This window comes from Gymnoscopelus microlampas (genome assembly GCF_963454915.1).
Source record: "Gymnoscopelus microlampas genome assembly, chromosome: 12".
Lineage (NCBI taxonomy): Eukaryota > Metazoa > Chordata > Actinopteri > Myctophiformes > Myctophidae > Gymnoscopelus > Gymnoscopelus microlampas.
In genome coordinates, this window is record NC_139949.1 from 1,113,738 (window position 1) to 1,171,388 (window position 57,651).

A 57,651-nucleotide genomic window follows, 5' to 3' on the forward strand; every position below is an offset into this window, starting at 1 on the left:
TTTGGTGTCATGTATGACTTTAAGAGTATTTATGAAAAAGGCACATGGGGTATTTTTATGCCTTGAATATGAAAAGCATTTTACACCCTGGTGTGGAGTAGAGACACCTACTGGTTGACAAGTAGTACTGCCTGAAACTCACTATCTCAGTTACAGTAAAGACATTATTATAGTTACACTGAGTTACAGTCAGTGGTGGAAAGTAAGTAAGTACATTTACTCAAGTACTGTACTTAAGTACAATTTTGAGCTAGGCCTACTTTTTCTTTACTGGAGGATTTCCAATTAGTAATGGTGTACTCCACTACAATTATTTGACAAGTTTAGTTACTAGTCACTTTGTAGATTTTGGATTACTATTACAAAACATACATACATACAACCACTTCAGCCCTATATACATCTACAAACTCTTGTAGATCTGCTTTTTTCAAAAGATTTTATATATATTTTATACATTTGAAAACGTGTGAAATGGGACCTTCTGCATAATGAGTACTTTCTACTTTTGGTACTTTAAGTACATTTTGATACCAATACTTTTGTAATTTTGATCAAGTACATTTTGAATTCCGGACTTTTACTTGAAAGAGTATTTCTACATTGCAGTATTGATACTTTTACTTAAGTAAAAAAAATGCAGTACTTTTTCCACCACAGGTTAGTTACATTATCAGACACTATTAACCAGCCTAGCCTCATCATGTAAACAGTGCAAAGAAAATAATAAAATGCTAAAAACAAGGTAAACAATGAACCTAACATCTGTCAACAACAAGAAGTCATACAAGGAGAGGTGAGTGCGAGGGGGTTACAGGTTCACCTTACACCTGTAATCCTGTGACGTGATCAAGTAGATTCCGAGTTTGAAGGTGAGTTTTCCCAGTGTGCTACATTTTCTCTCTACTCCTATCAGGAATATTTGACATATTTCTATCCATACTTTCTCTTCTCTGAAAACTACAAATGATTGAGGTTTGTGCAAAAAATATTTCATCCTCATCTTTACACTTGTGATGTGACAATAAAAGTGATTGTGATTCAAACATTTCAGGAGGACACTATTATTATGACATTGCCAGTATGAGCAAACATTTTAGTTGTGGAAGTAACACAAAAGTAAGGTACTGTAAATGTAATACATTAATTACACTGTCATTAATGTTATTACATTTAGCTCTATATTATAGAGCTATTTAACACTTACTGAACAAACACTCTATAGCAATGATTACTATCACAAGATAGTGCTTTAACCCGTTTCAACCACAACAATAACTTACCCTACCTTTAATAATAACTAGAATTGTGTGCATACTTCAGGGCCTCAGTGATAACTAGTATCGACACAGAGGTACTTTTTTTAATTAATTCTATATTAGACGAACATGTAAACAGCACGACGGTACAATAAAACAGTGGTTCTCAACCTTTTGCGTCTCAGGTCCTTATTCTATCCTCACTTCTACAGGATATGTAAAGGAAAGTACATCTATATGAGCCTAGATATGTTGAGCGTGTAGATTTGATTTGAGCTCTAAAACTCTTTGAAATTTGATCCTATAATCCACACATGTATTCTGAATTTGAAAAAAGTTAAGTCGGCAGTTGCCTTCTTTGATTTCAAATGTCAATTCACATATATGAATATTGTATGCAGTTACAATGGTCAATGCACACACGTGTACTGTAGATCGCATTTAACGAGTGCAGCCTATTTACGGTTGCAATGACCTCTCGGTCAGAACATAAAACTGTACCTTTAATCCTGACAATTCACACGAGAAGCAAACATCTCAATTAAAGTTTAATTTATTATGATACAGTAACATGACATTCTTCTTTACAACCACAATGTTTTATGAAGGTGTCAGAATGTTTTATATGATAAAACATCACAATAAGGTTTTATGTGTTATTATAGAGGACAGCAGGGACAGGGGGTCTTGGTCTAGTCATGTGGGGTGGTCCAGAGGTTAGGGGTCATCACTCTTCCTCGGCCTCAGGCTCCCTCCAGGGTTTGGGCATGACCTTACCGACCGGTGACAAGTTCCACGTGATGCCCGTCTGTGTGATCACCTGCCAATCACACAAACAATACATTTAGAGCCTGTGACTAAATAATAACCACATTGGATTCATTGGAAGGTTCTTCTAGCTTTTGGACACACAAGGTTTCCACCGATAATCTGTGTGTGTGTGTGTGTGTGTGTGTGTGTGTGTGTGTGTGTGTGTGTGTGTGTGTGTGTGTGTGTTAAAGGTTTGGCGATATGCCAAAAATATTCCTATCAGCCACCGTCAGCCCAAATTGGCGATATATTGGCCGCAAGAAAATAAATTAATGTCTTTTAAAGCTCAGTTTATACTTCGCCGTACAGTGGGTCACGGGTCAATTATAGCAGAAATACAACCTCGCTGTACGACAAAGTATAAATTCGGCTGTAACACTTGCCGTGTCAGTATCGGGTTACTATAGAAACGTGGTGTGACTGCGCGCTGTCAATGAACTGAGACTAGACCACTGTATTTCTTCTCTTTGACCAAAACTAGTTCAGACAATGAAGATGAAACTAATCACTTCCATAGGATATTACTTTCAGGACTAAGCTAAGATCCCAGGCTAGGAGATGAAGTGAAGTTGAAGCAGAGAAGCCGACCGCAGTTTGCACCATGGACACTTGGACAGCAACGTATATAGGCATAACACACATCCAAGTTTCCTTTGTTGTCTTTTTAATCAGACGGACATAATAATAAATCGTGCCGCTGCGGGATAATCGGCCGGTCCGACCGCCCCCAGTTGTAGCCTAGGTTCATCGGAAATCGGTGCAACAAGAACGTGCCTTATAATCGTTATTAGAACCCAAATTGATTAGCATTTCGTGCACACTTTGTATTGCACTTAACATTTAATGTGGCTATATCTTAAGATTTGAATTCTCGAGGAGGCAGACCATTACATTTGCAAAATAACATGACAAAAATCACTCCCCAAAAAAGTTGCCAATATATTCGCCTTATCGTCCAACCTTAGTGTGTGCGTTCAGCCTCCCTCCCCTGACCAATTAACGGTTAAAAAAAGACCAACATTATAGATGTATAAATATAATATAATGATGTCATGTTAAATATGACCATGTACATTATTATATACATTAATATCCTGTATAGATTAGTATGTGTAAATGATATAATCATCATCAAAACATGGTACATTGTACTTTTAACTCACATAACTCCAGACACCCACACAGAACGTGAGTCCTCCAAGCAGCAGTCCATTGCCATACTTGTGGTGGAAGTTGGTGGGGGGCGCTGTGGAGCCGTGCCTCACCTGGCGCACAGCCTGACCTGTAAACACACAAATCATCATCATAAAAACATCTCCTGGAACACTCTTCCAACCAAAGAGCAGATCTATGGTGAACTGCTGACAATAACATCGACCGTAGCACATCGAAGAGCAATGTTTGCTGGTCATTGCTACCGTTCCGAGGATCAAGTAATATCGGATATCCTGCTATGGCGGCTCCCCCAATCATCTAGAACAGTGGTTCTCAACCAGTGGTCCGGGGACCACTTGTGGTCCTTGAGGGGGTTCCAGGTGGTCCCCAGCTAAATGATGGGAGATTTGTTAACCAAATGGACCCTTATAGATCATATAGGGAGTGTAAAATGAAACCAAATGGACCCAAGTCTTGGGTCTGAGAGTCTAAATGTCATCAAATGGTGAATCCGTGGCTCAAATGCCGAATAAATAAATAGACCTTGATATGAGAAGGGTTGAAAACCACTGATCTAGAGGAACCAGGCCTCATACATATCCTGATTCAATCTCCAGGACTTGCATTCCAAGAACTGGGAGCAGCAATGGCCGACAGGACCCGGCAGAAAGATGTGGCATCAAGGATCTCGACGACAGTCGAAGGATGATGATATATTATATATGAAAAATGTATATAGGCATATATTTTGAATACAAGAACGGTTGCCCGGGGCAAATCCGGGGGGGGGGGGGGGGGGGTTACGATTCTGACAGAGCTGAGACTTTACCAACGTTCGGCACAGCGACTCACTCGCATGAGCTCGCTCGGCGGTGCCTCGTGGCGTTTTCGCCCCTAAACACACTCGGCCCGTTTCTTTATGAACTTAATAATGTTAGGGGCTGTAGTCTGTTCTCACCAAGCGAGGCGAGCGTTCCACACCGGCGGGGCGAGCGGTCCACCACTGGGGATGAGCGGTCCACTCAACAAATGTGGGCGAACGTGTTTTGGGGACGAGCGTACCGGTTACCTATATTTTCACTCTACTCATCAGGAATATTTGACCCATTTCTATCCTTATTTTCTCTTCTCTGAAAACTACAAATGATGGAGTTTTGTGCAAAAATAATTTCACCCACTTCTTTACACTTGTAAACCTGTGATGTGACAATAAAAGTGATTGGGATTCAAAACATTTCAGGAGGACATTATTATTACTACTATGACATTGCCGGTATGAGCTACGATCAGCGCTATTTAACACTAACAAACCAATATCACTGCACTTTAAATGCCATTTATGATGCCAGTTAAACACATGATAAATCTGTCAGATGTTTTTACATTTAGTACAGTTTGGATCTTTTCTAGTTAAACTTCAAATTAGTTCTGTCAACAGTGAATAGAAGAGAATAATCCAGGCTGGTCTACTCAACTTGACATATTGGGTTGAAACTTTATAAACTAAAAAAAACAATGGATGACTGTCTGACTTAGGATAACAATTTTAATGCCTCCTAGAATTACATTTAAGAACAAATTTGCAACCAAAAATAAACATGAAATGAAAGGTGCAAGACTAACTAATCTAATATGCAATACTGTCAATAATGAAGCTAGCAGAACGTGTTTTCTGTATACCAGAAACCACCAGATGCTATTTTACCATTTAATTCAATATCTAATTTTCTATAAGTTAATCATTTGGCAAAACTCAATCTCATAGTAGTCATACAATAGTTATAATATAGGACTATTAGTCATCAGGAATACATCACCTCAGAAATAATATGTAAGACATTTCAAGACTTTTAAATTATGACCTGTCAGGTTACAAATACAAAGCTGCATAACAATGTCCTGGGTTATCTGAGGACAATGGTGGAAAAAGTACTAATATTTTAAGTAAAAGTATCAATACTTATATGTATTGGTATCAAAATGTTTTTAAAGTACCAAAAGTACTCATTATGCATAATGTCCCATTTCACAAGTTTTAAAATGTAAAAAAAATTGTTGAAAATAGCAGATTACAAACTTATGCGGCGCATTGAGAGCTTGAAGATCTGTCATTTTCAAATAGCCAAAATGTATATATAATAGGGCTGAAGTGGTTACTGTAGGTTTTGTAATAATAATCTAAACCTATAAAGTAACAAAAGTTTTCAAATAATTGTAGGAGTAAAAGTACAATATTTGCCCCTGGGATGTAAAATGTGAAATACTCCAGTAAAGTCAAAACACCTCAACATTTTACTTAGGTACAGTACTTGAGTAAATGTACTTGGTTACTTTACACCACTCATTAAATACAATGTAATATCATTTTAGATGAATAGTATTGATCTTACTACTTAATAATACTCTTTAGTATTTAAGACTTTCCCATTATGACCACAGTCAGGTTGCAAAGCTGCATAACAAGGTGCCAGGTTATCTGAGGACAACACTCACTGATATGCCTGTATCTTCTACAGTCAAACACTAACACTCCATTTACCTGTTCAACTAAAACACACTGACAGCAATAATTCAACAATTATATCAATTAACGGCTTCATGAAGCCATTTAAATGACTTGTTGGCGTGTTATTGTGCAGTGTTAGTTTGGAGGAGGCTACATGCTAAAAGGCTAACCTTGTGGTCAAGGGGAGACGCGCTTGTGACGCACTTATATTTTGAAAACAAACAATACTGACATTAAAACAACGTTTAATTAGTTTAATAAGGTTTAATTCATGGGTTTTCTCACCAGAAAGGTTCCCTGCAGCTTTGACCAAACGGAACATGATGAAGAGCGTTCTGATACCCTTGAAACCAGCGGAAGAGATAATATGGCCGACAGGAAACTGCGTCACATAAATATATAGAGTGGTGGGAAGTAACTGAAGTACATTTACTCAAGTACTGTACTTGAGTAAAATGTTGAGGTATTTTTTGTTTTTACTTTACTGGAGTATTTCCAAAATTTCTGTACTTTTACTTCTACTCCCACTACATTTCAGAGAGGCGAATATTGTAATTTTTACTCCACTACAATTATTTGACAACTTTTGCTTATTTAGAATTTAACCTTCAGCCCTATATATATTTCGGCCATTTGAAAATAGCAATGCCACGCATTGTGAGCTTGTAGATCTGCTATTTTCAAAAGATTTATTTTGGAAAACTTGTGAAATGGGACATTCTGCACAATGAGTACTTTTACTTTTGGTTCTTTAAGTACATTTTTATGACAATACTTTTATGTTTTTACGAGTTTTAGATATTTTATTGTGTTTACAAATAAACACTTCTGACATACATGTTTTTATTGTGTTTACAAATAAACACTTCTGACATAGCCTACATGTTTTTATTGTGTTTACAAATAAACACTTCTGACATAGCCTACATGTTTTTATTTTGTTTACAAATAAATACTTCTGACATAGCCTACATGTTTTTATTGTGTTTACAAATAAACACTTCTGACATAGCCTACATGTTTTTATTTTGTTTACAAATAAACACTTCTGACATACTGTATGTTTTAAACTCTTAAAGATTGGTTCATAATGGAATCTGCCAATGCTTTGTCAATGCAAATGCGTGGATTCTTGGAACAAATCCTCAAGACCACGAATCCACGCATTTGCATTGACAAAGCATTGGCAGATTCCGCCCTAGAGGTAAAATAAAAGTGCGGTGGGAGCGCGCCCTTACAAGTAAAAGTCTGGAATTCAAAATTTACTTGAGTAAAAGTACAAAAGTATTGGTATCAACATGCACTTAAAGTACCAAAAGTAAAAGTACTCATTCAATCCCATTTCAAGTTTTCAAATGTATAACACATCTTCATTGTGAGCTTGTAGAACGGCTATTTTCGGGACGGCATTTTAGTCATTTTTGTAACAGTGAAATGTTGTGATGCTTCTCTGTACTGCTCTCCACACTACAATAGTTTATATAAAGCATTCAACTATAATCTTTAATATCTCTTGAGTCATTACATTGGCTATGCAATAAAAATGTCATGAATTATTTCATAAAAGATGACGAGAAGCAGCAATAATTAGAATCACAACAACTGACTCCATTATAAGATTTATTTATCAATTTTATCAAAATATTAAACAATACAATGACATTTATAGTTTAATGGATGTAAAATGCATTTAATTCTGGAATGTTCAAAACTGTTGGATCTGTTTGTTTCTATCCAACAGATGCTTGAATTATAATCTGACCTTTAACCTCTAAACGTTTAGTCTGAGATTATTAACCATAAACAACCAAGCAGCATAACTATTCATATGAACAATAATTAAAACAATAAACAATCACCATCATTTTTCATTTGAACAATAATTAAACCCTCAAGAGCTTTTTTTTGCCTTAGTGTTTTTGACAATTATTTATTTGAGGTCCCTCTTGCAATACCCTCACGGCCCACGAGTAGGCCACAGATTGGGAAGCGCTGCATGTTTGTTGATGGACAGGAAATGTGTTTGTTTACCAACTAGGTCGTCATGGAAACATCAAGTTTGAGTCAATTCACTCTCAAGTTCAAACAGGTTGTCGTGAAAACATCAAGTTTGAGTCAATTCACTCTCAAGTTCAAACAGGTTGTCGTGGAAACATCAAGTTTGAGTCAATTCACTCTCAAGTTCAAAACATTTTAACAGTTGAATTAAATGCTGAAAGTAATATGTGTGGAAATAACGCATTAATATTATTACATCATATTTCCAGTTTTTTTTACATTCTGAATGTGATTGTAACTGGTGTGAATGGACAGAAATGTGGCTATAAAAGAACATTCGGTAACCATTTGCTTAAAGCTCGTGTCTATAATGCATTAATCACAATTACAACGCATTATAACACTCCTTGCAAATATTCATAACCATGCATTACAACTTATAAACATGGTTTATGAAGTATTATAAGTGCTGGACATAATATAATGCATTATAAGCTCAGTCAGTTTGCTCAGTTCAGTTATGTCTTTATAAGATGGTAGTTATAAAGTGCTGTTCTGCTGAGGTTATAATGCATTATGACCAGCACTTATGTCATAATAATGTCAGCGTTATGCACAATTATAAACATTTATAATGAGTGTTATGAAGCCTTATCAGTGCATTATAATGCGTTATAATGCGATTTAAACGGATTATAGCCCCGACCTTTAAGTAAAGTGTTATCCAACGTTCACTATTTACAGTGATATGAACCGTTCGACACACATTAACAATAATAATAATAACCCAGTGGAACTTAATGCAGGGTCCGCGGACCCCCAGGGGTCCTTGAGGGGGTTCCAGGGGGGGGTCCCCAGCTACAGTAAATGATTGATAGTTAGCAACGAAAATGACCCCTTACAGGTCTGTATAACAGTCAAGAGTTAAATTAACACTGAGGATTTTGTGTAGACTGGCCGGGTCCCAGAGATTAAAAAAATGAGGGTCTGTGGTCCAATACAGTGGTTCTCAAACTTTTCAGGCCGCACCCGCGACCCCCCAAAATAATCATATTTGAACTGGGGACCCCCCCACCCCGACAAGCACTTGGAATAGGCTCTATTCACAGCAGCCATATTATGAAGACATTCACAGGTGTTACCAATGATACTAATGAAGGCTCTGTTCCATTCTGGTCAAACAGAGTCAGGGTGCTGATATTGTGCATGTTGGCCCACTGGAAACACTCTGTTACACCAGTGGGTCTACAGTTGGGGTCAAGGGACCCTCATGGGCTTCCAAATGCCCCCTTACAGGTGTGTAACCCTGAGAGTGTACAAATGGAACCAAATGGACCCGTACGAGTCCATTGGGTTCCATTTGTACACTCTCAGAGTTATGGGGGCCGTGGAAACCACTGTGCTAGACTAAATGGAACAGAGCCTTCATTAGTATCATTGGTAACACCTGTGAAGGAAGTGATAATATGGCTGCTGTGCATAGAGCCTATTGCAGGAGTTGAGGCATTACATTTAAAGTTTCACTTGGTTCCACAGATAAATATTGTGAAAATATCTACAAGCTCACAACGCCTCGCAGTCTTATTTTTCTGTTTTGTTTCTTTAGAGGTATAGAGTTACCCAAGTCCTGACGTCACACGTTCATCCCCTGGCTCACGGAAGTATTTTCTCTATGGAAAATAACATTGGATCATCTTTTTTTGTGGTCCAAAAATAAACAAACTGTCTCTGCGATATTGTCAGGGAGGAGGCTCTGTATCGTTTATGATAGTCAGTCACTCATATTTGATACAGTCTGTTTCTGGTGAACATTTAATTAATTTGTCGGCATTAACATTTTCTCGCCGTCAGCTGATGCTTCATATCCATATGAGTCAAACCACCAGGATTATTTGTTTATTTTTGGAACACAGTTCTTATATGACGTGATATTAAACACATCTATGGGAATTGAGAATGGGGGGGGGGAAACCCAGGTGATCCAGTTAGAATGCGTAAATTACGTCAAGACTTCGGTTCTCTTTTAAAAAGGTCTTAAAAGTCCTTAAATTGTCAAATGTGCAGATACCCTGTATACACTTATACTTAAGCAATATTACACGAGAGGGTGTGCTTTACCGTCATTATTGGCACGACAGTGATGCGGTCAGGAACGAGGCGCCAGCCGAGTTCCGCCAGCATCACTGAAGTGCCAATAATGTAAGGTAAAGCACACCCTCGAGTGTAATATTGCGATTATACAACAGTTACCAACAAAACACATCCAAATGTATTCATATTGTGGGGCAATTAATAATAAAAATGTTTCGCTATTGTCCGTTTCCCTGTAAAGAGAAGAGTTTTTGACTGAGAGACATTAAATAGTCCCTGTAGCAGTGCTTTGAGTTTGAGGCACCGTCTCATCAACACAGCTGAGCTATCAATGCTTGCGCAGTGGAATGAATTCCAGTAGGCTATATGCTCCGTCGTACGACCGTGTCACGCGGCCAAAATAACTGATCTACAAGCTGACAACGCGTCGCGATGGCGACGCGTTGTGAACTTGTAGATCGGCTATTTTGGCCGCGTGACACGGTCTACAAGCTGACAACGCGTCGCGATGCTCCGTCGTACGACCGTGTCACGCGGCCAAAATAACTGATCTACAAGCTGACAACGCGTCGCGATGGCGACGCGTTGTGAACTTGTAGATCGGCTATTTTGGCCGCGTGACACGGTCGTACGACGGAGCATATAGCCTACTGGACTGTTAACGAAATGGGAGTCATTTTACTTTACACAGGAGGATATTTATAACCTTCTAACCATTGATCAACCGTAAATCCACCAAATTAACAACATAGTCCATTTTGCATAGCTGTTTGTTCTCCGGTGGCGGCGGTGGGTCAGGCTACTGTCTGTTTGTTTTCCTACCGTGGGACAGAGTGACTTCACAGCACAGCTGTGCCATATAATGGTCTAATCAGGTGCGGACTGGACTGCACTGCGGAGTGATTTATTAATGTGATTAGGCCCGTGCTATGATGCTGGTTTGAAGCACGGCTAGAAAGCTATTTCAACCAATCAGATTGCTTGGTCGGAACTACCTGTTGTATAATGTATGTTTACTGCTGAGTGTTGCACATGAAACAAATCATCTGGGGACAGTTTGAGAACCACTGGTGGAATACATAGCACACTGGGTGGGGGTCCTTGAAATTCAAAAGGCAGAGAATGACCAGCCTCCCAGAAGGCATGTAGGCGATTCCAAACAGCCTGCCTGCGCCCGTCTGTGAGATGTCACTGTGACATTGTGTGTGTGTGTGTGTGTGTGTGTGTGTGTGTGTGTGTGTGTGTGTGTGTGTGTGTGTGTGTGTGTGTGTGTGTGTGTGTGTGTGTGTGTGTGTGTGATGTCATAGTGACATCATGGTCTGATAAGGGCTTGCTCTCCCTCTATAAAGCCAGATTTATGCTCTGACGTGTCTTGCGCCGAAAACTGCCTATCCACATGCTTAGCTATTCTCTGTTCTCGGCGCGAGATGGAGCAGAAATCAAACTTTATAGACACCAGCTGGTCCACTGTGAAGTACACGACTACACAAAACTACACAACTACTGGCTGCTGGTTGTTGTTGAAGACAAATGGAATAACATGGTCAACACACACACACACACACAAAGGCATTAACAGGTATCGGATTAAGGCGTGTGGATGTGTGTGTGTGTGTGTGTGTGTGTGTGTGTGTGTGTGTGTGTGTGTGTGTGTGTGTGTGTGTGTGTGTGTGTGTGTGTGCTGGGGTGGTGTTTCTACTCCGTCTTCTTCTCCTCCTCCTTCTTGCTCTCCTTCAGGTCTTCGTCGTCGGTGTATTCCGTGGGCTCCTCTCCTGGCTTCAGCAGTTTGCCCACGTAGTCGTACTTCTCTGTGGCACAAAGAGGCACAAAGTTAAGAAATACATTGACGCACATAATTCATGTTGTGAACAAGTTCCATTGCTTCCAAGTTAATAAATACTCAATAATCACGTCTAGTTTACAATAATATTCACTCTATTATATATTATAATATATTATCATTACATTCACTCCTTTTCATCCTTGTTATGTGAAGCTTTTTTAAATCACTTTAAAACCACACACACACACACACACACACACAAACCTTTTATAAATCACTATAACTCATTCAATCCGGGAACGCCTTAATAATAAGTTGGGATTAAGAAGACATTTGTAGAATCCCCAGAAGCAAAGATTTTAGTAAAAAATCTGATGCCATGGGGCGTCCTCTGGCCTACTCCCGATCCCGACGACCTTTGCTGTATGTCATCCCCCCATCTCTCTCCCCATTTCCTGTCAGCCTACTATCCTATCAATAAAGGCAGAAAAAGCCCCAAAAAATATCTTTAAAAAAAAAATAATAATAATCTGACGCCAGGAGGAGAATGGCCAGACTGGTTGGAGCTGATAGAAAGGCAACAGTTAACTCAAATAACAACTGGTTACAACCGAGGTATGCTGAAGAGCATCTCTCTGGCCTTGTGGTTAGAGTGTACGCCCTGAGATTGGGCGGTCGAAGTTCAATTCCCCGGCCAATAATTTGATGACCGGCAGCGGTTCCGGTAGGACACACAAAGAGTCTCCTTTTTTTTCTCCTACCGGAACCGCTGCCTACCGGTCCGCTGGTCATCAAATTAATTGGCTTAGGAATGAGACAAAAACTACAAAATATCCATGAATTCAAGTCTCCATGGGGTGACTAATCCATAGATTTTTTTTTTGGATGAACTAGCCCTTTAAGATCAGTTTCCAAATATTTAGTTTTTTCATTTTGGACCAAATAGCCAATTTTACATCGAGGTGCCCACTCTTCCTTAGTGCCCACTCTTCCTGTTAGCCACTATACTATATAGTATATAAGTGTACTTAAAGTATATAAATGTTCTTATAAGTACAGTACTCAAGTAAATATACTTTGTCATTGTCCACTACTATGACTATAAGCCAGCAAAAGCTGAAGTGAAGAGAGTTGTAAAGGCTAAATGAAACCTGATGGGACTTTATAAAACAGCTTCATAATCATGTAGCACAGTGTGTTTTCATCAGGATGGGGTCAGGATTTCACTGTTTGCATCTTTCAACACTTTGCAAACACGTTGCAGAAGAGGAAATGACTGCAGGACGTTGTGACAGTGTTATGGTGTTGGATGTCGGTGGTTCTCAAAACTTTTAGAGAAATTTGATGTCTCCCCGGGACCCATACTAGTGAAAATAGCCGATCTACAAGCTCACAACACGTCGCGATGCGACGTGTTGTGAGCTTGTAGATGGGCTATTTTCACAAATTCTTACAAGATATTTTTCCCACTCCAATTAATGGATTTATTTTTATTTTTATGGAATTCTTTTGAAAAGAAACATTTGAAGTTGTTTTTAAATATTTAGCATTTTTGGGAAATTCTTTGAAAAACTTTTGAAATAATAATAAAGGGTATTTACTCGCGACCCATAGAAATTGGTCCGCGACCCACTGTCTGGTTAACAGTGTATGTTACAACTAGACAGACAGACAGACAGACAGACAGGCAGGCAGACAGAGACAGAGAGACAAGCAGGCAGACAGACGTACGGGTGAACTGCGTCTCCCATTCGGTCAGACTGTCTTGCTGCATGGTGTTGAGGTCAGACAGGTCATCGTGCGCGTCCGTCAGTGCCTCCTGCTCCAGACAGAACGTGGCCAGACCCCTGGAGGCGTCCCGCCCTGCGAAGACCCCGTACGGACCATCTGTAACACACACACGCATAGACACTCATTATAAACATACTGTATACACACGTAACCGCACTGCGACACACACACACTCATTATGAACATAAATACACACACACATACTGTAGACACTCATTATGAACACGAACACACACACACACACACACACACACACACACACACACACACACACACACACACACACACACACACACACACACACACACACACACACACACACACACACACACACACACACACACACACACACACACACACACACACAGAGTAGCCAGAGCAAGTGTTCCCAAACTGGGCAAATTATTTTAGGGGGTCCCCAGATGATTAGCTTAATGTGCAATGTTCTCACTCAACAGTAAACAAAGCAACATACAGTATAAGTGTATACAGGGTATCTGCACATTTATAGTACAGTACAGAAGTCCTGACGTCACTAGTCCATCCCCTGGTTCGTAAAGTAATTTCTCTATGGAGAATAACATTGGGTCATCTTAGAATCGTCTCATATAAGAATTGTGGTCCAAAAATAAACAAACTGTCCTGGCGATATTGTCAGGGAGGAGGTTCTGTATAGTTTATGATAGTCAGTCACTCATATTTGAAACAGTCTGTTTCTGGCGAAAATGTAACTAATTCGTCGGAAGTAACATTAGCGTTTTCTCACCGTCAGTTGATGGTTCATATCCATAAGAGTAAAACCGATCTACAAGCTCACAATGCCGTGCAGTGGAAGTGCTTTTCAGGTTGGGGGGTCCCCAGTTCAAATATGATTATTTTGAGGGGACCTCAGTTTAGATATGATTATTTTGTGGGGGGTCGTGGCCTGAAAAGTTTAGGAACCCTTGCCATAGATAGAGTCTAGAGGTCTCCAAGCTTTTTCAGGCCAAGGACTCCTGAGAGCTGAGAGAGAGATGAAGCAGGGATGAACCCACTACATAATATATTGAATAAAATAGTGTTCCAAATTAAACGTTTTCATAGATTTCATTGTTTACCTGCTATCCTAATTTATTTGTAGAATGTAAAAGTTGTCTTAGCACAGCAAGGTACAAAACCATTTACCTTGTTGTCTAGAGTTCATGATGTTTCCTCTGATCTTACAGTTTAAAAGTCACATGTGATAAGAGTGTGTGATAAACATGTCGTTGCTGTCGGGCAGAAACATCTTATCTCCATATTTCAACTTTTTTGTGTTTGTTCGTAAATTAACACCCTACTTGATCATACTACAGCGTCACACAAAAGCATCAAACGTAGCAGATCTACAAGCTCGAAACGCGGCGCGAAGCGACGTGTTTCGAGCTTGTAGATCTGCTACGTTTGATGCTTTTGAATTTAAATCCTGAAAAGTAACTGTTTTGGACATATGAGGTTTCCCCAGTGGTGGAAAGTAACTAAGTACATTTACTCAAGTACCGTACTTAAGTATAATTGTGAGGTATTTTTTACTTTACTGGAGCAGATATAGATTATTATATTATAAAACACACATTAAACACTTCAGCCCTATTTTATACATAGTCTGTTTGAAAATAGCCGATCTACAAGCTCACAACGCGTCTTTTACTTGTGACAGAGTACTTTTACATTGTGGTATTGAGGTAAGTAAAAGATGTTTTTCCACCACTGGGTTTCCCACCCGACAGAGACGATATAATAGATAAAATAATAATAATAAATAATAAAAAATAATAATAGAGCGGCTGTTAAATGTCTAAATAGTAAATAGTTTGTCTTCAAAGTCTTGCAGTTTATTGGACCAGAAGGGTGTGGTTCCACAGAAGAATGTTAGGAATGGTTTTCTGCCTCATGTTTGATAACGAACCAGCTGGTTCTGGTTTCTGCTGCTTCTGTCTGGACTTTACCCGTCACTGTGGTCTGATACACACAGCATTCACCGCTAGAGAGACACACTATGTATTAATGTACAGGATCAACCCATTAAAGGAGTAGTTCACCCAAAGAATGACTTATTTTCTATCAATTACACACTCCATGAAGCCTTGCTTTGATAGTCTGACTCAATGGAGACTCTTTGAGTCTCCTCTCCGGTCATCAAATTATTGGCTCAGGAAAGTGACAAAAAAATAAAGTCTCCATGAATTCAAGGCTTTTGGGGGTGAACCGTCCCTTTCACCCATTAAGACCTGAAGCCGATTCTACAAATGTCTACTAAATCCAAACAGTTTTCTAAATAAATTATGTTGCTATATCAGTGGTTCTCAAACATGTTCATAATTGTCAAGGACCCCCAAAATATATATGTATTTGGCGGCTGACCCCCATCTCAAAATATTTGGTTCCAGGGACCCCCCAGAAGCAAAGATTTGAGTTAAAAATGTTCTCTTTAAAATAATACATATATTCACAGATTTACACACATTTTCTCAAATTTTCAAAAATAGCAGATCTATCGGTGCCGCGCTATGAGCTTGTATATCTGCTATTTTTGAATAGCCAAAGTGTAAAATAATGCTTTTTTAGCTCAAATCTAAAGATGACACAGATGCGTCCCAGGTCTTAATGCGTTAAGACCTTGAGGCCCATTCTACAAATGTCTTCTAAATCCTAACAGTTTTCTGAAAAACGTATGTTGCTATAGCAGTGGTGCTCAAAACCTTTTCATGTCAAGGACTTCCAAAAGTACTGTATATGCATTACTACATAACCCCTGTAGTAATTCTGAGGACCCCCTAAGGGTCCCGGACCCCCTGTTGAAGAACCCCTGCTTTAGACTTTTGTATGAAAGACCTTCACATTGAAAAAGAAAACAAAAACTGTGTTTCACATGCCTTCAACCAACACACTGTTTATATATGTTTTAACCCTTTAAGACCGGGAACGCATCTGTGTCATTTTTTAGATTTCTTTGACTATTCAAAAAGAGCAGATCTATTTTTGAAAAATCATGAAAATGTGTGCAAACCTTTGAATATAGATTTTTGAGTGAACATTTTTAACTCATGTTACAACTTCTGGGGGTCCCTGGAACAAAATATTTTGAGATGGGGGTCCACGGCCAAATGCATATCATTTTGGTGGTCCTTGACATGAATAAAGTTTGAGAACCATTGATTATAGCAACATATGTTTGTTTTTTTAATCTGTTGAAGACATTTTGTAGAATCCCCAGAAGCAAAGATTTGAGTTAAAAATATTTGCTTTAAAAAAAAACATATATATTGAAAGATTTGCACAAATGTTCATGATTTTTCAAAAACAATTGCAGCTCTACAAGCCCGCGCTATTTTTGAATAGCCAAAGAAATCTTAAAATGACAGAGATGTGTTCCCGGCTTCAATGGGTTAAAGAGGAGACCTTGAAACATGAAAGAGTTCTAGTTCAAAAAGGAGGATGACCTTCTTTCTCCAGATAAAATGAACTAAATAAGAACCTCCAAGTCAGTGGTTCTCAAAGTGGGGTCCGGGCCGGGGAACCCCAGGGGTCCTTGGGGGGGTTCCAGGGGGTCCCCAGCAAAAGTAGTTAACATAGTATCACACTCACTTCAACCACTTTATCCATGTATACGTTGGCAATTCAAAAATAGCAGATCTACAAGCTTGTACATCTGCTATTTTTGAACATTTTTGAAAAATCTTGAATTTTTTTTAAAAACACAAATCTTCACTTCGTGCACAAAACATTTTCAGATGGGGGTCCGCAGCCAAACAGATATCATTTTGGGGGTCCTTGGGACAAAATAGTTTGAGAACCACTGGTCAAAGTGCCTCATTCAAGGGGGCCTGTACCTGTAACATTTAATTAGACACATTTCTATCAGTAGTTATACCACGCACGCACGCGCGCGCGCGCACGCACGCACGCACGCACGCACGCACGCACGCACACACACACACACACACACACACACACACACACACACACACACACACACACACACACACACACACACACACACACACACACACACACACACACACACACACACACACACACATCTATGTATTAACTATAACAATATAGTTACTAATGTACATGAGGTTGTTTGTGGCATGTTCCAGTTAAATTAATCATTGATAATGTTCTGTCCCACCATCTATTGGCTTAGAGAGGATTTGGCCTCGCTTGCTGACCCCTGCTATAGAGTGTTTGTTAGGTAACATGGGTCTCCCCGTCTCTCCAGATCTTTAGTAAACAGAAAATACTTTTTTCAGGTCAGGATGACAATTTCATCCAATCAGGAGATAGAACTCATACACAATACAGGATAAACAAGTGACATCTGAAGTGATGAAACAAAACATGAGCAGACAAAATTGGAACAGGAACACTATTGATTTTTCACCGAGTGCCGCGCTATGAGCTAGTAGATCTGCTATTTTTTTCAAAAAACTGTTAGGATTTAGAAAAAAAAATTAATAATCGCCTCAGATCTTAATGGGTTAATATGATAATAGGTTCATCATTATGATAATGACAGTGCTTGTGGATGGTACCTGGGCCGTAGAACTTCTTTCCCCGGGTCACGTCAAACACCTTTCCGTTGACGGCCATGAGGATGCGAGGGTTCTGGGTTCCGTCGTACGGACGCAGGTCAGCCAGGCAGAAATCTCTCTTCTTCATCCTGGGGAGAGGAGCCTCCTGCTCCCCTTCTAGCAGACCCGAGGGCTGGTCCCCTCTGAAGATCTGAACATTATGAAATATATGATATTATATTAATGTTCTCCTTCTAGGACTAGGCCCGTCACAATAGGCTCTATTCACAGCAGCCATATTAGGAAGACATTCACAGGTGTTACCAAAGATACTAATGAAGGCTCTGTTCCATTCTGGTCAAACAGAGTCAGGGTGCTGATATTGTGCATGTTGGCTCACTGGAAACACTCTTGTTACACCAGTGGGTCTACAGTTGGGGTCCAGGGACCCTCATGGGCTTCCAAATGGCCCCTTACAGGTGTGTAACTCTAAAGGTCCTTACATACCGGCGAATATAGCGAATATACGCAAAATTCGGACTCGTTCCAAATAATTAAAAGACGCTTTTTCGCTTCGCTTTTTCGCTCCATGTACGGAGCCATTGACTTTATAAGGTTTTTAAAAAAAACGCATTATTCGCACGAAAAAATCGCCCCGGTGTGTAACAACCTTGAGAGTGTACAAATGGAACCAAATGGACCCTTACGGGTCCATTTGGTTCCATTTGTACACTCTCAGAGTTATGGGGGTCGTGGAAACCACTGTGCTACACTAAATGGAACAGAGCCTTCATTAGTATCATTGGTAACACCTGTGAAGGAAGTGATAATATGGCTGCAGTGCATAGAGCCTATTATTACATCATCGTCTAATCGCAATTATTTTTACATAATCACAATTATTTTTGCATAATCGTCATAATCAATTCCATGTTAAAAAATGCCATACATTTTTTTTTTAATCAAAAATAGTGGAAATAGCAGATCTATAAGCTCAAAACACGTTGCGATGCGACACGTTTTGAGGTTACAGATTGGTTATTTCCACTATTAATGTTTATTTTTAAGTATAAAGTCATTAAATATGTGTTATTTGTCATATCCGCCCTGTGCAACTTCCTGTTTCCGAAAGCTAAAAGCCAAACAGAAATGTCATTTTCATTCATAATGTTCCATTCATTTTCATAGACAGAAACACAATTTCAGTCAACTTAAATTTGTAATCGTGACAGCCCTATCTAGTAGACCTGAGGGCTGGTCCCCTTTGAAGATGTGCACATTATAAAATATATTATTTTATAATATTGGGAGACTCCTGCTACTGGAAAAAACACTCTAGTCTACAGCAATGATTTGATAGATTGAATTGACTGATTGATTGAATACTTTATTTAGAAGTTTGCAGAGAAAAGGCACATGGAAGTACAGTTCAAATACACGGTCAACTAAATAGGATTAAAAAGCTGAAGAAAGCCTATGGCTTGTTTCAATTGGGTTCCTTTTGTACTCAATTCATAGTGACATTAAATGACAGACAGATATACACTACTATGCAGAACATCATATAAACAGTTTAGAAATGAAAAATAAGGACAACTAAAAATATGTTCAGTATTACTCTCACAGTTACTGAACAATCACTCTATAGTAATCACTTAGGGCAACTTTAAATACTAACAAAAACTAAACTAAAGAAGGAAACCAACTTTATACTAATTAAAACTCAACTGAGATGGAAAACTAAAAGTCTAAACGAAATTAATAAACATAAAAACACCTAAACGAACCTTATAGAAGAACAGATATAGACATAAAGGCCAGTAAAACTGAAGTAAATATTCAATTTTGATCCAACACTGTTTACATTAAATGTTAATTAAACTAATTAAAAGTAAAATACAAATCCAGTGGTGTAGTAACTTTCAAAAATGAGATTTTTTAAAAATCCCTGGCACAAAATATTTTTGAGATGGGGGTCCGCAGCCAAATACATATCATTTTGGGGGTCCTTGACATGAAAAAAGTTTGAGAACCACTGCTTTAAGTACATTTTGATACCAATACTTTTGTAGGCTACTTTTAACTCAAGTACATTTTGAATTCTGGACTTTTACTTGTAACAGAGAGTACTTCTACTTTAGCCATTGTTCACATGACGCTCATCGTCTGTCACAAGCGTCACGGAACCACTTGTTGAGAATGTTTTACATTTACAACCCGTACTTCTACATAAACGTTCACATTTCAAATATAAAGTTCTGACCCCACGGCCACGGATGTAAAAAGTTAAAACGCATGGGTCTAAGTACCCGTATCTTCCGTATTGTTCAATAAAAAGCTTTTTAATCCGATCGGCAGTCATTTTTCATTTTTATTTTGTACATTGTATCAGAATGCAATACACCTCCAAACCGATAAGAGCGCGTAGTTGAACGCATATAGAGAAAATTCGGAGAAAATGGCCACCGATCGGATCAAAATGCTTTTTATTGAACAATACCGAAGATACGGGTACTTAGACCCGGGCGTTTAACGTGTTACATCCGTGGCCGTGGGGTCAGCACTTTATATTCGAAATCTGAACGTTTATGTAGATGTAAAGGTTGTAAGTGTAAAATATTCTCAAACCAGGAACCAGTGGTTCCATGACTGTCATGATATGACAGTCATGTTTCTGGGCTACTTTTACGTAAGTACAAAATGTGAGTACTTTTTCCCAGTAAATGTTAATGAAAGTGTTTAAAAGTAATCTGACCTTGTAGAGCAGGAACAGACACAAGGCCAGCAGGCTGAGGTTCAGAGGAGAGGTGAAGATCTCTGTGAGGACAGAGGAAGAACTTTGATCCACCAAGGTTTCCTCTGCCAGGTCCGCCATGTTGTTGTGGCTGGGCTGGCGACGTCACGCTGCGTCATGAGGTCACCGGCGTGCGTGCTGCTGCGTCATGACGTCGCCAGCGTGCGCGTTGCCAGGTTTTGAGAGAGAAACAAGGATGCAAGTCTATTGGAAACAAGCCCAAAAGAAGCAACTAGGCTACACTTTAAACTTATGATACGATACGGCCAGTGGTGTAAAGTAACTAAGTGCATTTACTCAAGTACTGTACTTAAGTACAATTTTGAGGTACTTTTACTTTACTGGAGTATTTACGATTGTCTATACTTTTACTTCTACTCCACTACATCTCTGAGGCAAATATTGTACTTTTACTCCACTACAATTATTTGAAAACTTATTCAAGTTACTTTGCAGATATACATTATTACATTAACATACATAAACCGCTTTAACCCTATTTCATACCTAGGATATTTGAAAATAGCAGATCTACAAGCTCACAACTTGTCGCATTTTCAAACATTTTAGTACTTTCACTTTTGGTGCATTTTGATACCAATACTTTTGTACTTTTACTCAAGTAAATGTGGAATTCCAGACTTTTACTTGTAACTCATGAGTACTTCTACATTGCAGTATTGATACTTTTACTTAAGTAAAACACTTGAGTACTTTTTCCACCACTGGATACGGCCGAATTTCAGCTGAGTATAAACTACTTACTTACTCTTCACATTTTGTGAATAAAACCTCATTTTGTAACTTCATCATTTCATCTGTTTAATAAGGTTTGGCCTTATAGAAGGAAATGTGTCTTTTTTCTGTCCGTTTTCTTAATTTTTACATCGTTACGAAACTTCTTTTTTTTTCCAAAATAGGACCATATTTCTTAGCTTGTGGCCCCTGAGCCATCATAAGTTGAGTAGCCCTAGTGTAGACCATAGAGTTATAAAGATCTCGAAATCATAGGCCATATTGATTGATTGATTGATTGATTGATTGATTGATGTACTTTATAAGACATGAGAAACAGTACATTGAAGTGAAGTACAATTCACAATACAAGGTCTACTAAACTGGAAGACTCATTAAGCACTAAGCTTGTTTAAAATGAGATCCCCACGCACACAAATCATGATGACGAGACACAGATATACACTACTATACAGAACGGCATACAATCAGCTTACAGGTTAAGCCTTTGACAGGGACCAGTTTGGAATTGCAGCCTCCTGAAGGTGTTTCTTTAGGGCAGTATATAAGAGTTATAAAGATCTGTAAATCATAGACCATAGAGTTATATAGACATAGACCATGTGTATAGACCAAACAGTTATACACACTGTGCCACACAGAGTTCCAGAGCCAGCTGGCTGAGGGGACATGTCTCTAGAGCAGGGGTTGGCAAGTGGCAACCGTAGGCACGGCCCAGGGTGCCAACATTAACACACTGGCATAAGTAAGTGTGAGAGTGAGTGTGTTTTTTAATTAATTGTTTAAATACCCTCATACATATTTATTATGCACTTTAGTCACATAGGAGGCATTCCATTAATTTATTATGCCGATTAGTCATATATTATGCACTTTATGCCTCCCCCCTCTCTCTTTTATGATGACACTCTCTAACTGCAATCCTGCACAACTAAGAGTTTCACCCACCTTACTTGTAAATGTGATGTGACGTGACAATAAAGATTGATTCAGATTCTGAGAATGATTCTAATAAACAGAAAATACATTTTCAGGTACCAATTGTATCCAATCAGGAGAGGGAACCCATTCATCAGCTTACATGTTATAGTGTTCCATTTCAATGCTCATTTATTTCTCTTCCTGTATCCTATGAGTTCTCTCTCCTGATTGGATAATTATATTGTGTACAAAAGTTCAGAAGCAAATGAATTGTATTTTATTGCACATGTCTGTGTGACTTCAGACTTCAATGGAGATTAAAAACTATACCCTATAGCATACATGGGCAACTGGCGGCCACATGCGGCCCCCACCTTCACTTATCAGAATACTGATATATTATTGATTTCAGCTGTTACAATTCCAAACATGCAAACATGACCCGCTTTAATTACTTCGGAGCGGAGGAGAGAACACGCCCCCAGCGCCCACAACATCCCCGGCGGGAATCGAACCCATGACCTTCTAACTGTGAGGCTACCTACTGCGCCTGCCCCTTAAATAAATTATTTTAAGCCTGGAATCAAGCCATCCAGACTCCTGGTGAATAATTACCATAAAACGTTTGATTCTGTGTCAAATAATATTTGAATATTTAATTATACTATATACTAGTATATTTAATAAAAAAAATATAGTTTAAGCCTGGAACCAAGCCAGCACTATCATCAGTGGTTGTGTTCATGTTAAATAGCTCTATATTGTGATTGTAATCATTGCTATAGTGTGTTAATAGCTCCAGGAATCAGGAAAGAATCACTAGGAGACAATCAGTGTCACATTGATTAAATGCAACGAGTGAATAAACAATTACTGTGAACAAGTGTGAACAAACATCACTAGTAAATCTTTATTAAATAAACAAACTTTAACAACTATAAAAGCCACAGTGCTTATTTTAAACAAAACTTAATACAAATTATTCACTTCGCATTCAAGTGCTCAGAATACACACCATGTTCTTTAGTGAATACATTCTATATGGAGTATTAATACATTAGAATATATTGCATTATTGCTGTTATCCCCCCCCCCCCTTAAATGAATGTCCTGCTTAGTCACTAGTGTCACACAAAAATTTGCAAAAAAATAGCAGATCTACAAGCTCACAACTGGCGCATTGTGAGCTTTCAGATTGGCTATTTTTGCAAACTTTTGAAACAGATTTTTTTATGTTGATGAGTGGTATACATGGTAGGCTATACATTGTATACACTACACATACACCAATAGAAACGAGCCACAAGGACTTTTCTGGTGCTTTTTAGACCAAGTGTTTGACCTTACTTGTGCCGTTTAGCATTTTGTCTAATAAAATATTCAATCAATCAAAGTGGTTAAGTGTGTGTTTTTTTAAAATAAATATTGAACCAATGAAAAGTATTAACAAGAGCGTGATTAAATATTAACTACATTGGATCCATTGGAACGCAGCTTCTTTTTTTACATTTCCTGAAAAGTAACAGTTTTGAACAGGGATGTGGAGACGTTTACATCCTGTGGTGTGGCAGTGACACCTAGTGGTTGATCAGTGCTACTGCCTGAAGGTTCAAATTCACTTTCTCCTCTGAGCAAGGCAGACAAGGCTCTAAATCAGCACTTTGTACCGGGGACCCGGGTTCTAATCTAGTTCGAGTGTAGTTTTAAAGGAGCACGTCGCCCATTTTCAACCTCATCTTCATATAATTGGTCCTCACTATTGCTTAGTATATTAAGAAACCAGTTCTGTCTCATTGTAGGGCTGTGGACAGTTCAGAAACCTGCCTACCAGTGACATCATCAGTAGGCAGGTTTGGTAAATTTTTATTAATGCAATAACAATGGCTTCTAGTTCAGCATGCTAACTTTCCAGGAATAGAAAGGCTGTAGTTTCTATTAGCTTGGAATCCCCATCGATGATGTCACTGGTAGACAGATTTCTGAACTGTCCACAGTCCACCAATGAGACACAGAGTGAGTAAACAGAAATGATGTCATCCTATAATGAGTATTAGTGAGGACCAACAGGCTCTATGCACAGCAGCCATATTGGAAAGAAATTGGGCCTCTTCCTTACTTCACAGGTGTTATACTAATGAAGGCTCTGTTCCATTTAGTGTAGCAGTGGTTATCAAACTTAGTCATTTTAAGGACCCCCATAACTCTCAGGCCTCCCTCACACAGTTAAAACAAGTGTTTTGTGGCTGCCTTATGCCTTATGTGAGGCATAAGGCCATTTCAATTAATTCCCTATGGAAGTCACACGGTTTGATAAAACTGACTTGCCTCACGGCTCTATCGCTCTACCCCCCTCCCCTAAGGCAAGTCAGTCTGACTCTGTTTGACCAGAATGGAACAGAGCCTTCATTAGTATCATTGGTAACACCTGTGAAGGAAGTAATGAAGAGGCCCACTTTCTTTCCAATATGGCTGCCGTGCATAGAGCCCTTCATATTGAAGATAAGGTTGAACAAGTGTGCAGTGCTCCTTTTCACTGCTTTCACTGGCAGTGTTCCCAGACACAGCTGCACACACGCATTGGTTAAATGTTTGAAAGCTTCTGAAACATTTTGATTGTTCAGTCATTGTTTATCACATAATATGGACGTGTTGACTGTCAAGTTTTAAAATGTTACAAACCCCAGTTTTGGTTGTGTTGTGTTATGTTGGTCTGGACTGAATAAAACCACTTGAACCCCAAAGTTGGTTGACCTGTGTCCCACTATACTAGTGTCTTCTCTGTTTGACCGGTGTCCCACTATACTAGTGTCTTCCCTGTTTGACCAGTGTCCCACTATACTAGTGTCTTCTCTGTTTGACCGGTGTCCCACTATACTAGTGTCTTCTCTGTTTGACCGGTGTCCCACTATACTAGTGTCTTTTCTGTTTGACCGGTGTCCCACTATACTAATGTCTTTTCTGTTTGACCGGTGTCCCACTATACTGTGTCTTCTCTGTTTGACCTGTGTCCCACTATACTAGTGTCTTTTCTGTTTGACCTGTGTCCCACTATACCACTGTCTTTTCTGTTTGACCGGTGTCCCAGTCTATTAGTCTTTTCAGTTTTTTCACTCTATATTAAAACAGCAGTTTAACACGACGACATGCGTTCATTGTTCATTCCACACCTTGACACACGTGAGGGAATCTTTACTATCAGAAGATAAACACAACACCTCCGCATTCTATACTGGAGCCCCATAAGAGTGTAGCTCTGTGTGTGTGTGTGTGTGTGTGTGTGTGTGTGTGTGTGTGTGTGTGTGTGTGTGTGTGTGTGTGTGTGTGTGTGTGTGTGTGTGTGTGTGTGTGTGTGTGTGTGTGTGTGTGTGTGTGTGTGTGTGTGTGTGTGTGTGTGTGTGTGCGCGCGCGTGTCATCGTCGTATCCAGAGCCATGCGTTCAGCAGGCAGGTAGAAAGCAGCAGAGAGAACAGAACCACCTCCGAGTTCCTCCGCTCTGCGTTCTGTCGCTCCAATCCGGCTAGACGGCGGCTTATCTTCACCACCTGCACGCACACACACACACACACACACACACACACACACACACATTAAATCAAAATAAAATCTCACAACAAGAAAAATGTGTATGGCCAACAAGTCCTAATGTGTGATTCGTGAAACAGTGTGAAAGCACCCCCTCCCCTCAAACACCATCGCTGTTTCCTAAACAATTAACACATTATGTTCAATTATGACATATTGTTCCTGCTGTTCTACATACTGCCAACCAGGTGATTAAATCACAGATTGAAGCTTTTTAAGCTTAATTTGTATAGTGTTCCAGTTCCAATTTTGTCTGCTAATTTCTTAGTGTCATCACTTCCAATTTCACTTGTTTAATCTATATTGTCCTGGTTGGATAAAATTGGAAATGAAACTGAAACGAAAATGCATTTTCTGTTTAATAAAGAGGTGGAGAGACAAGGAGACTCCAAATACTGAACAAACACTCTATAGCAATGAGTACTATCAGAATATAGAGCTATTTAACAATTATTTTAACCAACGCAAATCACTTACCCTACCTTTAATAGCGTGACCACTTCAAATGCTCTAATCTTAAAATAATAACTGAAAATAGACGATCTACAAGGCCGCTGTGCAACACGCTTCCATAGAAGACGTGCAGACTTCTGATTATTGGCACGACAAGTGATGCGCTCAGGAACCATGCGGAGCCGAGTTCTGCAAGCATCACTGTCGTGGCAATAATTACGGTAAAGCCACCCTCGAGTGACTGAGTTTCTCCTGCAGGAAACCCTGCATTGTAATGTCAGTGATCTGGGACGTTGGTTCTCAACGACCCCCAGGGCTCCTTGAGGGAGTTCCAGGGGGTCCCCAGCTAATAGATAGTTAGGAACCAAATGGACCCTTGTGGGTCTGTAACTCAGAGAGCTTACAAATGGAACCAAATGGACCCTAACGGGTCCATTTGGTTCCATTTGTACACTCTCAGAGTTAAATTAACATTGATTTTACAATATAAATTGGGGTCCCAGAGATAGAAATGCCATTAAATAGGGGTCCGTAGCCTAAATGCATGTCAAACTGGGGCTACTTGAAATTAAAATGGTCGAAAATCACTGCTAGAGCTGCAAAAACCTTCTCTTATGGGGGTCCTTGGCATATTTTTTCAAATGGGGGTCTGCGGGCTAATAAGTGTCAATTTGGGGGTCCTTGACATGAAAAAGTTTGAGAACCACTGATCTAGGATGTGATTGGTTGATTGAACCGTCACTCACCTGTCTCCTCAGGACAATAAATTCTACAGCGGCTCCGCCTTCATCGTCTAGACTCCAAATCTCTGTCTGCGCACTGAGAGAGAGAGAGAGAGTGAGAGAGAGACATTAAACATGATCACAATGAGTGAAATTAATCAATTGAGATCATTTGTGTTTGGAACTGTGTTACATTAAACTATTTAAATCATTATAATTGTATATCCATCTTTTTGAAGTGTTACATTTAGTTTACACTCACACGTACACACAGACAGGGTGTGTGTGTGTTGCATGGGAAGCTCAAAAACGACATTGTGCAGAACCTATGTCATCGTGGGTGAGGCCAGATCTGTGGTTCACTTGTTACAGTTTTACTTTCGACTAGACTAAAACTATGACGAAAAAAGTTCGTCGACTACCTTTTTTATTGACGAAAACTTTACAGTCGAAAACTAAATAAAAACTAAGCTATGACGACTAAAACTATGAATAATTATACTGACAATTTCATCAACAAATAAAAACTAGACTAAAATGTTAGTGAGGGACTAGTGGAGAAGAGTTCAAGTAGAACTAAGACAAGTTATTTTATGCTTGGTTGTGTGTGGGTGTCGCGCTCCGACAATAGCCAATCTACAAGCTCACAACATGTTTGCAGACGCGTTGTGAGCTTGTAGATCTGCTATTTTTGACAGTGCTATAATATCAGTGGTTCTCAAACTTTTTCATGTCAAGGACCCCCAAAATGATACGCATTTGTCCGCAGACCCGACCCCCACCACCTCAAAATATGTTGTTCCAGGGACCCCCAAAAACAAAGAATTGAGTTACAAATGCGTGTGTGTGTATTCATTTATCAAAAATGGCTACGAAATCATAGTGCGGAACTCAGTGCCGCGCTAATGAGCTTGTAGATCGGCTATTTTTTAATAGCCAAAGAAATCTTAAAATGACACAGATGCGTTCCCGGTCTTAATGGGTTAAGGATCCTAATCCTAGTTGAGGCGCATTTCTAGCTTGTAGGTGGAGGTGTGACAGAGCAGGCATAGACAAAATATCTTGGCGCAACCCTGTTCTTGTGGTGTGTGTCAGTGTGTGTGTGCGTACCTCTTCCTACTGGGTTCCACCTGGACTAGAGATGACCCTACTGGTGTCACTGGTGATACTGGACTGTAAGAGAGAGAGAAAGACAATATGAGTGAGTGAGTGAGTGAGTGAGTGAGTGAATCAGAGACAGACACAAAAAAGAGAAAAAGCCCAATAGGCTCTATGCACAGCAGCCATATTGGAAAGAAATTGGGCCTCTTCTTACTTCCTTCACAGGTGTTACCAATGTACTAATTAAGGCTCTGTTCCATTCTGGTCAGGGTGCTGATATCGTGCATGTTGGCTCACTAGAAACACTCCATTTTGGTTTCCAAATGGCCCCTTATGGTGGGTGTGTAACTCAGAGCGTACAAATGGAACCAAATGGACCCGTAAGGGTCCATTTGGTTCGCTCTCAGAGTTATGGGGGTCCTTGAAAATAAGACAACCACTGTGCTACACTAAATGGAACGGAGCCTTAATTAGTATTATTGATAACACCTGTGAAGGAAGTAAAGAAGGGGCCCAATTCATTCCCAATATGGCTGCTGTGCATAGAGCCTATTCTTACTACAATATGATGTAATTCAGAGGTTCTACAGACTACAACATGGTGTCATTCAGAAGTTCAGGTGGGCGTAATCAGACTAAATTCAGGTGTTTCGGTGCCTCTGAGATGTTGAACTAGTTGGGCTACTGTGATTGGTCAGACGTTTGTGAGACGTTCCACATTTCTCTCCGCTCCCCAAGGTACGGGGCCGAGGGGCTATCCTTTCACCACCCCGGCCTGGGGCGGGGGTTCACCCAGGTGTGCCCAGGTGCTACCGGACATACCTCCATCAGCCAAGTCACCGTATCATCATCCACAAACAACAGGCCATGCATCCCATTGGGGGAGGCCCATAAATCGGGCATTTCAGGATGACATGGTCTGTAGGGCTGTCACGATTACAAATTTAAGTTGACTCCACCTGCTGGAGGAGCCATGTTCTCACTAAATCAGTGTAGAGGAATATCTTGTGGAGTTTCAGCTACTATGCATCCTAGAAATATAGCTTATAAGGATTTGCAATTTGTAATTCGTAAGGAAATGTAAATATGGCAACTCATTTAGATGTAGGCCTACGTAGGTTTATGGTTTCCCAAGGACTATAGCCGTTTCACTCATGATACAATTTCTCTTTCATAACAGATACATGTGCCAGATAATCCCCTACAACAATACACCAAGAGAGTAAAAAAAGAAAAGACGTTTCAGTCATTCAGTCCGACTTCACTGTAGCCTATAGTAGACTTTTCATGAATTATATTTGTACTTTGGCTGTTGTGAAAGTTTATAATATTTAGAGAAATTTAAAGTTTCAAATACAAAAGTAGTAGTAGTTGTGAATTAGCAAACTGGACATTTAGACTGAATGTTTCCTTTATCCTCACCTTGCGCTAATGCACGCAACTGTTTTGCCAGGTTTTATTTTTGTTGTTTCTCATAAGCGTGCATCCGTTGTCCGTCAACCACGCAGCCGTCTGTGCCTTGACTCTCCCCACCTGCCCTCCCCCCCTTGCCTTTAACTCCCTAGGAAAACGCCGTTCGCGGATGAGAGGACACCAGTGAAGCCAGTGAAAAGCCAGCTGTAGTTTGGAAGAGACACGAGCCAACTTCCAGGAGGAACAAACACCTCTGAAATCTCTGTCTAGTGACCATTCATAAACACAACCTATCTGCAGTGGTGGAAAAAGTACTCATATATTTTACTTAAGTAAAAGTAGCAATACCACAGTGTAGAAATACCATTTTACACGTAAAATGTTACTTGAGAAAAGTACAAAAGTATTGGCATCAAAATGTACTTAAAGTACCAAAAGTAAGAGTACTAAAATGTTTGAAAATAGCAGATCTACAAGCTCACAACGCGTCACAATGCGACACGTTGTGAGCTTGTAGATCGGCTATTTTCAAATAGCCTATGCATAAAATAGGGCTTAAGTGGTAAATGTGTGTTTCATAATATAATGATTTATATCTGCAAAGTAACTAAAGTTTTCAAATGATTGTAGTGGAGTAAAAGTAGATCTACATCTCAGAGGCAAACAATATTTAGATATAGTGGAGTAGAAGTATTGAAAATTGGAAATACTCCAGTAAAGTAAAAGTACCTAAAGAATTGTACTTAAGTACAGTACTTGAGTAAATGTACTTAGTTTCTTTACACCACTGCCCGTCTCTCTAGTGACCATTCATAAACACAACCCATCACTAAAAAAGGGAAAACCTCTATATACCCCCGTCACAAATTCCAATCCTCACAGCGCGTCATGGTCGTGACATCCAGGTATAAATGTACCTTGTTCCACTTCTAGCAGTGCTGCTGGCTGTAGCGTAGCAGCCAACACACACCACACCAATGGCATGGGCCAAGAGTGCAAGACACAGCAGTATGAAATTACATTTTGCCTGTCCGCCGTTTGTTTGGTTCGGGGAGCCCAGCTGAACCGGACTTCTCTCGGTAGTTCTAGTGTAGCATGCAGCTAGCTTACAAGAGAAAGAGAGCAGGATGCTAAATTTGTATTTGTAGGAGGCGAGATGTAAGGGAGCGCTTTTCCGACAGCCCCGACGGCGGCACGGCGCCTGAAGCAGACTTGAGCCGCGAGAGGCACTGTCGAGCGAGCTCAGGTGAGCGAGTCGCCGTGCCGAACGTTGCGAAGTCCTCTTCAGCCGACTCCGTTCGAGTTACATCCCGAAAGGGACAGAATTGTAAATCATCCCCCCCTCCGTCTCGGTATCTCCGAGACGTCGACACCGCCTCGCTCGCGGTTCAAGCTAATACAACCGAGCGCTCCCAACCCCCGTTACAGCCAATCAGAAGCCGCGTATCGCCTCCTACGAATACAATTATCGGGAACAGGACGCTAGATGGACGATAACAGCATAGCCACTAGGGCTGCACAATTAATCGAAAAAAGATCGTGATCTCGATTCAGACACCTATGCAATCTCGATTTTAAATTATGGCGATTTTTTTTACATTGATTTTTTATTTATTTATATATTTACAAGAGAATCGTGTGAGAATCGTGATCTCAATTCTTATGGAGGAAAATCGTGATTCTCATTTGAGCAAGAATCGTGCAGCCCTAATAGCCACCATGCAGAGGGTGCTGTAACACACAGTAGTGGAGAAGTGAGGACAGGTCAGTGGATTAGTGGTTAGAATGAAGGTTCAATAGGCTCTATGCACAGCAGCCATATTGGGAATGAATTGGGCCCCTTCCTTACTCCCTTCACAGGTGTTACCAATGATACTAATGAAGGCTCTGTTCCATTCTGGTCAGGGTGCTGATAACGTGCATGTTGGCTCACTAGAAACACTCCATTTTGGTTCCCAAATGGCCCCTTATGGTGGGTGTGTAACTGAGAGTGTACAAATGGAACCAAATGGACCCGTAAGGGTCCATTTGTACACTCTCAGAGTTATGGGGTTCCTTGAAAATAAGACATTTGACAACCACTGTGCTACACTAAATGGAACAGAGCCTTAATTAGTATTATTGGCAACACCTGTGAAGGAAGTAAGAAGAGGCCCAATTTCTTTCCAATATGGCTGCTGTGCATAGAGCCTATTCCTGCTGAAGCCTGGAGTCCTGGAAAATGAACCCTTGAGCAAAAGGACTGGACCCAACCGCAAAATGTAAGCAACTCGTCATAAGAAGACTAGATGTCACCGTCATGACATGTTAGTCGACCATTAATGGACATGCATATATGCGTCCTTGGCAGGCAACGTGTTAATGGGTCATGGTTTATTATGTTAGGGTTAAGATGACGATCAAATGGTGTGTTGTTATTTTGTGTACCTGGACCTGTACTTGTGTTTGACCGCCTGTAGGAGGCGCAGCGAGGCCTGCTGTCCCAGCTCCTTGGCTGCCTGCAGCACCGTGTGAGGAGACAACAGGCTGGGGGGCGGGGCCATGGGGGGAGGAGGGGCCATGAGGGGAGGAGGAGGAGGGGCCATGGGGGAGGTGGGAGGGGCCGAGCGATGCTGGAGAGAGGAGCCGCGACTGAAAAACGACAATAATTTTATCATTAAAATCAGCCGATCCATAATAACAAAGCGTTTTGCATGACATTGTCATACCACGAAATATAAAATGGACCATTCATTTATGAAAAATAATATGAAATATGGAGATAATGTTTCTGCCCAACAGCGACAATATGGTAGTACATATCTGTGCTGGTCAGCTCCCAGTACAACAGTATTACACTGTGGTTGTACTGGTCGGCTCCCAGTGCAACAGCATCAGACTGTGGTTGTATACCGGTCAGGAGGTCAAGGGTCAGAGTACTTGTGTTTTTGACTTACGAGCTGGGTGTGTGTCCATGGTGAAACAGCGCCTGCCTATGATGGGACGGTGGAACGAACTCCTGATCACTGTAGGACCTCCTTAATGGACTCTGATACACAGACAGACAGACAGACAGACAGTATGATTAGCTGTGTGTTTACACATGCACTGAGCGTCAGTTGGTCCACTCGACCGTGATGCGGTCGGTCCACTCAGCGGTCCAGGTTCTGTGCCATGTCCTGCAGCCAGGGTTGCCAGATCGGCTTATTATAATTTCCCCGCAAGATTTTATTTGAAAATAGCCGATCTACAAGCTCACAACGCGTCGCATCGCGACGCGTTGTGAGCTTGTAGATCTGCTATTTTCAAATAGCTTATGTATACGTGTAAGTGCTCATGTGGCACTTCTTTTGGGCTGGTTTTCCTAGATCTGGTTGCTTGTTTCTCTCACAGAATCTGGCAAACATTTGAAAATGTATGACATGGAAACGATTGACGACTATGCAAAATAATTGCGATTTCGCGGTTTAGGCGATTATGTAGTAATCGACAGGCCTAAACACAAAGTGCTCTAAAATCTCCTGGTAGATGGCTGTGTTGACTCAGGACTCAGGATAAAACACAGTGGACCAATAGCAGCAGATGACATGGCACCCCAAATCATGAATGGGATTCAGTGATGATGCCAGTGTTGATTTTTGACAGCAAATTTTGATTTAGTTTTAGTCATAGTCTTTTGAATAAAATTCCATTTATTTTTAGTCATATTTTAGTCATGAAATGTTTTAGTTTTTGTCAAGTTTTAGTCGACTAAATATCATAAGATTATAGTCGACTAAATTTACAATTGATTTAGTCGACTAAAATGTATTTTATCGGGCCTTGACGGTGTCGTAATGGCTGATTTTAAACTTGGTTGCACTCTGAAAATAGCAGATCTACGAGCTTGTAGATCTGCTATTTTCAGAGTGCACAACACCCAAGCGCAACGAAACATAAAATGAATAGTCTTTTAGTTCTACTGGATCTCTTCTCTACTAGTCCCTCACTAACATTTTAGTCTAGTTTTTATCTGTTGACGAAATGTTCACTATATTTAGTCTTAGTTTTAGTCATCACAGATTCGTTTTTATTTCGTTTTCGTCAATGAAAAAAGGTAGTCGACCAACATTTTTCGCCATAGTTCTAGTCAACGCATTCAACACTGATTGATGAATTATGTTTTCATCAAGTCCTGCGTCAACACAGTCATCTACCAGGAGATTTTAGAGCACTTTGTGCTTCCGTATGTTGACAACCTTCATGGAGATGCTGATTTCCTTTTCCAGCAGCAGACTTGGCACCTGCCCACAGTGCCAAAACTACTAGTAACTGATGTACTGACCATGGTATTACTGTGGTTGACTGACCAGCCAACTGGCCTGACCTGAACCCCATAGAGAATCTTTATTGTATTGTCAAGAGGAAGATGACAGACACCAGACTCAACAATACAGATGAGCTGAAGGCTGCTATCAAAGTAGCTCTGGTCCATAGCGTTAGAAGGAGTTCTCCTTAACGCTATGGGACTTTCGATCCTTTCACCTCACACCCGCGGCAGCACAGGCTGCGCAGCCTCTCGTCTGTAGTAAAAATAAAAAATACACTTTTGCTACTCACAAAAACAAAGACGCTTTTATGGAGTTGAAAGCCTACTCTATTAGTGGGAACACTGTGAGCCCCCACCTCACGTCTAAAATACACTTTTTGGACAGAAAAGAAAATATTTCACCGGAAGTAAAAACATTTTTTGGTAACTCCACTGTGCCCTAGACAGATCTAGTTAATTGAATTTTTCTATTGACCAGATTTGTCTTTTCCTTCCGGTGAAATATTTTCTTCAGATGGTCATACAGTCTTATCAATGTTCTAATATTTTTTTTAAACTGGATTTCTGGATTAGCTGTATGCCGTAATTATAAAGATAAAAACAAAAAAGGTTTGAAATATTTCACTTCATGCACTTCATGAGATGCACCTGTGTGTGTGTGTGTGTATGTGTATATATATATATATATATATATATATATATATATATATATATATATATATATATATATATATATATATATATATATATATATATATATATATATATATATATATATAACTGTTGTCTTCACAAATCCATACAGTCACCCCTCGTTTTAGCTGGAAATGCATTTTTAATTTAGCTGGTGGAACATCTAGAAATAAATAACTGCCTAACTGTCAAAATGAGTGTTAATAAACAGCAGGTTGAGGACCGATAGGGGGGCGCATGGAGGACGGTCGCAAGCTTGTGTAGCTCCGCTCGGTCGTGACTGTTCTTTAGTTTATTAGAAGCATACTTTACTTTACATTTTTATTTTTGCGACAATGTCTTACACTACTACTTTTGCCACCTGAATCCAGTGCTGAGGCACTGGTAGGATGAATCTCCGCTCCAGAAAAGGCGATCATAAAACGGACCCAAACGCTGAACGCATGCCCGGTGGAGAAAACAACATGGCGCTCGAGGAACAACTTAGCCTGGCCGCTTTCACAACAGCCCTGGCTGCACTCAAAAACGACATCTGTGCTAAAATAGATTCAGTCACTTTGAGCCTGAATGCTGAGATTACTGCAGTTCGTGAGGAACTGTCTGCTAAGATCACTATATTGCAGGAAACCTCTGATAAACAGGGCGGTCAGTTGAAAGAACTTGAGGAACACTCTTCATCTAGTTCTGTTAGTGTGACGGAGCTGCAGAGCAAAGTTGTGGTACTTTCTGAGACTGTGGCTGTTTTGGAGGCAAAATGTGTGCAAATGGAATCGATTTCACGTAGAAACAACGTCAGGCTGGTAGGTCTGGACGAGGGCCTAGAAGGGGGTCGCCCTACTAATTTTATCGCACAACTATTGAAGGAGGTTCTGAATCTAGACCAAGAACCACTTTTGGACCGAGCTCACAGAACCGGTGGAGCCAAACTTGGTGGGACAGATTCCCCCCCCTCGTCCATTTCTGGCACGTCTCCATTATTATCATGATCGTGAAGACATCCTGAACAGAGCCAACCGCGCCGGACCGCTGATGTACCAACGTAAAAGAATCTCAATCCATGCCGATTATCCAGCAGCTATAGCGAAGAAGCGCGCCTCCTTCATCCCGGTGAAACGCATCCTAAAGTCTATCCCAGGCTTGGAATACGGGGTCTACCACCCGGGCCGTTTAAGGATAACCCTTTCAGATGGTAAACGGCACACCTTTGATGACCCAGCAGATGCCACAGCCTTCGTGAAGAGCCTCATGCCGTCCGAACACCAGCCTGAGCCCGAGGGAGACCAACCAGAGCCCGCGGGGAACCAACCACCGGGTGATGTCGACCTTATTCCCGCATTAGAAGACTGAGGACGGCACTTTTTTCCTTTTTTTCCCCTCGTCGCGCAACCTCTATTTGGACTGGACTAGATTCATTCTACAGCCTTCTCCTTCCTATTTTTGCCTCTTATCTTGACTACTTCTCCGGATGATTCTGGTAGGATTCTACCCCTCTATTAATATATAGGTGTATCGTGCTTTTTTTTGTTCTCTCTCTTTCTTTCTTTGACTTTATTGAACCGCTGTCTGTTTGTTTTCGTTATGTCATGCTGCCTGCTACCTTATTGACGGGTTTAAAAAGCTCCTTGATTACTTATTTGTCTCCCCCCAACTGTTTAAATGCCATTTAAGTTTAGCCAACTATGCCAGGTTTATTTCATTGTTAACAGAGGGCAAGCTCTCACCTATATTGTTATTCCTTATCGTTTTTATGCAACAGCTCATGTATATCAGTTTTTTCCTTTTTTTTTTGTGTGTGTGTGTGTAATCATATCAGCCTACTTTATTCGTTTCATTTGGTTAAATAACACTGCATACTAGGGTAACCTAAGTCATTCTTAAATTGTAGGCGTAAGGTTAGTAGTTGGGATCGCTAAACTTTTATGATTAGACAGTTGTAACTTTTATCTATATTTAATTTATATTTAGTAGACCCCCTCAATTAATGGTGTGGTTAAGCCCTAGATACGTTATTGTTTTCTGTACTGTGACTGGCGTATAGATGGCAGACAGCGAGGTTCTTATTTTTTTAGTTGAAACTCCCCTTGCGATAGTTCAGCATTGTCGTAAATGGTTGACGGTGGATACACGTTCTGTTTGTTTTTTTAGAGGTTATGCCAAGATGAGTGTCTTAAATTAATGTGCTACCCTAGAGGGCGGCATTTCACCGTTCCATCGGTTATGCCAATAGAGGTGTTCATACTAATTTTGTTACCCGAGGGGGCGCTATTTCTTTATCTCCGGTTACACCAGTATAAGTGTTTCTATCTTAATAGGTTACCCCAGGGGGCGACATTTACCCGGTGGTTATACCAATTGATGTGTCTATAGTAATATGCTACCTCAGGGGGCAGTATTTCCCTTTTCCAGGCGGTTATGCCAGTAGTGGTGCCTGTTTAAATGTGTTACCCTAGAGGGCGGCATTTAAGTATTATTTACTTCTCTTTTTTTCTGTTTTTCAAGGATAATTGCTGCTTAGGGTGTTATTTGTTAGCCCAAGATGATGTATTACAGAATTGTTATTATTACTACTGTTATTTTATATCTTACTATTAAACTGGGATGATATAGTCCAGCAATATACCTTTGATATGACTGTGGATAGATTTATTTATCATTTTACTTTTGTACTAGAATACATTGTTTTATTTGGAAGTATCTTTATTACCGCCCGACGGGTTGTACACATGTATAATGTTATTGTTTCATATTTGTATTGTTATTATTATTATTTAATTATTTTTTAATTATTAATATTTTTTTTTTTTTTTTTTTATTTAAGAAAAGGAAAAAAAAAAAATATATATATATATATATATATATATACTATTTTACGTTTTAATGTGTCCAGGTTAATAGGAGGTTGTTTTTTATTTTTATTTTTTCTTTCTCATATCTGTAGGATGTGTATGCATTTAAGTAGAGTATGCTTTTTCTTTTCTTTTTCCTTGACTTGTTCTTGTCAGTCACTTGACCTGAGTGTGAATGCTTAAGTGTTTTAGGTACTAGATACCTGTAGCATAAGGGTTGTATGTATCTCGTTTTGGGAGATGCTTTGGGGAGGTGGGGGGGGCCTTTTTTGCATTTGCTTAGTTTTCATTTTCATGTTTCATTTTTTCCATTTTTGTTTTTTTTGTCTTTGTATTCTCCATTTACTCTTGTTCAATTGGTCCTTACATGTCTAAACAATGGGATGGGTATGTTGGAAGCAAATTATTTTTCTTTACTGATCTGCTTTAAATATAAACATGGCTAGTGTGGGTCGATTGCAGGCTCCCAAGGGGACTTTAACCTTTACCAGTTGGAATGTCAGGGGATTGAACTCGCCATTGAAGCGTAATAAGGTGCTCTGCCACTTAAGTCATTTAGACACTAAAATAGCCTTCCTCCAGGAGACTTGGCTTACCCCTTCCGACCATCTCAAGATGCGTAAGAGCTGGGTTGGGCAACTCTATCATTCATCATTCCCTAGCACGTCTAGAGGGACAGCCATTCTAATTCACAAGTCAGTGCCTTTCACAGTCTCTAAAGTCATTTCAGATCCACAGGGTCGCTATGTCATTGTCACAGGAAGGCTCCAGAATACTCTGCTGGTCCTAGCAAATGTTTATGCTCCAAATTGGGATAATGAAAATTTTTTTCAACGTTTTTTGTTTTCCCTACCGAACCTTGATTCTCATCAGCTCATATTGGGTGGTGATTTTAATTGTTGCTTATCGGCCTTGGACCGTTCCTCGTTAAAGGGTGCAACGACGTCTAAATCCGTTAAAGTGATTCAGTCATTTCTCGATCAATATGCTGTATCAGACCCCTGGCGTTTTCTTAATCCCACAACAAAAGAATACTCCTTTTTCTCACCGGTTCACCATACTTTTTCGCGCATTGATTTCTTCTTAATAGATAAGAAACTTCTTTCTTTGGTTCGTGGCTGCTCATATCATGCCATTGTCATTTCAGACCATGGCCCTGTGACAATGAATATATCCCTTATGGGGAAGACCGACTCTCGCACTCCCTGGCGCTTTAACTCCCTCTTGCTTTCTGATGATAGTTTTGTACAGTTCTTGAATAATCAAATCGATGTTTTCATTGATACTAATATCACCCCGGGGATTTCAGCATCTGTTATTTGGGAGACCTTGAAGGCTTATTTGAGAGGACATATTATATCCTATATGGGCCACCAGAAGAAGCAGAACACTGAAGGACTTTCTAAATTGACTTCCCTTATTGCAGAACTAGATAACAATTATGCATCTGCACCAACTGCAGATCTATATAAACAGCTTGTCACCCTCAAATCTGCATTTGATGTCTTATCTACAGGACAGGCTGCGGATATGTTGTTAAAGTCGAGACATGCTCACTATGAGTTTGGAGATAAGCCTAGCAAACTACTAGCCCACCAAATTAGACAAACAGCGGCTTCCCGTTTAATCACTCAAATTACAACCACATCAAGTGTGACGACTGACCCCATAGAAATTAATGCTGAATTTAAAAAGTTTTACTCCACACTGTATACATCGGATTCATCATCTAATCAGGAGAAATTTGACTCGTTCTTTGAAATATTAGATGTCCCCACCATTAACCCTACTCAAAAAGACGATTTAGAAAAATCACTTTCCCAACTTGAAATTACTGATGCCATAACCGCTATGCAGAGTGGGAAATGTCCAGGGCCTGACGGGTTCCCTGTCGAATTTTATAAAAAATTTGCTGCTAAGTTAGTTCCAATTCTAATTAAGATGTTTCATGAATCCCTAGAGTGTGGTCAACTCCCTCAAACCTTGCGCCAAGCTTCCATCTCACTCATTTTGAAAAAAAACAAGGACCCTCTCCATTGTGGCTCTTACCGACCCATTTCTTTACTGAATGTTGATGTGAAACTGCTCGCCAAGGTATTAGCTCAGCGACTTGAGTCTATTCTCCCTTGCATTATTTCCCCGGATCAGACGGGCTTTATTAAAGATAGACATTCGTTTTTTAATATCAGGCGACTTTTCAATATTATCTACAATCCCTCCTCCTCTGAACTCCCGGAAGTACTTGTCTCGCTGGACGCTGAGAAAGCATTTGATAGGGTAGAATGGGCCTTCCTGTTTGAGACATTAGACAGATTTGGATTTGGCAGAAACCTTCTTAAGTGGATTAGGCTACTATACTCATCCCCAATGTCCTCTGTTCGTACCAATAACAATTACTCAGAGTACTTCCCCCTTTTCAGAGGGACAAGACAGGGGTGTCCCCTCTCCCCCCAACTGTTCGCACTCGTTATTGAGCCACTCGCCATGGCGTTAAGGAGGAGCCCACATTTGAGCGGCATAATAAGAGGCGGTGTAGAACACAAGGTCTCGTTGTATGCAGATGATCTGCTTTTATATATTTCTGACCCAGCCATCTCCCTGCCTTATGCCCTCTCAATTCTCGATTCATTTGGTGAAATTTCAGGTTATAAATTGAACTTTGGTAAAAGTGAGCTTTTTCCGATAAATGATGCTGCCCGTGGCTATTCATTAGAAACATTGCCTTTCAAAACCTCCCGCCATGGTTTCTCCTATCTGGGGGTAACCGTTAAAGACAAATTTGAAAAGCTTTTTGAACACAACTTCTCCCCGCTTTTAACCCGTACCAAACAAGATCTTGAACGTTGGTCCCTTCTCCCGTTGTCACTCGCAGGCCGCATTAATTCCATTAAAATGAATATACTTCCTAAATTTCTTTATCTTTTTCAATGTATCCCGACTTTTATTACAAAATCTTTCTTTAAAAAATTAGATGTCATTATTTCTGAATTTATTTGGAATAAAAAAATGCCAAGGCTGCGCAAGACCATCTTAGAGAAACCAAAACAACTCGGTGGGATGGCACTGCCTAATTTTTTATTTTATTACTGGGCTGCGAATTTTCAAGTTGTACTGTATTGGCTACGAGATTACGACTTAAATTCGTCCCCTGACTGGTGGCTTATGGAATCTTCTTCCTGCACCCCTGCATCCCTGACCGCCTTAGTATGTGCTCCCACGATTGCGTCAATATCAAAATTCTCCCACAATGTTGTAGTAAAGTCAACTCTTAGGATTTGGACTCAGTTTAAGCGCCATTTTGGTATTCAATTATTCCCATTAATAACCCCCTTATGTGCAAATCCTTTATTTCCTTCCTCCTTACAAGATCGGGCATTTAAAATCTGGTATGATCATGGCATTAAGTCAGTTAGAGATTTGTTTGATGGTGGCACCTTTGCTTCTTTTCAACAGATTTCTAGAAAGTATAATCTGCCTAGAACCCACTTTTTCCGGTATTTGCAAGCCCGTGATTTTGTTCGTAGGAAATTTACCAGTTTCCCGACTATTCCACCTAATTCACCTGTAGACATACTTATAGCATCTGCTCCTGTTACCCTTAAGGGGAAGATATCCTCGCTTTATACCACATTATTTGATCTTCATTTACCATCAACCACTGCATATAAAACCCTTTGGGCCGACGATTTGGGGGAGGATATTCCTGACGCAATCTGGAATGCCATTATGGATCGTGTTCATACTTCATCAATATGTGCGAAACACGGGGTATTGCAATGTAAATTCTTTCACCGAGTGTACTGGACCAAGGTCAGGTTAGCCAGGATTTATGCTGATGTTGACCCAACGTGCGATAGATGCCACCAGGCTCCAGCCAATCTTTTTCATGTGTTTTGGACCTGTCCTTCCTTACACTCTTATTGGTCATCTATATTTGATACTATTTCTGATGTTTTACAGAGGCCCATAGATCCATCCCCTATTATCTCCCTTTTTGGCGTTCTCCCTGAGACCATTTCTCTGCCCAAATATCAATCAGACTTTGTTGCTTTTGTGACTTTGTTGGCGAGACGTCTTATTTTGACCCATTGGAAGAAAACATATTCACCCTCCCATTCCCGCTGGATTTGTGACATACTATACTTTTTAAAATTAGAAAAAATTAAATACACATTGCGTGGCTCTATCTCAAAATTCGATAAGGCATGGCAGCCTTTTCTATCGCACGTTGATAATCTTGCACTCGATCCCCCAACGGAACCTGAATGAGTCTGTAACCTGCATATATGGAAGTGTCCAATCTGATATATGATGAACCCTTGGTGTGTGCCTGCTTATCACCTCACTGACATGTACAATTGCTTTCAATGACCTGTGCCTAACTCGATGTAGCGTTTATAGATCATGGACTGTTTTCTATATACATACATGTTTTTGGAGATTTTACGTTGTGTATTTGTTTTGTTGTCTGTTTTTTTTTTCCTTGTGAGTGTTGTCTGTTTTTTGTTTTGTTTTGTTTGAATGTTGTTTATATCTTACTCTCACTGTTTGGAGATACTCTGTTTATTTGCTTAATTACTTCAATAAGTGTCTGTACTACCTATGAGTATGTAAAATAACAAAAACGAATAAACAAAACGTTTAAAAAAAATAAAAATAAACAGCAGGTTATAGTAGATGCAGCAACATGCATTGTGGCGCCGTATTTCATGTAGGCTACTACAGTGAAATCACAAGTGTTTATTTAAGTCAGAGTGCACAAATGGAACCAAATGGACCTGTAGTGTTAATAGCAGATATATGGATACCGTTACATTTTTGAGAAACTAGTTAACATAAGCTGCCGGCATAGGCAGTAGGAAAGGCGTTCTTACATGCCCTATTTTGTATGTCTGAGAGTCTAAATGGAACCAAATGGACCTGTAATGTTAAAGCTACAGTGAGAATGTCTGAGAGTCTAAATTGAACCAAATGGACCTGTAGTGTTAAAGTTAATGTGAGAATGTCTGAGAGTCTAAATGTCCCCCCCCCCCCCCCCCCCGACACACAAGTGGAGGCACGCATTGCTTGCTTGTCTGGCTGACATCTCGGAGTGGATGTCGACGCACCACCGGAAGCTCAACCTGGACAAGACCGAGCTGATGTTCCTCCCGGGGAAGGGCTGTCCGCACCGAGACCTGGCCATCACCATTAATAATGCTGTGGTGACGTCAACTCGGACTGTGAGGAATCTGGGTGTGACTCGGGGCGACTGGTTGCCTCAGTGGTACTTCTGGCCGATCTACACGGTCACAGCTTTTTTTCTGTTCTGGCCCCACAGTGGTGGAATGAACTCCCCACTGATGTCAGGACAGCAGAGTCACTGTCCATCTTTCGCCGTCGGCTGAACACCCACCTCTTCAGGAAACACTACCCTTCTTCTTTGCCTTGCCTACTAATTAGTTGTACGAGCTCTTGTCTTATTGGTTCTTGTTTATTCGATACTTATTTGTTTTAGCTCTTGCTCATTTGATTTTCCTATTTCTCTCATCTGTTTAAGACAGTAGGTAGCTGATATATTGCGCTTTTACCTTAACGCTAGGTATACTCTTAGTTGCTTGTTTTAGAAGAGAATGCACTTAAGACTTCTGGTGATTAGTAGTTTTGTTCCCTACCTGTGTTGAATGCACTTATTGTAAGTCGCTTTGGATAAAAGCGTCTGCTGAATGACTGTAATGTAATGTATAGGGCTGGGACTCGATTAAAAAAATTAATCTAATTAATTAGAGGCTTTGTAATTAATTAATCTAAATTAATCGCATTTTAATCGCACATCAATATTTGACCTGAGAACAGTGAGAAAATGTGTTTTCAAATGGATTTTGGTAAACGTCTTTAAGTACATGTTCTCAAGTACTGCACTTAAGTACAATTTTGAGGTATTTTTACTTTACTCAAGTATTTCCAATTTCTAATACTTTTACTTCTACTCCACTACATCTCAGAGTCAAATACTGTATTACACTTATACTCCACTAAAATTATTTGAAAATTTTAGTTACTAGTTACTTTGTAGATTTTGATTATTATTATTACAAAACATACAGTAACCACTTCAGCCCTATATCGGCCATTAGAAAATAGCCATCTACATGCATTGTGAGCTTGTAGATCTGTTATTTTCAAAAGATTTGAGTACTTTAACTGTTGGTACTTTAAATACATTTTGATACTTTTATACTTTTACTCAAGTACATTTTGAATTCCGGACTTTTAATTGTAACATAGTATTTCTACATTGCAGGTAGAGTGTGTTGTCACTGTTGTTTTATCGTCGTTTAATTAATTAATTAATAAAAATAATCCGCGCGCATGTGACCCGCACCGCATCGCCCCCCCCCCCCCCCCCCCCCCCCCTCTCCTCTCCCGCGGGGCGGGGGTTCGGGGGGGCAGCCCAGCCAACATTATCAAGCAGGCTATCGGGTGCGCCGTCTTCATTCATGCTTTCATGCACTGCGTTGCCTGCGGTTTGTTGTTGTCTGAGACCAGACGAGACCCATGCATGTTGCTTGGTGCACCGGGACAAACGGTCCGTCTGAAACTCGTCCCGTGAGAAACGTTCCGCGGGGCAAAAATAAGTGCGATTAAAATGCGTTAATTTTTTTAACGCGATAATTTTTCTGTAATTAATTGATCGAAATTAACGCGATAAAGTCCCGGCCCTAGTAATGTAATGTAAATGGAACCAAATGGACTGGTAGTGTTAAAAGTTACTGTGAGCATGTCTGATAGAGGCTACACACTTTATCAGCTCTAATCAGAACCTGGCTTTTGGGGACCAAAACAGGACAGGACACCCGCTTGTTAGTTAGTTATTTACCTGTGGGGGGTCTTCGTCTGGATGAGGGGCAGTAGAACCCTCCCAGCAGGGCTCCAGTGGAGCCAGTGGAGCAGACCAGTACGTACTGGGGGCTTTAGAGGAGGAGGCGGGGCTGAACATGGGTCTGGGGGACATGTCAGGAGCCTCTGCACACAACACACACACACACACACACACACACACACACACACACACACACACACACACACACACACACACACACACACACACACACACACACACACACACACACACACACACACACACACACACACAGTATCAAAACAGCGATGTAGAAATACATTACAAGTAAAGGTCTGGAATTCAAAATGTATTTGAGTAAAAGTACAAAAGTATCAAAATGGCATCAAAATGTAAAGTAAAAAAAGTAAAAGTACTCATTATGCAGAATGTTTCATGTTTTCAAATGTATAAAAATCTTTTGAAAATAGCAGACGCATTGTGAGCTTGTAGATCGGCTATTTTCAAATGGCCGAAATGTATATAGGGCTGAAGTGGTTAATGTATGTTTTGTAATAATAATCAAAATCTATAAAGTAACTAAAGTTTTCAAATAATTGTAGTGGAGTAAAAGTACAATATTTGCCTCTGAGATGTAGTTGAGTAGAAGTAAAAGTACACCTGTAAAGTAAAAGTACCTCAAAATTGTACTAAGTACAGTACTTGAGTGTGTGTGCGTGTGTGCGTGTGTGCGTGCGTGCGTGCGTGTGCGTGTGTGTTTACCCGTGTATCTCAGCCTATCAGGAACAGTCATGCTGTAAGCAGCGGCCGGCGCCTCCTCCTCCTCGTGCCGTTGCTCCGTCCAGCGGGCGGAGCCAGGCTGTGGGCGGGACTGCATCGTCAGCCTATCGGGGACCCTCATGTTCTGACCGATAGACTCGCCGCCGTAGAACCGCGGATCCGATTCGTCCGTTCCGCTGAAGGAAGCCATGACGCTGCTTCCTGTTGAGAGACGTTAGAATGGAATCCACACACACACACACACAAAATAGCAGATCGACAAACTCACAATGCGACGCAACGCTGTTATTTCCCCACAATAGGCTCTATTCACAGCAGCCATATTATGAAGACATTCACAGGTGTTACCAATGATACTAATGAAGGCTCTGTTCCATTTAGTGTAGCACAGTGGTTTCCACGACCCCCATAACTCTGAGAGTGTACAAATGGCACCAAATGGACCCGTAAGGGTCCATTTGGTGCCATTTGTACACTCTCAGAGTTACACACCTGCAAGGGGCCATTTGGAAGCCCATGAGGGTCCCTGGACCCCAACTGTAGACCCACTGGTGTTTCCAGTGGGCCAACATGCACAATATTAGCACCCTGACTCACTCTGGCTGAAATATAGCAGCTGCACTACCTGTGTGCAGCCGCCAGAGTGCGCCAGAGTGCACTACTACAGTGTGGCTGAAATATAGCAGCTACAGTCAAGCTGCGTTCGCTTCCAGCGTTCGGGAGTCTTACTATACTTGTTGGTAACACCTGTGAATGTCTTCATAATATGGCTGCTGTGAATAGAGCCATATCACACACGCGCACGCACGCACGCACGCACGCACACACACACACACACACACACACACACACACACACACACACACACACACACACACACACACACACACACACACACACACACACACACACACACACACACACACACACACACACACACACACACACACACACTCAAGTACTGTACTTAGTACAATGTTGAGGTACTTTTACTTTACAGGTGTACTTTTACTTCTACTCAACTACATCTCAGAGGATGTAGTTGAGCGCGGCACCGAGTGCCGCGCTACGAGCTTGTAGATCTGCTATTTTTGAAAAATCGTGAAAATATGTGCAAATCTTTGAATATATATATTTTTAAAGCGAACATTTTTAACTCAAGTCTTTGCTTCTGGGGGGTCCCGGAAACAAAATATTTTGAGATGGGGGTCGGCGGCCAAATACATATCATTTTGAGGGTCCTTGACATGAAAAAGATTGAGCACCACTGATATAGAAACATACGTTTTTAAGAATACTGTTGAGATTTAAAAGACATTTTGCAGAATCGGAACCTTGGGCCTCAATGGGTTAATGGTATTGATTGAGGTATCATTCACAAGTTACCTGCCTCTGAGTAATTTGTCTGTGATGAATATTCCTGTGTCTCCCCCTGGTTGAGTGATTAAAGTGATGTTGATGCTATTAACTCATTTAGCTGGGGACCCCCTGGAACCCCATCAAGCACACCCGGGGGGTCCCCGGACCCCACTTTGAGAAGCACTGATTTATAATGACCTACATGGACCTTCATTCAGTGGTGTAAAGTAACTAAGTACATTTACTCAAGTACTGTATTTAAGTAAAATGTTGAGGTATTTTTTACTTTAGAGGGGCAAATATTATACTTACTACTCCAATACAATTATTAGAAAACTTTAGTTACTTTGTAGATTTTGATTATTATTACAAAACATACATTCACCACTTCAGCGCTATGCATACTTTGGCTCTTTGAAAATAGCCGATCTAAAAACTCAGTGAGCTTGTAGATCTGCCATTTTCAAAAGATTTTTATACATTTGAAAACTTATGAAACGGAGATTCTGCATAATGAGTACTTTCTACTTTTGGTACTTTAAGTACATTTTGATACTTTTCATTATTTTGTACTTTTACTCAAGTCAATTTTGAATTCCAGACTTTAAATTGTAACAGAGTATTTCTTCATTACGGTATTAACAGTGGTGTAAAGTAACTAAGTACATTTACTTAAGTACTGTACTTAAGTAAAATTTTGAGATATTTGTACTTTACTTGAGTATTTCCAATTTCCAAAACTTTTACTCCACTACATCTCAGAGGCAAATATTGTACTTTTACTCCACCACAATTATTTGAAAACTTTAGTTACTAGTTACTTTTCAGATATACATTATGATAAAATGAAACATACATTAACCACTTTAGCTCTATTTTATACATACTAGGCTATTTGAAAATAGCCGATCTACAAGCTCACGATGGGACGCGTTGTGAGCTTGTAGATCTGCTATTTTCAAACATTTAGTACTTTTACTTTTGATACTTTAAGTACATTTTGATGCCAATACTTTTGTACTTTTACTCAGGTAAATTTTGAATTCTGGACTTTCACTTGTAACAGAGTATTTTTATATTGCAGTATTGGTACTTTTACTTAAGTAAAGAATTTGAGTACTTTTTCCACCACTGCTAATGACCTACATGGACCTTCATTCATATCATTTGTAATAACTCATGTCAGTTATGTGTCTGCAGCTAAACTAGTGAGAGTTTATATCATTAATATAACGATAATAACAAAGACAAACATTCATTATTGGCTGTCAAATAAAACAAAACCACTTGTTTTGACAGTTAGCTTCCAGCTTAGCAACAACAGGTGGCTACTAGCCCAGAAACATGTCATGGCGCAACTTGTTCCTATTTTTTGAATGTTCCCCATCTACAACCCGTACATCTACATAAACGTTCACATTTCAAATATAAAGTGCTGACCCCACGACCACGGAAGTAAAAACGCCGGGGTCTAAGTACCCGTATCTTCCGTATTATTCAATAAAAAAAGCATTTTAATTCGGTCAGTGGCCATTTTCTGATACAGTTATACTTTACCTGAGTGGAATACACCTCCCAACCGACAGGGTCGCGTAGTTGAAAGCATATGGAGAGAATGGCCATCGATCAGATTAAAATGCTTTTTATTGAACAATACGGAAGATACGGGTACTTAGACCCGGGCGTTTTAACTTGTTACATCCGTGGCCGTGGGGTCAGTACTTTATATTGGAAATCTGAACGTTTATGTAGATGACGGGTTGTATTGAGAAAATTCAAAAACCAGGAACAGGTTGCGCCATGACGCTTGTGACAGACGAGCGTCATGTGAACCATGGCTAGGTGGCTACAAACTTCATGACAGACATGTAATCTATTAAAGTATGAATCTATTAAAGGACAGATTAACATGACACATTAAATATTAAAGGTATAATTTAAACCCACCAGGTCAGTGTCTGCGGTTCAAATAAACTTCATGATGAAAAACAAAACATTTCAAGTATTCAGGTCAAGACGTCATTACGTCATTACGTCAATACGTGTGTGACCGTGTGTGCGTCAATATCTCCAAGTGTGTCAATAAAGTTAGAAAAGGAGGAAAAAACGCAACAGTCACAGGGTGATTTTTGCCTCAGGTTTGACTTTCAGGCAGATCGAAACCAACCAACAACAATAAGGTGCAAGTTCACTGAACCAAATTCAGTGGTGGAAAAAGTACTCTAATGTTTTACTTAAGTAAAAGTACCAATACTGCAATGTAGAAATACTCTGTTACAAGTAAAAGGACGGAATTCAAAATTCACTTGAGTAAAAGTCAGTGGTGGAAAAAGTAATCAAATTCTTTACTTAAGTAAAAGTAGGCCTACCAATACTGCAATATAGAAATACTCTGTTACAAGTAAAAGTCCAGAATTCAAAATTTACTTGAGTAAAAGTACAAAAGTATTGGCATCAAAATGTACTTAAAGTATCAAAAGTAAAAGTACTAAATATTTGAAAATAGCAGATCTACAAGCTCACAATGCGTCGCACTGCGACGCGTTGTGAGCTTGTAGATCGGCTATTTTCAAATAGCCTATGTATGAAATAGGGCTAAAGTGGTTAATGTTTCATAATGTAATCATTTATATCTGAAAAGTAACTAGTAACTAAAGTTTTCAAATAAATGTAGTGGAGTAAAAGTACAATATTTGCCTCTGAGATGTAGTGAAGTAGAAGTAAAAGTATTGGAAATTGGAAACTGAAGTAAAGTACAAATACCTCAAATTTTTACTTAATTACAGTACTTAAGTAAATGTACTTAGTTACTTTACACCACTGGTAAAAGTACAAAAGTATTGGCATCAAAATAGTTAAAGGTAGGGTAAGTGATTTACTTTTGTTAAAATAAGTGTTAAATAGCTCTATATTCTCTTAGTACTCATTGTTGCTATAGAGTGTTTGTTCAGTAAAGGGAGTCTCCATGTCTCTCCAGCTCTTTATTAAACAGAAAATGCATTTTCAGCGCTTTCTCCTGATTGGCTTAAATGTTGTCACCTACCTGAAAATGTATTTATATCGTGTTTACTAAAGAGCTGGAGAGACCCCTGTGACCGAACAAACACTCTGTAGCAATGATTATTATCAGAATATAGTACTTTAAACTTAACAAATAGAATAAAAAAATACCAAAAAATATCACTTACACTACCTTTAAAGTACTAAAATGTTTGAAAATAGCAGATCTATAAGCTCACAACGCGTGCATCGCGATTCGCGACACTGGAGTCTGTTGAGAGATGCACACACAATAAGAGGCGGGCCATAATGGACAATGTGAGTTATCCTCCCCACAACATCTTGGCAGGCTGGAAAAGCAGTCGCAAGGATCTGTTCCGTTCGATGCCCTGCAAGAATGAACGGTTTAAGAACACGTTTGTCCCAATAGGCTCTATTCACAGCAGCCATTTATGAAGACATTCACAGGTGTTACCAATGATACTAATGAAGGCTCTGTTCCATTCATGGTCAAACAGAGTCAGGGTGCTGATATTGTGCATGTTGGCTCACTGGAAACACTCTGCTACACCGGTGGGTCTAAAGTTGGGGTCCAGGGACCCTCATGGGCTTCCAAATGGCCCCTTACGGGTGTGTAACTCTGAGAGTGTACAAATGGAACCAAATGGACCTGGTTCCATTTGTACATTCTCAGAGTTATGGGGGCCGTGGAAACCACTGTGCTACACTAAATGGAACAGAGCCTTCATTAGTATCATTGGTAACACCTGTGAAAGAAGTGATAATATGACTGCTGTGCATAGAGCCTATAAGGCTCTTCAACTCCATGACCAGCCGCTAGGCCTATGAACTGGACTAATAGTTTTAGTTTTAGTTATCTATGTGCAATAACTAAGGATTATTATTATTCCCACTGACATCATTTTAAGGTTGGGATACCAATTTTATCCAGTCAGGTTAAACCCATGCATCAGCTTACATCTCATTTATTTATCTTCATGAGTTCTCTGGGGTCAAAGGACTCCAATGGAAACAAGCCATAGGCTTTCTTGGGTTTAAAATCCTCTTAGCAGACCTTGGATTGAACTGTAATTTCCTGTGCTTTTTTTTTGTTGCAAACTGCTAATAAAGTATTCAATCAATCAAACTCTCCTGATTGGATAATTGTACGTACAAAATACAAATGAGTTTGAACAATTGTATTTTATTTGATTGCACATGTCATGATGATGTCACGATGATAAACAGATTTCATTGATGTAAACATCAGCAGCAACGTGTACGAATACAGTAAATACTATTTTTTTTTAGTACAGTAAAAGTATAATTTCCACAAAGTAGAAATACTCTGTTTACAAGTACAAGTCCTGTATTCAAAATGTCACTTGAGTAAAATTACAAAAAGTATTGGCATGAAAATGTACTTAAAGTACTCTTCAGAAAGTGTAAATTATGGACAAATGTAATTACTCAAAGAAGAAGTACCTAGAAATAGTACTTAAGTGCAGTACAGAGTAAATGTACTTATTTACCTTACAATACAGGAAGTACATTGTCATCAAGGCTCATTGTCGTTTATATTAATTACTTTAAGAATAAATTACATTAACACTTATTTTAAGTGAACTTGAACACTGTGTGTGTGTGTGTGTGTGTGTGTGTGTGTGTGTGTGTGTGTGTGTGTGTGTGTGTGTGTGTGTGTGTGTGTGTGCGTGCGTGCGTGCGTGCGTGCGTGTGTGTGTGACTTCGGACTTCAATGGACACTAAAAATGACCCTATATAGGAATTAACTATGGCCGAAACAATAATATTCTTTACATTAAATATATTTGACATATTTGGTCAAAACTCATGTGTTTAAATGTTTCCTGTAAACTCTGTGGTTTGACTCATTTTATGTTGATCGTGAAAAGTGATTTAAATCATATTTATTTATTTTCTTAATGGGAATAAGAGACAAATTATGCTTGCTTTCATGTTAGGGTTTCATGTCTTGTTAAAGCTCCAATCCGTAACTCATTGAATTGAATCAAAGCTCATGTCTTTACAGTGCAATTCATCCTAACCTCTCTATTGAAACTCATGGAACGTGCCTTTAACGTAAAGAGAAAAAATAAGTAATACAATAGTTATGAAGTCATAAAATAAACAGTGAAATAAGTGACTTGGTGTGATTATGAAATTCCTCTCAGAGTTACAGACCCGTAAGGGTCCATTTGGTTACATTTACACTCTACAGAATTACAGACCCTTAAGGTGTATGGCATTAAAAGTGATCTAGAAAGTCCATCAAAGAACAACATTTTTTTCTTTTGTCAACAACAGTGCACTAAAGACTCTAGCTGGAGCCCTCATTCAATGCCATTCTGATTATGCTTGCACCTCTTGGTTCTCCAACACCTCAATGTCACTAAAAACTAAGCTTCAGACCTATCAATAATCTGATACGAATACTACTCTGCCTAAAGCCCATGCCCCACCTAATTCCAACACACTTTGCTAGTTCGGGATGGCTCAGGGTAGAAGACAGGGTTCAACAAATATCAATGGGATTGGCTTTAAGATACTCGGTTAATCATAAGCCCTGTTATTGCAGGTTATGCTCTGGTTTATTTTGACCAGAATGAATTATGGCTTCAGTGCGAGTGGCAGTCCGAGTTCGACCCTTGGATAAAAGGGGGATAAAGGCTTGATCCCACGTATCTGTGAAGGATTGTTCAGGAATATGTCAGATCAGAGAAACGAGAGGGATGCTGTGTCATTTCGTACTGATATTCAAAAATAGCAGATTTACAAGCTCATAGCGCGGCACCGAGTGCCGCGCTATGAGCTTGTATATCTGCAATTTTAGCTTGCAATTTTTTTTCGAAAAATCATGAAAATGTGTGCAAATCTTTGAATATATATATTTTCAAAGCAAACATTTGTAACTGAAATCTTTGCTTCTGTGGGATTCTACAAATGCATGAATCCCAACAGCTTTTTTTGTAAACACTTTTGTTGCTATAATCACTGGTTCTCAAACCTTCTCATGTCAAGGACCACCCAAAATCATATGTATTTGGCCGCGGACCCCCATCTCAAAATGTTTTGTTCCAGGGACCCCCCTAGAAGCAAAGATTTGAGTTAAAAAATCTTTGCTTTAAAAATATATATATTAAAAGATTTTTATGGCCAAAGTATAAAATAATGGTTTAAGTGGTTACACAGTTACTTTAAATGGTTTATAAAGGATGTGAATCACTCTCTCAAAACTGTCCTGAAAACGCATCTCTCAGAAAATTACGTACAGATATATATGAATTCCCATTGAAATGAGGGCTCGTACACTGCCACCGTTTTTCCTGTTTTATTCTCCTCTGTAAATGTAGCTATTTGTACTTTTCAATGACATGTATTAATGTGTTAATATTCTATGCTCTGTTGATAATTGAATACATACAATCGTTGGACCGCAATGGAAACGAGTCCACAGGACTTTTTTTGGTGCCCAAATATTTTACTGTACCTCCGTGCTGTTTACATTTTCCTCTATTAAAGTATACAATCAATCAATCAATAAAACAAACAATATAACGTAAAATATAAAAGTCAAACATAAAGACAATATTGCAGAAACCAGCTATCTCCATTTTTCAAATGTATCTTTTTTAATACATCTGTGCTTTTGAACACCCTTTACGTCTGTCTGTGTGTTTTACAAATGTTGAAGCAATGAAAAGTATTAAAAAGCGCCTTCTGACTAAACCTCCTAACTCCTTTGGATCCTCAAACTCTCAGTCAAACCATCTAACTTCAACTTTGGAGATTTTCATCATTGATAGGCTCTATTCACAGCAGCCATATTATGAATACATTCACAGGTGTTACCAATGATACTAATGAAGGCTCTGTTCCATTCTGGTCAAACAGAATCAGGGTGCTGATATTGTGCATGTTGGCTCACTGGAAACACTTTGTTACACCAGGGGGTCTACAGTTGGGGTCCAGGGACTCTCATGGGCTTCCAAATGGCCCCTTACAGGTGTGTAACTCTGAGTGTACAAATGGAACCAAATGATTTGGTTCCATTTGTACACTCTCAGAGTTATGGGGGTCGTGGAAACCACTGTGCTACACTAAATGGAACAGAGCCTTCATTAGTATCATTGGTAACACCTGTGAAAGAAGTGATAATATGGCTGCTGTGCATAGAGCCTATTAGAATGACAGTCGGACGGAAGTCAGACGGGAAAAAATATCTCCAAATGAATAGTCAAAAACGTCCTAACTCCACTTGAGCTGTGTTTGGGTAAAGTGATGATAATATGAGGACACATTCAAGTATCTGACAATGTATAAAATCACCATACCAACTTTGATGAGGCAGTGTTGTGTTGCTCTAAAAACAGTGAAAATAGCAGATCCACAATATGACGCGTTGTGAGCTTGTAGATCGGCTATTTTCAAATAGCCTATATGTATAAAATAGGGCTAAAGTGGTTAATGTATGTTTGATAATAATAATTGATAATTGCAAAGTAACTAGTAACTAAAGTTTTCAAATAATTGTAGTGGAGTAAAAGTACAATATTTGCCTCAAAGATATAGTGGAGTAGAAGTAAAAGTACTGAAAATTGGAATTACTCCAGTAAAGTAAAAAGTACCTCAAAATTGTACTTAAGTACAGTACTTGAGTACTGTACTTAGTTACTTTATACCAGTGTATTTTGGACATACAGTAGCTGGTTTCTGCCCACCAACAGAGATATAAAGGTATGGGATGAACAAATTAAATCATTACATTTCCCCAACAAATGTCAGGTGTCAGTTTGTATCTTCATTGACAATGAATGGTTTTCCTGTTGCTTTGTAACGGCCGGTGTGAACGCAGCATTGAGAATGGCATCAAATGGGGGTCTGTGGTTTAATGCATACCAAACTGGGGGGGGGTCTTAATTTAACCTGTGACCCTGGCAGTGATAAGTCTTCACACAAAAACTCTGAAAATTATGTTCTAACAGAAACACGTACGTGTGTAGGCCAAGGCTACTCAACTTAGATGGCTCAGGCGCCACTCAGCAAAATACCAAAAGTCCAAAGGGCCGCAAGCTAAAAATGTTGGTCCTATTCTGGATTTTTCGAACACACTAAACATTGTTATTGTTATAAGAAAATGTACATTTTGACATCATATTCTTTTCACTGTACCTGTTTATTTTGTGTGTATGTCCAGTGGCGTCGGTTCAGCAAAAGCTAAGGTATATGGCAAGGTTAGAGTTGCCAACTCCCAGAGATTGAAATAAGGGACATCTATCCCAATCTTTTGGGACCCCCAAAACCCCCGAAATGCATAGACAACTATGCATTATACCTATAACACAATACAAACACAATGGTCTTACACCTGCATTAGGCTACTATTCATGTTTTGTTTTGTTTTATTTTATTTTATTATTTATTATTTATTATTTTTTGGAGCCAAGGTATGGCCAAGGTATGGCACCTGCCCTACCTTGCCATACCCAATTGACGCCCCTGTGTATGTCTGCTTGTTTGGGAAGCAACCGAAATATATTTGAACGGAAATGTATATTTTTATCCTGTGCTTAACAATAAAAAAAAAATTGACCATGGCGGGCCGCAGAGACGCTGTGTTGGGGCCGCATGCGGCCCGCGGGTTGAGTAGCACTGGTATAGGGCATAGCAGTGGCGGCCATTTTCTGGTTCCACTTCAAAATAGTCAATGCATTTTTCCCATTGACATTTCCAAAAATATTTATATAAATCATTTTAAGCCTAGAATCAAGCCACCCAGGGTCTTGGGGAATCATGACCATAAAAAGTTTGATTCTGTGACAAAACGTTTTTGAAAACGGATATTTATTAAATATAGTATATCATATAATTAAATATAAAATAGAATAAAATCACAGAAAAAAAATGTTTAATGGTCATGATTCACCAGGATCCTGGATGGCTTGATTCTAGGGTTAAATGAATTGATATAAATATTTTTGGAACTGTCAATGGGAAAAATGCATTGACTATTTTGAAGTGGAACCAGAAAATGGCCGCCACTGCTATGCCCTATAGGCTATATAAACATATAAAACATATATAAAACATAACAGTATAAACAAAAGTGTTTAACAACATATTGTATGAACACAAACATCTGTATAAACAAATATCTGTATAAACATATATATATATATATTAAAATTGGGAAAGCATCCGTGTCATTTTAGATTTTAGCGTTGCATATTCAAAAATAGCAGATATACAAGCTCACACGCGCCACTTTGTGCCATGCTACGAGCTTGTACATCAGCTATTTTTGAACATTTTAAACAAATCATGGCACAAAACATTTTCAAATGGGGGTCCGTGGCCATATATCAATTTGGGGGTCCTTGGCACGAAAAGGTTTGGGAATGACTGATTTGGAAGGCATTTGTAGAATAGGCCTCAGGTCTTAACTGGTTAAACAAACATGTATAAACAACATATATGTGAGCATATAAATGTGTCTCTAGTCCAGTGGTTCTCAACCTTTTCAGGCTGCGACCCCCCAAAATAATCATATTTGAACTGGGGACCCCCCCCAAAGGACTGGGGATCCCCCAAAATAATCATATTTGAACTGGGGACCCCCCAAAATAATCATATTTGATCTGGAGACCCCCTGAAATAATAATCATATTTGAACTGGGGACCCCCAAGGAACTGGGGACCCCCCAAAATAATCAAATTTGAACTGGGGACCCCCCAAAATAATCATATTTGATCTGGAGACCCCCCCGAAATAATCAAATCTGAACTGGGGACCTCCAAGGAACTGGGGACCCCCCAAAATAATCATATTTGAACTGGGGACTCCCAAGGAACTGGGGATCCCCCAAAATAATCATATTTGAACTGGGGACCCCCAAGGAACTGGGGATCCCCCAAAATATTCATATTTGATCTGGAGACCCCCCAAAATAATCATATTTGAACTGGGGAACCCCCCACCCTGACAAGCACTTGGAATTGTAGGAGTTGAGGCATTACATTTAGTTTGACTCGGTTCCACAATAAATATTGTGAAAATAGCTGATCTACAAGCTCACAACGCCTTGCGTTGCGTAGTAAACACACACTGCATTGCTCCTCTTCCCAGCACTGAGCATCACAAAAAGAAAGTGTGATGTGTATTCAAAATTAACATGATTATAACTTCAAGAAAATAATACTGTTCAGTTGATTGTGCTGAGTGCGTGTCTGTGTCTGTGTGCGTGTGCGTGTGTGTGTCAGTGGCGTTCCCAGAAATTACATTTAGGGCAGGCGAGATCTGGGAAAAATCTCGGGGGGAAATCTCGGGGGGGAAACAAGTTAACACTTCACTGACTACAAAACTGAAAAACGTTAATAAAAACAATATGCAAGTATAATAAATCAATCAATTATTCAGCGGTGGTCTCTTCATGTTGTAATTTAATGGCTCAAGCTGCTCTCAGACTCAGAGCCCCTTTTATGCCAGGTGAGTACAGGTGATGGCCGAGACCCCCACACCTGGCACTCCTGGCACCCCATGAAGATAAAGGCATTTTGCATCACTATAAGCGACGTCACTCTGCTGAATGGATACGGTAGTGATTGGCTGCCTGCCCGCGTGAATGGACGAGGAGGTCCGACGGCCACTATTCTCTTTGGATTTTTTTTCACTGCCTGTTTTTCAGTCTTTTACTTTATTTTCTAGGGGAGGCTAGATTTTAGTTGGGCAGGCGGCCGCCTGCCTTGCCTCTATGGTGGGTACGCCACTGGTGTGTGTGTGCGTGTGTGTGTGTGTGTGTGCGTGTGTTTGTGTGTGTGTGTGTGTGTGTGTGTGTGTGTGTGTGTGTGTGTGTGTGTGTGTGTGTGTGTGTCAGTATTTACATTATAAGCTACAGTATAGATACAGTGGTTGACGTGTTGTTCAGAAGGACACGGCAGATGTTTCCAGATGTTTGGTCCAGTGGTTGTTGGTTCTTCGGGTCCTTTGGCAGTGCACTTCATGTGGTCTTCACCAGCTGGCATTTTGGTGTAAATTACACCTTTTGGCTTATTTGGTTAATTTTATTTGGTCTCCATCCATCTGGTCTAAATGTCCGCAGGACTCTTAGTCTTCTAAACTCATTTCTGTCTGTAGTTTTCAGCAGTTAGATGAA

The 57,651-nt window shown here is 39.8% G+C and overlaps 3 protein-coding genes across 5 annotated transcripts; all 3 read right to left on the minus strand.

Annotated features, from left to right (window-relative positions):
* Window positions 1-1,794: 1,794 nt before the first annotated feature.
* On the minus strand, window positions 1,795-6,121 carry cox7b (cytochrome c oxidase subunit 7B). The gene is made up of 3 exons (XM_084073640.1): window positions 6,016-6,121; window positions 3,233-3,351; window positions 1,795-2,079 (listed from the first exon to the last, which is right to left on the minus strand). The coding sequence occupies exons 1-3, from the start codon at window positions 6,050-6,052 to the stop codon at window positions 1,987-1,989; spliced, it is 249 nt and encodes an 82-aa protein (XP_083929766.1). The 5' UTR covers window positions 6,053-6,121; the 3' UTR covers window positions 1,795-1,986.
* Window positions 6,122-10,516: 4,395 nt separating this feature from the next.
* Window positions 10,517-20,821, minus strand: pgrmc1 (progesterone receptor membrane component 1). The gene is made up of 4 exons (XM_084074705.1): window positions 20,687-20,821; window positions 17,953-18,142; window positions 13,334-13,489; window positions 10,517-11,627 (listed from the first exon to the last, which is right to left on the minus strand). The coding sequence occupies exons 1-4, from the start codon at window positions 20,804-20,806 to the stop codon at window positions 11,515-11,517; spliced, it is 579 nt and encodes a 192-aa protein (XP_083930831.1). The 5' UTR covers window positions 20,807-20,821; the 3' UTR covers window positions 10,517-11,514.
* A 2,459-nt stretch (window positions 20,822-23,280) lies between these two features.
* Window positions 23,281-48,508, minus strand: LOC311057677 (uncharacterized protein). 3 transcript variants are annotated; one of them, XR_014601988.1, is made up of 9 exons: window positions 48,428-48,508; window positions 45,104-45,322; window positions 44,360-44,505; window positions 32,610-32,701; window positions 32,101-32,304; window positions 28,270-28,332; window positions 27,184-27,256; window positions 25,262-25,944; window positions 23,281-25,153 (listed from the first exon to the last, which is right to left on the minus strand). XR_014601988.1 is itself a non-coding variant. In XM_084074701.1 (8 exons), the coding sequence occupies exons 2-8, from the start codon at window positions 45,309-45,311 to the stop codon at window positions 25,813-25,815; spliced, it is 912 nt and encodes a 303-aa protein (XP_083930827.1). In that variant the 5' UTR covers window positions 45,312-45,322; window positions 48,428-48,508; the 3' UTR covers window positions 23,281-25,812. The 3 variants fall into 3 exon arrangements, 2 of the variants coding, with proteins under 2 accessions (XP_083930827.1, XP_083930826.1); XM_084074701.1 differs by having other exon boundaries at window positions 23,281-25,944; window positions 32,107-32,304; XM_084074700.1 differs by having other exon boundaries at window positions 23,281-25,944.
* Window positions 48,509-57,651: the final 9,143 nt, after the last annotated feature.

Coding starts and splice junctions, on each gene's coding strand:
- pgrmc1 (XM_084074705.1), bottom strand. CDS start 20,806: ATGGCGGACCTGGCAGAGGAAACCTTGGTGGATCAAAGTTCTTCCTCT. Junction 13,490..17,952: donor AAAGAAGTTCTACGGCCCAG/GTACCATCCACA, acceptor TGTGTGTTACAG/ATGGTCCGTACGGGGTCTTC. Junction 11,628..13,333: donor ATGGGAGACGCAGTTCACCC/GTACGTCTGTCT, acceptor TTTGTGCCACAG/AGAAGTACGACTACGTGGGC.
- cox7b (XM_084073640.1), bottom strand. CDS start 6,052: ATGTTCCGTTTGGTCAAAGCTGCAGGGAACCTTTCTG. Junction 3,352..6,015: donor AGCTGCAGGGAACCTTTCTG/GTGAGAAAACCC, acceptor GTGTGTTTACAG/GTCAGGCTGTGCGCCAGGTG. Junction 2,080..3,232: donor GTGTGGGTGTCTGGAGTTAT/GTGAGTTAAAAG, acceptor TGTGATTGGCAG/GTGATCACACAGACGGGCAT.
- LOC311057677 (XM_084074700.1), bottom strand. CDS start 45,311: ATGGCTTCCTTCAGCGGAACGGACGAATCGGATCCGCGGTTCTACGGC. Junction 44,506..45,103: donor TGATAGGCTGAGATACACGG/GTAAACACACAC, acceptor TGTTGTGTGCAG/AGGCTCCTGACATGTCCCCC. Junction 28,333..32,100: donor AAACACAAGTACAGGTCCAG/GTACACAAAATA, acceptor TCTCTCTTACAG/TCCAGTATCACCAGTGACAC.